Raw genomic sequence first — 72089 nt, 5'->3', positions numbered from 1 at the left:
CCATCCCGATGACGGATAGATATACTCTGGGCCCTCTCGGTGGAATGTCGTCTAATGTCTTGCATGCATATGAATAAGTTCATAAGAGACCACATACCACGATACGAGTAAAGAGTACTTGTCAGGAGACGAGGTCGAACAAGGTATAGAGTGATACCGATGATCAAACCTCGGACAAGTAAAATATCGCGTGACAAAGGGAATTGGTATCGTATGTGAATGGTTCATTCGATCAGTAAAGTCATCGTTGAAATATGTGGGAGCCATTATGGATCTCCAGATCCCACTATTGGTTATTGGTCGGAGAGAGTACTCAACCATGTCCGCATAGTTCGCGAACCGTAGGGTGACACACTTAAGGTTGGATGTTGAAATGGTAGAACTTGAATATGGAATGGAGTTCGAATATTTGTTCGGAGTCCCGGATGAGATCCCGGACATCACGAGGAGTCCCAGAATGGTCCGGAGAATAAGATTCATATATAGGATGTCATTTTATGTGAATTAAAATGATCCGGAAGGTTCTATGGAAGTTTCTAGAAGGTTCTAGAAAAGTCCGGAAGAAACCACCAAGGAAGGCGGAGTCCCGATGGGACTCCACCTCCCATGGCCGGCCAACCCTAAGGGGGAGGAGTCCCAAGTGGACTCCCCAAAGGGGGCCGGCCACCCCCTCCCAAGGAAGGTGGAACTCCCACCTCTAGTGGGAGTCCTAGCTTGGGTAGGTTTCATGAGTTATGGAAGGTTTTGGTTTGGGGTCTTATTCGAAGACTTGTAGACCAACTCTTGGGTGTTCCACCTATATAATGAGGGCCAAGGGGAGGGGCCCGGCCACCCCAAGCACCACAAGGTGGCCGCACCACTAGATGGCTGGCGCCCCCCTCTCCCAAACCCTAGTCGCCCCCCTCTCCTCCATAGCTCCCGCACGCTTAGAGAAGCTCCGCCGGAGTTCTCCACCGCCACCGACACCACGCCGTCGTGCTGTCGGATTCAAGAGGAGCTACTACTTCCGCTGCCCGCTGGAACGGGAGGTGGATGATACGTCTCCGACGTATCGATAATTTCTTATGTTCCATGCCACATTATTGATGATATCTACATGTTTTATGCATACTTTATGTCATATTTATGCATTTTCTGGAACTAACCTATTGACGAGATGCCGAAGAGCCAGTTGCTGTTTTCTGCTGTTTTTTGGTTTCAGAAATCCTAGTAAGGAAATATTCTCGGAATTGGACGAAATCAACGCCCAGGGGCCTATTTTCACGCGAAGCTTCCAGAAGACCGAAGAGTCAACGAAGTGGGGCCACGAGGCGGCCAGATGGTAGGGCGGCATGGCCCAGCCCTTGGCCGCGCCGACCTATCATCTGGGCCCCTCGTGTCGCCCCCTGACCTGCCCTTCCGCCTACAAATAGCCTTCGTCGCGAAACCCCCAGTACCGAGAGCCACGATACGGAAAACCTTCCAGAGACGCCGCCGCCGCCAATCCCATCTCGGGGGATTCAGGAGATCGCCTCCGGCACCCTGCCGGAGAGGGGATTCATCTCCCGGAGGACTCTACGCCGCCATGGTCGCCTCCAGAGTGATGAGTGAGTAGTCTACCCCTGGACTATGGGTCCATAGCAGTAGCTAGATGGTTGTCTTCTCCTTATGTGCTTCATTGTCGGATCTTGTGAGCTGCCGAACATGATCAAGATCATCTATCTGTAATGCTATATGTTGTGTTTGTTGGGATCCGATGAATAGAGAATACTATGTTATGTTGATTATCAATTTATATCTATGTGTTGTTTATGATCTTGCATGCTCTCCGTTATTAGTAGAGGCTCTGGCCAAGTTGATGCTAGTAACTCCAAGAGGGAGTATTTATGCTCGATAGTGGGTTCATGTCTCCGTGAATCTGGGGGAGTGAGAGAAACCTCTAAGATTATGGATGTGCTGTTGCCACTAGGGATAAAACATTGATGCTATGTCTGAGGATGTAGTAATTGATTACATTACGCACCATACTTAATGCAATTGTTTGTTGTTAGCAACTTAATACTGGAAGGGGTTCGGATGATAACCTGAAGGTGGACTTTTTAGGCATAGATGCATGCTGGATAGCGGTCTATGTACTTTGTCGTAATGCCCAATTAAATCTCACAATACTCATCATATCATGTATGTGCATGGTCATGCCCTCTCTATTTGTCAATTGCCCAACTGTAATTTGTTCAGCCAACATGCTATTTATCTTATGGGAGAGACACCTCTAGTGAACTGTGGACCCCGGTCCATTCTTTACATCTGAAATACAATCTACTGCAATTGTTCTACTGTTCTCTGCAAACAATCATCATCCACACTATACATCTAATCCTTTGTTACAGCAAGCCGGTGAGATTGACAACCTCACTGTTTCGTTGGGGCAAAGTACTTTGGTTGTGTTGTGCAGGTTCCACGTTGGCACCGGAATCCCTGGTGTTGCGCCGCACTACATCTCGCCGCCATCAACCTTCAACGTGCTTCTTGGATCCTACTGGTTCGATTAAACCTTGGTTTCATACTGAGGGAAAACTTGCCGCTGTACGCATCACACCTTCCTCTTGGGGTTCCCAACGGACGCGTGCTGTACGCGTATCAAGCTCTTTTTCTAGCGCCGTTGCCGGGGAGATCAAGACACGCTGCAAGGGGAGTCTCCACATCGCAATCTCTTTACTTTGTTTTTGTCTTGCTTTACTTTATTTACTACTTTGTTTGCTGCACTAAATCAAAACACAAAAAAATTAGTTGCTAGCTTTACCTTATTTGCTATCTTGTTTGCTATATCAAAAACACAAAAAAAACTAGTTACTTGCATTTACTTTATCTAGTTTGCTTTATTTACTACTGCTAAAATGGGTACTCCTGAAAATACTAAGTTGTGTGACTTCACAACCACAAATAATAATGATTTCTTATGCACACCTATTGCTCCACCTGCTACTACAGCAGAATTCTTTGAAATTAAACCTGCTTTACTGAATCTTGTTATGCGAGAGCAATTTTCTGGTGTTAGTTCTGATGATGGTGCTGCCCATCTCAATAATTTTGTTGAACTATGTGAAATGCAAAAGTATAAAGATGTAGATGGTGACATTATAAAATTAAAATTGTTCCCTTTCTCATTAAGAGGAAGAGCTAAAGATTGGTTGCTATCTCTGCCTAAGAATAGTATTGATTCATGGACTAAATGCAAGGATGCTTTTATTGGTAGATATTATCCCCCTGCTAAAATTATATCTTTGAGGAGTAGCATAATGAATTTTAAACAATTGGATAATGAGCATGTTGCACAAGCATGGGAAAGAATGAAATCTTTGGTTAAAAATTGCCCAACCCATGGACTGACTACTTGGATGATCATCCAAACCTTTTATGCAGGACTGAATTTTTCTTCGCGGAACCTATTGGATTCAGCTGCTGGAGGTACCTTTATGTCCATCACTCTTGGTGAAGCAACGAAGCTTCTTGATAATATGATGATTAATTACTCTGAATGGCACACGGAAAGAGCTCCACAAGGTAAGAAGGTAAATTCTGTCGAAGAAACCTCTTCCTTGAGTGATAAGATTGATGCTATTATGTCTATGCTTGTGAATGATAGGACTAATGTTGATCCTAATAATGTTCCGTTAGCTTCATTGGTTGCCCAAGAAGAACATGTTGATGTAAACTACATTAAAAATAATAATTTCAACAACAATGCTTACCGGAACAATTCTAGTAACAACTATAGGCCATATCCTTATAATAATGGCAACGGCTATGGTAATTCTTATGGGAATTCTTACAACAATAATAGGAACACACCCCCTGGACTTGAAGCTATGCTTAAAGAATTTATTAGTACACAAACTGCTTTTAACAAATCTGTTGAAGAAAAGCTTGGGAAAATTGATATACTTGCTTCTAAAGTCGATAGTCTTGCTGCTGATGTTGATCTTTTGAAATCGAAAGTTATGCCTCATGAGAATCATAATAATAAAATTGTTACTACAGCAAATTCCATCCAAGTTAGAATTAATGAGAATATATGATTGATGGCCGAATTGCGTGCTAGGTGGGAAAGAGAAGAAAATGAAAAAGAAGATAATATAGCTAAAGTTTGGACTATTACCACCACTAGCAATGCTAATGCTCCACATGTTGCTGCACCTCCTACTAATAATGGTAAAAGAATTGGTGTTAGCAATGTTTCCACTTCTAATGCAAAGCGCGAAAAACTACCCGAAACTGCTAAAACTGCTGAAACTGCCTGTGATAAAACTGCTGAAATTTTTTCCAACATTGGGGATGATGATCCCATTGCTTTAGATTATAATGGTTTAAATTTTGATGATTGCCACATCTCTGAAGTTATAAAGTTCTTACAAAAACTTGCTAAGAGTCCTAATGCTAGTGCTATAAATTTGGCTTTCACGAAACATATTACAAATGCTCTCATAAAAGCTAGAGAAGAGAAATTAGAACGCGAAGCTTCTATTCCTAGGAAGCTAGAGGATGGTTGGGAGCCCATCATTAAGATGAAGGTCAATGACTTTGATTTTAATGCTTTATGTGATCTTGGTGCAAGTATTTCCGTTATGCCTAAGAAAATCTATAATATGCTTGACTTGCCACCATTGAAAAATTGTTATTTGGATGTTAATCTTGCTGATCATTCTACAAAGAAACCTTTGGGGAAAGTTGATAATGTTCGCATTACCGTTAACAATAACCTTGTCCCCGTTGATTTTGTTGTCTTGGATATTGAATGCAATGCATCTTGTCCCATTATATTGGGAAGACCTTTTCTTCGAACTGTTGGTGCTATCATTGATATGAAGGAAGGTAATATTAAATATCAATTTCCTCTCAAGAAAGGTATGGAAAACTTCCCTAGAAAGAGAATGAAGTTACCTTTTGATTCTATTATTAGAACAAATTATGATGTTGACACTTCGTCTCTTGATAATACTTGATACACACTTTCTGCGCCTAGCTGAAAGGCGTTAAAGAAAAGCGCTTATGGAGAGACAACCCATATTTTTACTACAGTACTTTTATTTTATATTTGAGTCTTGCAAGTTTTTTACTACTGTAGCAACCTCTCCTTATCTTAGTTTTGTGCTTTGTTGTGCCAAGTAAAGTCGTTGATATTAAGGTTCATACTAGATTTGGATTACTGCACAGAAACAGATTTCTTTGCTGTCACGAATCTGGGCCAAATTCTCTGTAGGTAACTCAGAAAATTATGCCAATTTACGCGAGTGATCCTCAGATATGTACGCAACTTTCATTCAATTTGAGCATTTTCATTTGAGCAAGTCTGGTGCCTCAATAAAATTCTTCTTTACGAACTGTTCTGTTTTGACAGATTCTGCCTTTTATTTCGCATTGCCTGTTTTGCTATGTTCGATGGATATTTCGATTCCATTGACTTTCAGTAGCTTTGTGCAATGTCCAGAAGTGTTAAGAATGATTATGTCACCTCTGAACATGTATATTTTGATTGTGCACTAACTCTCTAATGAGTTGTTTTGAGTTTGGTGTGGAGGAAGTTTTCAAGGATCAAGAGAGGGAGATAATACAACATGATCAATGAGAGTGAAAGCTCTAAGCTTGGGGATGCCCCGGTGGTTCACCCCTGCATATATCAAGAAGACTCAAGCGTCTAAGCTTGGGGATGCCCAAGGCATCCCCTTCTTCATCGACAACATTATCAGGTTCCTCCCCTGAAACTATATTTTTATTCTGTCACATCTTATGTGCTTTGCTTGGAGCGTCGATTTGTTTTTGTTTTTGTTTTGTTTGAATAAAATGGATCCTAGCATTCATTGTGTGGGAGAGAGACACGCTCCGCTGTTGCATATGGACAAATATGTCCTTAGGCTTTACTCATAATATTCATGGCGAAGTTTCCTCTTCGTTAAATTGTTATATGGTTGGAATTGGAAAATGATACATGTAGTAATTGCTAAAATGTCTTGGATAATGTGATACTTGGCAATTGTTGTGCTCATGTTTAAGCTCTTGCATCATATACTTTGCACCTATTAATGAATAAATACATAGAGCATGCTAAAATTTGGTTTGCATATTTGGTCTCTCTAAAAGTCTAGATAATTTCTAGTATTGAGTTTGAACAACGAGGAAGACGATGTAGAGTCTTATAATGTTTACAATATGTCTTTTATGTGAGTTTTGCTGCACCGCTTCATCCTTGTGTTTGTTTCAAATAACCTTGCTAGCCTAAACCTTGTATCGAGAGGGAATACTTCTCATGCATCCAAAATACTTGAGCCAATCACTACGCCATTTGTGTCCACCATACCTACCTACTACATGGTATTTCTCTGCCATTCCAAAGTAAATTGCTTGAGTGCTACCTTTAAATTTCCATTCTTCACCTTTACAATATATAGCTCATGGGACAAATAGCCTAAAAACTATTGTGGTATTGAATATGTACTTATGCACTTTATCTCTTATTAAGTTGCTTGTTGTGCGATAACCATGTTCCTGGGGACGCCATCAACTACTCTTTGTTGAATATCATGTGAGTTGCTATGCATGTTCGTCTTGTCTGAAGTAAGGGAGATTTACCACTTAATGGTTAGAGCATGCATATTGTTAGAGAAGAATATTGGGCCGCTAACTAAAGCCATGATCCATGGTGGAAGTTTCAGTTTTGGACATATATCCTCAATCTCATATGAGAAAATTAATTGTTGCTACATTCTTATGCATTAAAGAGGAGTCCATTATCTGTTGTCCCGGTATGGATGTCTAAGTTGAGAATAATCAATAGCGAGAAATCCAATGCGAGCTTTCTCCTTAGACCTTTGTACAGGCGGCATAGAGGTACCCCTTTGTGACACTTGGTTAAAACATGTGCATTGCAATAATCCCGGTAATCCAAGCTAATTAGGACAAGGTGCGGGCACTATTAGTATACTATGCATGAGGCTTGCAACTTGTGGGATATAATTTACATAACACATATGCTTTATTACTACCGTTGACAAAATTGTTTCTTGTTTTCAAAACCAAAGCTCTAGCACAAATATAGCAATCGATGCTTTCCTCTTTGAAGGACCATTCTTTTACTTTTAATGTTGAGTCAGTTCACCTATCTCTCTCCACCTCAAGAAGCAAACACTTGCGTGAACTGTGCATTGATTCCTACATACTTGCATATTGCACTTGTTATATTACTTTACATTGACAATATCCATGAGATATACATGTTATAAGTTGAAAGCAACCGCTGAAACTTCATCTTCCTTTGTGTTGCTTCAGTACCTCTACTTTGAATTATTGCTTTATGAGTTAACTTTTATGCAAGACTTATTGATGATTGTCTTGAAGTACTATTCATGAAAAGTCTTTGCTATATGATTCAGTTGTTTACTCATGTCATTTACATTGTTTTGATCGCTGCATTCATTACATATGCTTACAATAGTATGATCAAGGTTATGATGGCATGTCACTCCAGAAATTATCTTTGTTATCGTTTACCTGCTCGGGACGAGCAGAAACTAAGCTTGGGGATGCTGATACGTCTCCGACGTATCGATAATTTCTTATGTTCCATGCCACATTATTGATGATATCTACATGTTTTATGCATACTTTATGTCATATTTATGCATTTTCTGGAACTAACCTATTGACGAGATGCCGAAGAGCCGATTCTTTGTTTCTGCTGTTTTTGGTTTCAGAAATCCTAGTAAGGAAATATTCTCGGAATTGGACGAAATCAACGCCCAGGGGCCTATTTTCACACGAAGCTTCCAGAAGACCGAAGAGTCAACGAAGTGGGGCCACGAGGCGGACAGATGGTAGGGCGGCGCGGCCAAGCCCTTGGCCGCGCCGACCTGTCATCTGGGCCCCTCGTGTGGCCCCCTGACCTGCCCTTCCGCCTACAAATAGCCTTCGTCGCGAAACCCCCAGTACCGAGAGCCACGATATGGAAAACCTTCCAGAGACGCCGCCGCCGCCAATCCCATCTCGGGGGATTCAGGAGATCGCCTCCGGCACCCTGCCGGAGAGGGGATTCATCTCCCGGAGGACTCTACGCCGCCATGGTCGCCTCCGGAATGATGAGTGAGCAGTCTACCCCTGGACTATGGGTCCATAGCAGTAGCTAGATGGTTGTCTTCTCCTTATGTGCTTCATTGTCGGATCTTGTGAGCTGCCGAACATGATCAAGATCATCTATCTGTAATGCTATATGTTGTGTTTGTTGGGATCCGATGAATAGAGAATACTATGTTATGTTGATTATCAATTTATATCTATGTGTTGTTTATGATCTTGCATGCTCTCCGTTATTAGTAGAGGCTCTGGCCAAGTTGATGCTAGTAACTCCAAGAGGGAGTATTTATGCTCGATAGTGGGTTCATGTCTCCGTGAATCTGGGGGAGTGAGAGAAACCTCTAAGATTATGGATGTGATGTTGCCACTAGGGATAAAACATTGATGCTATGTCCGAGGATGTAGTTATTTATTACATTACGCACCATACTTAATGCAATTGTCTGTTATTAGCAACTTAATACTGGAAGGGGTTCGGATGATAACCTGAAGGTGGACTTTTTAGGCATAGATGCATGCTGGATAGCGGTCTATGTACTTTGTCGTAATGCCCAATTAAATCTCACAATACTCATCATATCATGTATGTGCATGGTCATGCCCTCTCTATTTGTCAATTGCCCAACTGTAATTTGTTCACCCAACATGCTATTTATCTTATGGGAGAGACACCTCTAGTGAACTGTGGACCCCGGTCCATTCTTTACATCTGAAATATAATCTACTGCAATTGTTCTACTGTTCTCTGCAAACAATCATCATCCACACTATACATCTAATCCTTTTGTTACAGCAAGCCGGTGAGATTGACAACCTCACTGTTTCGTTGGGGCAAAGTACTTTGGTTGTGTTGTGCAGGTTCCACGTTGGCGCCGGAATCCCTGGTGTTGCGCCGCACTACATCTCGCCGCCATCAACCTTCAACGTGCTTCTTGGCTCCTACTGGTTCGATTAAACCTTGGTTTCATACTGAGGGAAAACTTGCCGCTGTACGCTTCACACCTTCCTCTTGGGGTTCCCAACGGACGCGTGCTGTACGCGTATCAGTGGACGTCGTCTTCATCAACAACCGAACGTGTGACCGAGTACGGAGGTGCTGCCCGTTCGTGGCGCCGGACGGATCGTGATCAAGATCTTCTACACGCTTTTGCAAGCGGCAAGTGAACATCTACCGCAGCAACAAGAGCCTCATCTTGTAGGCTTTGGAATCTCTTCAAGGGTGAGACTCGATAATCCCCTCGTTGCTACCGTCTTCTAGATTGCATCTTGGCTTGGATTGCGTGTTCGCGGTAGGAAATTTTTTGTTTTCTATGCTACGTTATCCTACAGAATATATCCACACATATATACTCAATTCATTGTTGGAAGTTTTTCATGAAGTAGAAGAATCTCCCGCAAACAACTATGCCCTAGTGAACCACATACATCATCATGTATTTTTCACTAAGTTAGTTGCTCGTTCAACTCTTGGCCTATGAACGGTATTTTTGTCATTCTCTTTAGAAAAGATTTGCAAGCGCCAAACGATTCAAAAATCAAATGACTCCAAAAATCCATTTGCATGGAGTTTCTTCATGCGTTCCTTTCCAACATGACCTAAATGGCGGTTCCACAAATAAGTGGAATTCAAATCATTTGCCTTATGGCATTTTAGCGTCAGTATTATGTGTGTGTGTTTCACCATTAGGATTTATAATAACTTATCCATCGTACATGGAGTAATGTCATAATTTGAACATCTCATTGTTTTCATTTGACCAGAGCAAAATAACAATTATTAAGTTCTTTATTATAAATTCTAAGGGCTAGATAGAATGCCAACGACGAACATAATAACACTTTATTTTGTTCCAGACGTGCATTCCTATCATATTCCTTGTCAGTCACTTAGGCCATTGTATTCTTGTATTGTGTTTGTTTTGTATGACACTTCATACCAACCAATATGGTACTAATATCCAAGAATTTCATTGTGTGACCTAACTAGGAATACAACCATAACATGTATATCATTTATATACACCTGAGCTAGACTTTCTAGTCTTTTCTTTTCTCTCTGCCAAAATATCTTTTGTAATTTATCTTTTAGCTTTCCTCATTATTCAGAAAACACTTCATCTTCAATAACTTCTAGGTTTGTTGGTCAAATACCAATAACCTTGAGGTTCTTACTTTGAAGTTGATCATCATATGACAGGTGTTCTAGATTTCACTATTAGTAACTTTGTAATACGATGAACAATTTCACTCATAATTTTATCCATCAATTCATGAGGACTTTCTGAGACCATGTATGTACATGCTTGGCTCATAAAGTTTAACCTTAGTATTCGCATGTGCAAATCTGGCTTGCACCCGTTGTATGCACACGTAGAATCTATAACACCCGATCATCATGTGATGCTTCGAAACGACGAGTCTTAGCAACGGTGCATACTAAGGACGATCACTTCATGGATATGCGAATATCGTTAGTGCCCCAATAGTTGGAGGATTGGGACGCCTTGCGTCTTCAACCTTCGTACATTCCCATAAAACTTATGAGTTTATGTAGTCTCACCAAATTATATTCTATCATCTTGCAATAAGGTCTTAGATATCACATATATCTCATACCTTGATTATTTCTGAAAAACTAAATTTTCAGCTCCTTACTTTTCAAGCAGATTTGAACGTCAAGTTTCACGGAGACAAGATAACTTTAGGTACTAATTGAAACCATAGTTCTTTGAATCAACAATGTGAGGTTTACTAAAAATTTGCAATAGGACTTAATCATTTCTTGATTCTTTAACAATACGGTACCAGTCCGTAAAGTTTATAGTCAGATTTTAACAGTATTTCTATCTCAATAACAAGACTAGCGCTTGGTAGAAAACGGATGCCAATACTACAAAATTAATTCAAAATACTACTCAGACTATGTTTATGATAATTAGTTCATGTTTTAATCTAATTACTAATGAACTCCCACTTAATACAACATCCCTCATAGTTGTTAAGTGGTACACGATCCACATCCACTACACCAAAACCGATCATCACGTGAGATGATGTAGCTTCAATGGTGAACATCAACATGTTGATCATATCATCCATATGACTCGTGTTCAACCTTTTGGTTTCCGTTGTCCCGAGGCCCTGTCTGTACATGCTAGGCTCGTCAAGCAAACCCAAGTATTCCGCGTGTGCAACATGGCTTACACCCGTTGTATGTGAACGTTGAGTCTATCACATCCGATCATCACGAGATGCTTCGAAACGACGAACTGTGCAACGGTGCATACGAGGGGAGAACACTTTATTATCTTGATATTAATGTGAGGGATCATCTTATAATGCTACCGTCGCGATCTAAGCAAAATAAGATGCATAAAGGATTAACATCACATGCAATTCATATGTGATATGATATGGCCCTTTAGTCTTTGCGCCTTCGATCTTCATCTCCAAAGCACGGACATGATCTCCATCATCAACGGGCATGATCTCCATCATCGTCGGCGTAGCGTCAAGGTCCATGGCGCCGTCTTCATGGTTGTTCACCTCATGTAGCAACTATTACAACTACTTTGAAATACTACTCAACATGAAATTTAAAGACAACCATAAGGCTCCTGCCGGTTGCCACAATACAATAATGATCATCTCATACATATTCATCATCACATTATGGCCATATCACATCACCAAACCCTGCAAAAACAAGTTAGACGTCTCTAGTTTGGTTTGCATATTTTACGTGGTTTAGGGTTTTCGAGAGAGATCTAATCTACCTACGAACATGAACCACAACGGTGATACTAATGTTGTCAATAGAAGAGTAAATTGAATCTTCACTATAGTAGGAGAGACAGACACCCGCAAAGCCTCTTATGCAATACAAGTTGCATGTCGAACGAGGAAAAAGTCTGATGACCGCGGTCATGTAAAGTTAGTCCGAGCCGCTTCATCCCACTCACAAAGATGCAAAGTACTCAAACTAAAGACAACAAAAGCATCAACGCCCACAAACCATTGTGTTCTACTCGTGCAACCATCTATGCATAAACCTGGCTCTGATACCACTGTAGGGATTCGTTGCATAGAAAACAAAAAATTTCCTACCGCGAGAACTCAATCCAAGCCAAGATGCAATCTAGAAGACGGGAGCAACGAGGGGATGATCGAGACTCACCCTTGAAGATTTCCAAAGCCTATAAGAGTAGGCTCTTATTGCTGCGGTAGACGATCACTTGCCGCTTGCAAAAGCGCGTAGAAGATCTTGATCACGGTGCCACGATCGGGCAGCACCTCCGTACTCGGTCACACGTTCGGTGTTGATGAAGACGACGTCCTTCTCCCCGTTCCAGTGGGCAGCGGAAGTAGTAGCTCCTCCTTGAATCCGGCAGCACGACGGCGTGGTGGCGGTGGCGATGGAGAACTCCGGCGGAGCTTCGCTAAGCGTTGCGGGAGAGGTGGAGGAGAGGGGGCGGCTAGGGTTTGGGAGAGGGGGTGGCCGGCCACTATGGGGTGTGGCCTCCTTGAGGGCTTGTGGTGGCCGGCCCCCTCCCCTATGCCTCTCATTATATAGGTGGAACCCCCAAGTGTTGGACTACAAGTCTTCGAATAAGACCCCAACCCAAAACCTTCCATGTAGTAGGGAAACCTTCCCAAGGTGGGACTCCCACCCAAGTGGGATTCCCACCCTTCCATGAGGGGGGGGTGGCCGGCCCCCTTAGGTGGAGTCCACCTTGGACTCCCCCCTCTAGGGTTGGCCGGCCATGGGAGGTGGAGTCCCTCCGGGACTCCTCCTTCCTTAGTGATTCCTTCCGAACTTTTCTAGAACCTTCTAGAACCTTCCATAAAATCACCGGATCATTTTCAAACTTATAAAATGACTTCCTATATATGAATCTTATTCTCCGGACAATTCCGGAACTCCTCGTGATGTCCGGGATCCCATCCGAGACTTCGAACAATACTTCGAACTCCATTCCATATTCAAGTTCTACTATTACAACATCAAACCTTAAGTGTGTCACCCTACGGTTCGCGAACTATGTGGACATGGGTGAGAACTCTCTCCGACCAATAACCAATAACGGGATCTGGAGATCCATAATGGCTCCCACATATTCAACGATGACTTAGTGATCGAATGAACCATTCACATACGATACCAATTCCCTTTGTCACGCGATATTTTACTTGTCCGAGGTTTGATCATCGGTATCACTCTATACCTTGTTCAACCTCGTCTCCTGACAAGTACTCTTTACTCGTACCGTGGTATGTGGTCTCTTATGAACTTATTCATATGCTTGCAAGACATTAGATGACATTCCACCGAGAGGGCCCAGAGTATATCTATCCGTCATCGGGATGGACAAATCCCACTGTTGATCCATATGCCTCAACTCATACTTTCCGGATACTTAATCCCACCTTTATAACCACCCATTTACGCAGTGGCGTTTGATGTAATCAAAGTACCTTTCCGGTATAAGTGATTTACATGATCTCATGGTCATAAGGACTAGGTAACTATGTATCGAAAGCTTATAGCAAATAACTTAATGACGTGATCTTATGCTACGCTTAATTGGGTGTGTCCATTACATCATTCATATAATGACATAACCTTGTTATTAATAACATCCAATGTTCATGATCACGAAACCATGATCATCTATTAATCAACAAGCTAGTTATACAAGAGACTTACTAGGGACTCCTTGTTGTTCACATAACACACATGTATTAATGTTTCGGTTAATACAATTATAGCATGGTATGTAAACATCTATTATATTATTAAAACAACAACCAAGGAATGGCTCAGATTAAGCACTTCAAAGCCAACGCCCCAGATTTAATGAAGATAAAATTTGGAAAAAACGTTCGGTCCATCGGGCAGATTTATCCCCGTATCGGTTACTCCCAATTTAAACAAAATTCCCAGAAGTAAAAAAAAAGAAAAAAAAAAGTGGTGGTTACGATCTGAAAATGGCTCAGGAGTATTAAGAGTTCCAGAAGTGCACACGACTTTAATTAGTCTAAACGAAGTCCTGCACGCATCCCTCATAAAAAAAGTGTTACACGCATAGCTCACGGCGCGGAAAAATTGCAACCGCATCCAGCAACCGCATAGGCAATCACCTCGATCTCTTGCCTCAGCTATGGCCGCCGCCATCTCCAACACTGTCAGCATATCATGGAGCCTCTATGTCTACGGTCAGCGAACGTTGGATGGGCGTTTCTGGACTCATCTTCTCTCCCTGTGATCTGCAATTGAAGATCACGTCCTCCTGGTCTCACATGGCCCTGCTCTCCTACTGCCACTGAAGTTCACGCGCCTCAAGCATCGTCAACGGCCGTGAGCTGCGTAGCCACGGGCTCTAGAAATTAGACGGTCATCGTTGCAACCATGTCGATCTGCGACTCTCCCGTTAATAGATTCTTTCACATTGATCTTGAAGTCTGACATTGTGTGCCTCTGACGGCCGCGATCAGCAGAAGGTTTGCTATGGCCGGCGGCAAATTCGCATCCATCACAGCTAGCACGGCCAGCGCTCTTTCACATTGCTCTTCAAGTCTGACATTGTGTGCCTCTGACGGCGGCGATCAGCAGAAGGTTTGCTATGGCCGGCGGCAAATTCTCATCCATCAGAGCTAGCGCGGCCAGCGCCCTTTACTCGGGTCTAGATTCTAGAACCAATATCTTGATTAGAGATTACAGATTACAGAACTGTTGTTCTTTTTTGTCCTGCACTTCTCATCCAATCTTTGATTTATTTCCATCTTATTGGTAGCATCGCTGGTGCAAGAAGTTGGACTGGTAGTTCAAGTCTTGACCAGACTGGGATGAAAGAGATTAGATCAGGTCCGACTCACGAGTGCCACTATAGGCAGCGAAAGTTGGATCATTATTGGTGCTTTGACATTGAACTTGCAGTCTGAAGGCGTTGTCTGAAGGCGTTGTCAGGATCGGTGCTGCGTTACAACGGAAGGAACGATAGGCCTTCACACGGTAGGCGATCAGATCAACCTTTTCTTCTATTCTCTATCTTCAAGTTTTAATGTTCCTTGATTACATATTACAGATTACAGAACTGTTGTTCTCCTTTTTCCTGCACTTCTCATCCAATCTTTGATTTATTTCCATCTTATTAGTAGCATTGTTGGTGCAAGAAGCTGGACTGGTAGTTGAAGTCTTGACCAGACAGGGCTGAAAGAGATTAGATCAGGTACGACTCATGTACAATTATTTAACCATGCCCTTGAGATCCCTAACCTCAGGAAAAAGATACTGCACGGACATGATCTCGGTGGCGCAGCTCGGCAAGAGTTCGGGGCTTCCGGCCGGCATGTCATGCCGTGCATCACGGCGCAGGAGGCAACAATGCGAGCAAGATTGCATCTACATCTTGCTAGCGCACTATTCGCAGTTGATGGATGTGGCAGAAGATTTCTGGGAACCGGGACGGAGACTGCCATGGCAGCCAAGCCGAGCAGCCAAAGAACGATTGTCACCATCTACTTTTGCGTCCAACTGAAGAGCCAAAAGATCGCGTCCATGTTGTCCAAGAACAACCGAGACTTTCAGTGTTTGCTTGAGCTAGCGATGCAACAAGTAGATGCATGTTTGATTTATCAAGTTGAGGTCTGACCAATCGATGGGCTGCCAAGAAAAATAAGAAATGCTTATTTATCCATCAAACCTACTATGATTAATACGAAGTTAGCGATCAAAGGTATAATCTTCACCCTGTGATTCTTCTTATAAGATGCATTAGCTTTATTGAAAAAATTCCTCTATTCCATACTTTCTATTTTAAAATACAGAAACACATATTATTCTTCATCAAAATCAAAATCTAATTTAGTTTCTTTATTTTGTAGGGTTGAATATGTATACTTATGCAAGTGGATTAAAAAATAAAGAAAAATGCCTATTATTTGTTTCTCCCGTTTTCTAAGTTGTTGTGTTCCTCACAGGAAAAATGATGTGAGCGATCTCTTCCGTATGTTGGCAACTGCAAATTAAATGGAGGTTATTTAAAAAAAACACTCCCTACTTATGCCATTAAATTTATAGTAGTCGTAATTGTTTGCTTCGTATGCTCCCCCAACATTTCCACACAGAAAGGTTTATAAAGGCAAAGTGCTTATTATTTGTCTAGCCCGGTTTCTACTGTTGTATTCCAGCTTGCAAGAAAATTGATGTCAGCATTTTCTTCTGTAAGTTTAGCAAGTGTAAATTAAATGGAGGTTGATTTAAAATCAGTGGCTGACTATTGATGCCATTAAATTTCTAATGATCGCATTTTTTGCTCGGTATGCTGCCAAGAACATATCTGAACTCAAAAATGTCCCTCGCTTCAAGATTGGTTGAAGGGTAACATTTTTTTTTTGAACAAAGCTGAAGGGTAACTACAAACGGTCTATTTGGCGATAGAGGGCATAAAAACTGATGTTGTTTATGCTTACTATTTACTAAAGCTTACAGCCTCAGTTCATTAAATCATTACACATACTTTGCTTAGATAATTTATCTTTTCTTTATCTTTGCAGGTTACATAGGTATACATGACAATAGGGTTTCAATAAACTCATTTGGGCCAAAATTTGAGGTAGCTTTTACTTCCTGCATTTTTTTGTTTTCTCGAAATAGTAGTTGAGTTATTTGTATGTGTGCACTTAAGCAGTAATATGGATATGTTTATTGGTACTTATCGCTCAATTCAAAATTAAATGATTCTTTTGTACCATAATTTTTTTTTGATAAAATGTAGCATTGAGTTTCTAAAAAAGAAATTTCTATTCGACGATTTGCTTATGGACAAGAGATTTTTTCATTTTTCAGCAGAGTTGCAATCACGTCGCATCTGAAGCATCAAGGAAAAATCCGTACTCTGTCCAAGTCCAGACACAACCCGTTTAAGTCAACACCTGCTTGCTCCACAAATGAGCATAGTCTAAGATTGTTCATAGGGAATTTCATACTATATTTTTCTTAATGCTGTGTTTGGATGCATGGAATTAGGTCATGGAATTGGAATTTGGGCCAATTCCGCGAATTCCGGCGTTTGGTCTGGCCTCGGAATCTTGACGTGGAAACTTAACCAAATTCCGCGCTTGGAATCCTCCCGTGTAAAAAGTTGAGCAAACATTCCGAGGTCGCGAGCTCGGAATCGCTCGGAAACTCCTTCGCTCGCTCTCCTCCCTATCTCTCCCGTGCTCGCCAACCCCCGCCGCCGCTCCGCCCCTGCCCCGCCATGGCCCGCTCCGGCCTGCTCCGCCTTGCTCCGCCCCGCCCCGACCTGCTCTGGCCCGCCCCGCCCTGCTCCGCCCCTGCCCCGCCATGGCCCGTTCCGGCCTGCTCCGCCTTGCTCCGCCCCGGCTCCACCCCGTCCCGACCTGCTCTAGCCCGCCCCGCCCTGCTCCGCCCCTGCCCCGCCATGGCTCGCTCCGACCTGCTCCGCCCCGGCTCCGCCCCGCCCCGACCAGCTCTGGCCTGCCCCGGCCTGCTCCGCCCCTGTCCCGCCCCGGCCTGCTCCGCCCCTGTCCTGTCTCGCCCCGCCCTGCTCCGCCCTACTCCAGAACATCGATAGCCGGTGACGCAGTGGGATGGGAACGATGACGCGGTCAGATGGGGAAGGGCGGCGGCGATGCGGCGGGATGGTGAGCGCCGATGCGGCGCGATGGTGAGCGGCGATGCAGCGGGATGAGGAGCGGCGGCGGCGCAGGGAGGGTGAGCGGCGGCGGACGGGATGATGGCCGGCGCTGGCGGGACGGTGAACATCCATTGATTCCAATTCCAAACACATCCAAACATGATTTAGAATTTGGTGCACCGTTTGATTTCAACCGCAAATTCTAGGTACATCCAAACAGCAGAATCGAATTAGAAACCAATTCATTTCCATCTCAGATTTAGAATCTTAGTCCAATTCAATTCCACGCTTCATTTCCATGCATCCAAACACAGCAACAGAATTTCGAAAAGAAAACATGAGCTCTAATATGATAGTAACATTCTTATAAATTTTAAATGAATTCATGGTTCTACACTTCTACTCAATTGTACGCCCCCCAATCTACAGCTTCTCAAAATTTAATGCATTTGTCGTATGTAGCACTAAGAAGCATTTTCCACTGTTTTGTACATTAAGCAATGATATGAAAATTATGTCTATTTCTATTATATATTCTTAGATAAAACTGATGCAACTAATATACATGATATGTGCAGAAGAGGATATATGTCAAGATGCAAGTTAGAATATTTAAATTTAAATCTTCTTGGAAAGACAGACATCACCGAACCACACTAGAGGATATGCTAATTAATGTTATTGTAATTAATTGATGGATGTGCAGCATTATCTAGAGTTAGTTTAGAAAGAGTGCAAGCAAGTCTTTCAGCGTGATATATCTCAATCTGTAAAAATGATGAGAGGGGTAGACAAACATTGGGCTAGGTTACTTGTGACTGAAGTTTCTAACAAAATGAGGATAAAAAGATATATGGGTACCAACGGATGAGAAGAAAAAGCGAAAAGATTGAAAAAGTGTATGATACTCTAGCATCACAAGATACAAAGTGCTACGATGTTCGGTCTTATATATCCAATGCACCACTACCACTCATTTACACAAAATAAATAAAATCCGCTAAAGTATGTGAATAGTGGCCACGATCCATTTCTTTTCTTCAGTTATTTTACTACAAGTTTATCATAACTTAACATTTCTATCTTCATATCAACATCTCAAAGATAATATAGTATACCTTGAACACACAAATGAAGAAAAGTACAAAATCTAGCCGCGCAAATGCGCGGGTCGCCCTGCTAGTTATCATGAACACAAAGATATATAATAACCATTTTATTATTGCCTCTTGGGCATATCTCCAACAACCTCAACCGACGTGTTTGGAGACTTTGACTAGTCCCGCTACCTCGTTAGTGACTAATATATTCATGTCCATTTGTGATGTTGTAATAGAACATAAGTATTGTTGTCATTTATATTATACCAGCACTTTGATATAGTAAGATTGTAATCTATGTATTTAAATAAAGGATTCTTATTGAAAATTCTTAATTTTTATATATAGTTATCTACGGGAACAATCCGATGGAAGAGGAATTATGCCTTGTGGACAGTGCTACCACAAACTCCATACTGAGGGAGTTGAAATATTTCCAAACTCTGAAAAAGATGAATGGTGATATTTTGACTATCGCTGGACGTGGTACGGTAATTGTTGGCACTGGACGTGCCATATTTACCCTCCCAGGTGGTACGCAAGTGACAATTGAGGATGCATTATAGTATCCTGATTCTTCACGTACCTTAATCAGTTATCGAGATATTCACAAGAATGGATTTCACATCGAAACCCATGAAGACAACAAAGAGGAGTATCTACTCTTCACAAAAGATTATGGATATGGAAAGCAAGTACTTGAAAAAATTCCTTCTCTGTCGTCCGGATTGTACTATACGTACATCAAGCCCGTAGCATGTTGCTTACAAGGTAATTTTCCAGAATGTTGACTGATACGTCCAATTTGCATCACTATTTTATATCATAATTTGCTGTTATTCATTGATATATTTCATATTTGGACATAATACTTATGTTATTTCATCTATTTTGCATGTTTCATGATTATTGGAGGATCAAGCACCGGAGCCAGGATTCTGCTGGAAAAAGCACCATCAGAATGCAATATTTCGGAAGATCAACAGTTGACGGAAATTATACCAAAAATCCTATTTTTCCAGATGACGAAGACAGCCAGAAGGGGGAGCTGAGGGGACCCGAGGTGGGCCCACCCCATAGGCCGGCGCGGCCCAAGGGCTGGCCGCGCCGTCCTATGAGGAGGGGGGCCCACAGCCCCTCTCGCCTCCTTTTCTTCGCGTATGCCTTCGTCCCGAAAACCTAAGCTCCAGAGGGGACCTCACGAAGAGTTACAGCCGCCTCTGCGGGGCGGAGAACACCAGAGAGAAAAGAGCTCTCCGGCGGGTGATAACCCACCAGTATAGGGGATCGCGGCAGTCTTCGAGGGAAGTAAAACCAAAATTTATTGATTCGACACAAGGGGAGGTAAAGAATACTTATAAGCCTTAACAACTGAGTTGTCAATTTAGCTGCACCTGGAAAAGCACTAGTAACAGGGGTGATGTGAAAGTAGCAGTAATATGAGAGCAGTAGTAAAAGTAACACAGCAGCAGTAATAGCAATATGAGAGCAATGGCACCAGAAAATAGTTGATACTACTTCCAATGACATATAGAACAAGTATATAATGATGAGAGATGGACCGGGGTTCCCAGCGATCTACACTAGTGGTAACTCTCCAATAAGTGACAAGTGTTGGGTGAACAAATTACAGTTGGCCAATTGATAGGATTCAAAGCATTAAGACAGAACATCCAGATTATTAATTACGTAGGCATGTTTTCCATATATAGTCGTACGTGCTCGCAATGAGAAACTTGCACAACATCTTTTGTCCTACCAGCCGGTGGCAGCCGGGCCTCAAGGGAAACTACTGGATATTAAGGTACTCCTTTTAATAGAGTACCGGAGCAAAGCATTAACACTCCGTGAAAACATGTGTCCCTCACATCACCGCCATCCCCTCCGGTTGTCCCGATTCTTGTCACTTCGGGGCCTTTGGTTCCGGACAGTGACATGTGCATACAACTTGTAGATACAATCTAAGCAATAAGTATAGAGCTTAAATCTATGATCATGCCACTCGGGCCCTAGTGACAAGCATTAAGCATAACAAGATTGCAGCAACAATAACTTCACAAACTTTATAGATAGACTAATCATAATGTATCATCCATCGGATCCCAACAAACACAACACCGATTACATCAGATGAATCTCAATCATGTAAGGCAGCTCATGAGATCATTGTATTGAAGTACATGGAGGAGAGAATACCGACTAGCTACTGCTAGAACCCGTAGTCCATGGGGGAACTACTCACGGAGCATGATGGAGGCGGTGGCGTCGATGGAGATGGCTTCCGGGGGCACTTCCCCGTCCCGGCAGGGTGCCGGAACAGAGACTTCTGTCCCCCGAATTGGAGTTTCACGATGGCGGCGGCGCCCCTGGAGTCTTTCTGGAGTTTCGTCAATTGGTACTGCGTTTTTAGGTCGAAAGGGGTTTTATAGGTGAAGAGGCGGCACAGGAGGGCTGACAGGGTGGCCTCACCCTAGGCCGGCGCGGCCAGGGTCTGGCCCGCGCGGCCCTATGGTGTGGGGCCCCCCTGGTCTCCTCCGACTCTTCTTCGGTGTTCTGGAGCCTTCCGGGAAAAATAGGAGATTTGGCGTTGATTTCGTCCAATTCCGAGAATATTGCCCGAACAGCCTTTCTGGAACCAAAAACAGCAGAAAACAGGAACTAGCACTGTGGCATCTTGTTAATAGGTTAGTTCCGGAAAATGCATGAAATCATCATAAAGTGCAAGCAAAATATGTAAGTATTGTCATAAAACAAGCATGGAACGACAGAAATTATGGATACGTCGGGGACGTATCAGCATCCCCAAGCTTAGTTCCTGCTCGTCCCGAGCAGGTAAACGATAAAAAGAATAATTTCTGTAGTGACATGCTACTTACATAACCTTGATCATACTATTACAAAGCATATGAAATGAATGAAGTGACTCAAGGCAATGATCTATAGTTGCTAACAAATAGATAACATATAGCAAAACTTTTCATGAAGAGTACTTTCAAGACAAGCATCAAAAGTCTTGCACAAGAGTTAACTCATAAAGCAATAAATTCAAAGTAAAGGCATCAAAGCAACACAAAGGAAGATTTAAGTTTCAGCGGTTGCTTTCAACTTTCAACATGCATATCTCATGGATAATTGTCAACATAAAGTAGTATGATGAATGCAAATAAGCAAGTATGTAAGAATCAATGCACAGTTCACACAAGTGTTTGCTTCTTGAGATGGAGAGAAATAGGTGAACTGACTCAACATAAAAGTAAAAGAATGGTCCTTCTACGAGGGAAGCATCGATTGCTATATTTGTGCTAGAGCTTTGGTTTTTAAAACATATAGAGAGCATAAAATTAAAATTTTGAGAGGTGTTTGTTGTTGTCAACGAATGGTAGCGGGTACTCTAACCCCCTTGCCAGACAAACCTTCAAAGAGCGGCTCCCATTTTATTTTTATTTTTGGGTGGCACTCCTTCCAACCTTTCTTTCACAAACCATGGCTAACCGAATCCTCGGGTGCCTGCCAACAATCTCATACCATGAAGGAGTGCCTTTTTTTATTTTAGTTTTATTATGATGACACTCCTCCCCACCTTTGCTTTCTCAAGCCATGGCTAACCGAATCCTTCGGGTGCCGTCCAACAATCACATACCATGGAGGAGTGTCTATTTAGTTTAATTAATTTGGGACTGGGAATCCCATTGCCAGCTCTTTTTGCAAAATTATTGGATAAGCGGATGAAGCCACTAGTCCATTGGTGAAAGTTGCCCAACAAGATTGAAAGATAAACACCACATACTTCCTCATGAGCTATAAAACATTGACACAAATCAGAGGTAATAAATTTTGAATTGTTTAAAGGTAGCACTCAAGCAGTTTACTTTGGAATGGCAGGAAATACCACTTAGTAGGTAGGTATGGTGGACACATATGGCATAGGTTTTGGCTCAAGGTTTTGGATGCACGAGAAGCATTTCCTCTCAGTACAAGGCTTAGGCTAGCAAGGCTATTTGAAGCAAACACAAGTATAAACCGGTACAGCAAAACTTACATAAAAACATATTGCAAGCATTATAATACTCTACACTGTCTTCCTTGTTGCTCAAACACTTTTACCAGAAAATATCTAGACCTTAAGAGAGACCAATCATGCAAACCAATTTTAACAAGCTCTACAGTAGTTCTCCACTAATAGGTTTAAACTACATGAAAAAAACTTAATCATAATCTACTTGAGAGCTCAAAACAATTGCCAAGTGTCAAATTATTCAAGACAATATGAGGCATTTTCTGTTTCCAACCAAATAACCATAAGTATTGTAGCTTCCAACTTTTATCATTGAACATTAAAAGTAAAACGAAGAACAAGTGTTCATATGAAAAAGCGGAGCGTGTCTCTCTCCCAAACAAGGATTGCTAGGATCCGATCTTATTCAAACAAAACAAAACGAAAATAAACACACAGACGCTCCAAGTAAAGCACATATGATGTGACCGAATAAAAATATAGTTTCAATAGAAGAAACCTGATAAGTTGATGAAGAAGGGGATGCCTTGGGCATCCCCAAGCTTAGACGCTTGAGTCTTCTTGAAATATGCAGGGATGAACCACGGGGGCATCCCCAAGCTTAGACTTTTCACTCTTCTTGATCATATATCATCCTCCTCTCTTGACCCTTGAAAACTTCCTTCACACCAAACTTCTCATAAACTTCATTAGAGGGGTTAGTACTCAAAAAAATTGAATCCACCTTGGTCCTGTAGTGACACATTGCAAGAACTCAATCAAACATTAGCTACAGCTCTCCACGTGTAGAAAGCCTTGCTTAAAGTCCACAAGAGACAATGCAAAAAAAACAGAGACAGAATCTGCCAAAACAGAACAGCCAGTAAAGACGAATTTTTAATAAATACTTCCGTTGCTCAAATCAGAAAACTCAAAACTAATGAAAGTTGCGTACATATCTGAGGAACACGCACGTAAATTGGCATATTTTTCTGAGTTACCTACAGAGAAAACAGCCCAGATTCATGACAGATAGAAATCTGTTTCTGCGCAGAAATCCAAATCTAGTATCAACCTTCGATTAGAGGCTTCACTTGGCACAACAAAACACAAAACTAAGATAAGGAGAGGTTGTTACAGTAGTAAACAACTTCCAAAACACAAATATAAAACAAAGTACTGTAGCAAAATAACACATGGGTTATCTCCCAAGAAGTTCTTTCTTTACAGCCATTAAGATGGGCTCAGCAGTTTTAATGATGCACTCGCAAGAAATAGGAATTGAGGCAAAAGAGAGCATCAAAAAGCAAATTCAAAACACATTTAAGTCTCACCCACTTCCTATGCATAGGAATCTTGTGCACAAATAAATTCATGAAGAACAAAGTGACAAGCATAAGAAGATAAAACAAGAGTAACTTCAAAATTTTAAGCATATAGAGAGGTGTTTTAGTACCATGAAAATTTCTACAACCATATTTTCCTCTCTCATAATAATTTTCAGTAGCTTCATGAACAAACTCAACAATATAACTATCACATGCAGCATACTTTTCATGATCCACAAACTCATAATTTTTATCAATCTCAAGAATAGTGGAATTAAAACTTTCAAGCTTACTATTATTAATAATATAACAAGGTAGTTGATCAATCTCAAAAGATATGGGACACATAGATAAAGTCAAGAACTCTCCAATCCCATTTTCATTAGTAGCACAATTAATATTATCAAGTAACATAGGACCATCATCTAGAGCTTTATCATAAACATTTGCTAAGCAAAATTCTTTAGTACCATGCATTTCGTCATCAGGCACAAACAAAGCATTATCATAAGATTTATCAAAGTAGCATGGATTATCATATATAACAGTAGCATAATTATTTTCACAAGTTTTACTCATAGGTAGTATTTCAAGAGAATCCACAGGAACATAACATTCAACCTCTTCCGGTAAGCATAGAGGACAATCAAATAGTGTAAGAGATAAAGAGTTACTCTCATTAGAAGGTTGGCATGGGTAGCTAATCCATTCTTCCTCCTTTTGTTCGTCGCTCTCCTCTTCTTTTTCATCCAATGAGCTTTCAGGTTCATCAATTTCCTCCTCTTTTTCATCCAATGCGCTTTCAGGTTCATCAATTTCTTCTTCCACCGGTTCCTGCAAATTGTGAGTGCATTCTTGTGCATTAATGTGTCTCTCTTTATAATCAAGGATATAAGGATTCCTACTGTAGCATTCTATGCAAGAATTAAGGATAGTAGAGACATAATCTTTAAGGTCCTTACAAATAGCACAAGTTTCATAATTCTCAACCATGAAGGATTCTATCTCGGAGGCTCCCATAAATAAGACAAATTGTTCTACCTCTTCGAACCCATAATGAATATAGCAATTCCGATTATAGTTCTTAATTAAAAATTCCTCACTAAAGCCACATTGAAATTTAAGATGTTTAGTATCCTGTTGAGAGCAACATTTTATATCATGGCGTCTAAGCAAGATTCTAGCCATTGTATTCAATTTTTCTATCATAGCACTCATTATTTTACCAGTTCTTGATTCTCTATAATTATTATAACATTCTATGAGCTCCAAGTAGGTTGTAGGTTCTCCCATAACAGCAGTTTTTAATTTTTCGGTTTTTCAAATTTTTATGGATTTTCAGGTATATGAGGAAAATAAAACAAGACAAAAACAAACTAAGCAAAATAATACTAGACAGAATTAAACTAAGCACAAATAAACTAGACAAAAGAAAACTAAGCGAAACGAAATAAAAGAAAATAAAAACAGAGAGAGAGGTAGAGTGTACTCCCCAGGTGAACTTATGAGTAGAGCTATGCCTCCCCGGCAACGGCGCCAGAAAACAGTCTTGATAACCCACAAGTATAGGGGATCGCGGCAGTCTTCGAGGGAAGTAAAACCCAAATTTATTGATTCGACACAAGGGGAAGTAAAGAATACTTATAAGCCTTAACAACTGAGTTGTCAATTCAGCTGCACCTGGAAAAGCACTAGTAACAGGGGTGATGTGAAAGTAGCAGTAATATGAGAGCAGTAGTAAAAGTAACACAGCAGCAGTAATAGCAATATGAGAGCAATGGCACCAGAAAATAGTTGATACTACTTCCAATGACATATAGAACAAGTATATAATGATGAGAGATGGACCGGGGTTCCCAGCGATCTACACTAGTGGTAACTCTCCAATAAATGACAAGTGTTGGGTGAACAAATTACAGTTGGGCAATTGATAGGATTCAAAGCATTAAGACAGAACATCCAGATTATTAATTATGTAGGCATGTTTTCCATATATAGTCGTACGTGCTCGCAATGAGAAACTTGCACAACATCTTTTGTCCTACCAGCCGGTGGCAGCCGGGCCTCAAGGGAAACTACTGGATATTAAGGTACTCCTTTTAATAGAGTGCCGGAGCAAAGCATTAACACTCCGTGAAAACATGTGTCCCTCACATCACCGCCATCCCCTCCGGTTGTCCCGATTCTTGTCACTTCGGGGCCTTTGGTTCCGGACAGTGACATGTGCATACAACTTGTAGATACAATCTAAGCAATAAGTATAGAGCTTAAATCTATGATCATGCCACTCGGGCCCTAGTGACAAGCATTAAGCATAACAAGATTGCAGCAACAATAACTTCACAAACTTTATAGATAGACTAATCATAATGTATCATCCATCGGATCCCAACAAACACAACACCGATTACATCAGATGAATCTCAATCATGTAAGGCAGCTCATGAGATCATTGTATTGAAGTACATGGAGGAGAGAATACCGACTAGCTACTGCTAGAACCCGTAGTCCATGGGGGAACTACTCACGGAGCATGATGGAGGCGGTGGCGTCGATGGAGATGGCTTCCGGGGGCACTTCCCCATCCCGGCAGGGTGCCGGAACAGAGACTTCTGTCCCCCGAATTGGAGTTTCGCGATGGCGGCGGCGCCCCTGGAGTCTTTCTGGAGTTTCGTCAATTGGTACTGCGTTTTTAGGTCGAAAGGGGTTTTATAGGTGAAGAGGCGGCGCAGGAGGGCTGACAGGGTGGCCTCACCCTAGGCCGGCGCGGCCAGGGTCTGGCCCGCGCGGCCCTATGGTGTGGGGCCCCCCTGGCTCTCCTCCGACTCTTCTTCGGTGTTCTGGAGCCTTCCGGGAAAAATAGGAGATTTGGCGTTGATTTCGTCCAATTCCGAGAATATTGCCCGGACAGCCTTTCTGGAACCAAAATCAGCAGAAAACAGGAACTGGCACTGTGGCATCTTGTTAATAGGTTAGTTCCGGAAAATGCATGAAATCATCATAAAGTGCAAGCAAAACATGTAAGTATTGTCATAAAACAAGCATGGAACGACAGAAATTATGGATACGTCGGGGACGTATCAGCGGGCTGAGATCCGCCGGGGAAATTCCCTCCCGGAGGGGGAAATCGACGCCATCGTCACCGCCATCAAGTTGGACATCATCTCCATCACCATCATCATCATCTTCATCATCATCACCGCCGTCTCCACCGCTGCACATCATCACCGCTGTAGCAATGTGGGTTTGATCTTGATTGTTTGATAGGGGAAACTCTCCCGGTATTGATTTCTACTTGTTATTGATGCTATTGAGTGAAACCGTTGGACCAAGGTTTATGTTCAGATTGTTATTCATCATCATGTCCCCTCTGATCATGTTCCATATGATGTCTCATGAGTAGTTCGTTTAGTTCTTGAGGACATGGGTGAAGTCTAAATGTTAGTAGTGAAGTATGGTTGAGTAATATTCAATGTTATGATATTTAAGTTCTGGTGTTATTCTTCTAGTGGTGTCGTGTGAACGTCGACTACACGACACTTCACCTTTATGGGCCTAGGGGAATGCATCTTGTACTCGTTTGCCAATTGCGGGGTTGCCGGAGTGACAGAAACCTGAGCCCCCGTTGGTATATCGATGCAGGAGGGATAGCAGGATCTCAGAGTTTAAGGCTGTGATTAGATTTATCTTAATTACTTTCTTGTAGTTGCGGATGCTTGCAAGGGGTATAATCACAAGTATGTATTAGTCCTAGGAAGGGCGGTACATTAGCACAGGTTCACCCACACAACACTTATCAAAACAATGAAGATTAATTAGCCGTATGTAGCGAAAGCACTAGACTGAAATCCCGTGTGTCCTCGAGAACGTTTGGTCATTATAAGTAAACAAACCGGCTTGTCCTTTGTGCTAAAAAGGATTGGGCCACTCGCTGCAATTGTTACTCTCGCACTTTACTTACTCGTACTTTATTCACCTGTTACATCAAAACCCCCTGAATACTTGTCTGTGAGCATTTACAGTGAATCCTTCATCGAAACTGCTTGTCAACACCTTCTGCTCCTCGTTGGGATCGACATTCTTACTTATCGAAGATACTACGATACACCCCCTATACTTGTGGGTCATCAATACTATATTCTGGCCCAGTTGCCGGGGAGTGAAAAGCTATTGGTAAGTGGAATTGGTAAGGGAAACTTCTACTGTTTGTGCTGATTTTATTTCTGCCTGCTGCCATAATTCATTATGGAGAGATCTCCTTTTGAATGTTTATTTGGAAAATCTGCTACTACTGCAAAGGTAGTGGATGAGGCACCAGGAAAGGAAGAGATACCATACAAAATACCTATGAAAATTATTGAGCGTGTAGTGGATAACCGTTATACAGGGGATGGAACTGTCCACCCTGGAGATCATTTACTGTTCTTACATGAATTATGCGGTTTATTCAAGTGTGCAGGTATTGCTATGGATGAAGTGAGGAAGAAACTATTCTCTATATCGTTGTCTGGTAAAGCGGCGCATTGGTATAAATTACTGGATAATGGGGATTCTCTTGAATGGAATGATATTGTGCCCCGGTTTTATTCTAAGTTCTATCCTCCAAGTGAAATTCACAAGGATCGGAATCGCATATATAATTTTTGGCCTCATGATGGAGAGAGTATTGCCCAAGCTTGGGGGAGATTGAAGTCTTTAATGCTCAAATGCCCCATTCATGAGCTTCCTGGTAATATTATTATTGATAATTTCTATGCAAGACTTTCTTTTGAAGACAAGACCTTGCTGGATACTTCTTGTTCTGGATCATTCACGCGCAACAAAGAAGAGTTTAAAAGGGACCTTCTCAATCGGATCCAGGAAAATACTGAAGGATGGGAGAACGACAAAGATAGAGAATCAGGTATAAATTATGATTATAAATGCATTGAAGCTTTTATGGATACTGATAAATTTCGTAATATGAGTGCTACTTATGGTCTTGATTCTCAAGTTGCTGCAAATCTTTATAAAGCTTTTGCCTCTCATTATGAATTGCCTAAGAAGAATTTTGATAAGTATCATGAACCGTATAAAGATAAAATTGATTCATCTATTAATAAATGCATTGTAGTTGAAACTGTTGATCATGTTATTCCTGAAGCCTATATTGAAAAAACTCCTTTCCCTGCTAAAATGAAGGAGTACTCTGTTATAAATAGTGCAGTTCATAAAAGTGAAAAGAAACCTATAGAACCTGAAGAACAAATTAAAGTTGAACCTGCTGTTGCGATAGTTAAAGATCTTGTGACTGAAAATGTGGAGGATGGTCATATTATTTTCTGTGAAGATGCTTCCAATATTGTTTCACATCCTAATAAATCCAAACAAGCTAGTGTTCCTATGCTATCTGTTAGAATTGGTGATCATTGTTATTATGGTTTATGTGATATGGGTGCAAGTATTAGTGCTATTCCTTATGAGCTTTACACAGAGATTATGCATGAAATTGGTTCTTGTGAACTTGAAGATATTGATGTGGTTATTCAGCTGGCTAATAGAGAAACTATTTCTCCAATTGGTATTGTTCGAGATGTGGAAGTTCTATGTGGTAAGATTAAATATCCTGCTTACTTTTTGGTACTTGGTTCTGCTGCTAGTGAATATTGTCCTATCATTTTTGGTAGACCTTTTCTAAATACTTGTGGAGCTATTATAGATTGCAAGAAAGAGAAAATTTTGACTAAATTTGCTGGTGAATCTTATGAGTTTAACTTCTCTAAATTTATGAAAACTCCTTATAAAGCTGATTTGCCTAATAATGATTTTAAAGTTGAACAGTGTGCATCTATTGTTCTTGCTCCTAATAATCCCTTGCAGCAACATTTGGAGAATAGCGAGAGTGAAGTTTTTAGGAAAGAAAGAGATGAGCTTGATGAAATTTTTCTTCGCCAACCTATTCTTAAGCATGATTTACCGGTGGAAGATCTGGGTACAACACCGCCACCAAAGGAAGATCCTGTCTTTGATTTAAAATATTTGCCTGATAATCTTAAATATGCTCATATTGATGATAAGAAAATATATCCTGTTATTATTAGTTCTACGCTTTCAGAGTTTGAAGAAGAAAGGTTATTGGAAATACTAAAGAAGCACCGAGGAGATATTGGCTACACTCTTGATGACTTGAAGGGGATTTCTCCCTCTATTTGCCAACACGCCATTAATATGGAAGATGATGCGAAGCCTGTTGTTGAACCTCAGCGTCGTCTAATTCCTAAGATGAAGGATGTGGTAAGAAATGAGGTATTAAGACTTCTTGAAGCTGGTATTATATATCCTATTGCTAATAGTAGATGGGTTAGTCCTGTGCATTGTGTTCCTAAGAAAGGAGGAATGACTATTGTGCCTAATGATAATGATGAGCTCATACCTCAAAGAGTAGTTGTAGGGTATAGAATGTGCATTGATTATCGAAAAGTTAATAAGGTTACTAAGAAAGATCATTACCCTTTGCCTTTTATTGATCAAATGTTAGAAAGGTTATCTAAAAATACTCATTTTTGCTTTCTTGATGGTTATTCTGGGTTTTCACAAATTGCTGTTAAAACTAAGGATCAAGAGAAAACCACTTTCACTTGTCCCTATGGAACTTATGCTTATAGACGTATGCCTTTTGGTTTATGTAATGCTCCTGCCACTTTTCAAAGATGCATGTCTGCTATTTTTCATGGCTTTTGCGAGAGTATTGTAGAGGTATTCATGGATGATTTTTCTGTCTATGGGAATTCTTTTGATAATTGCTTGCGGAACCTTGATAAAGTTTTGCAGAGATGTGAAGAAACTAACCTTGTTCTTAATTGGGAGAAATGCCACTTTATGGTTAATGAAGGAATTGTATTGGGACATAAAATTTCCGAGAGAGGTATTGAAGTTGATAGAGCTAAAGTTGAAGCAATTGAGAAGATGCCCTATCCTAGGGATGTTAAAGGTATTCGTAGTGTTCTTGGTCATGCTGGGTTTTATAGGAGGTTTATTAAAGACTTTTCCAAGATTTCAAAACCTCTTACTAATCTTCTTCAAAAAGATGTACCTTTTGTTTTTGATGATGATTGTAAGGAAGCTTTTGAAACTCTAAAGAAAGCCTTAACAACTGCTCCTATAGTTGAACCTCCTGATTGGAATTTACCATTTGAAATAATGTGTGATGCTAGTGATTTTGCTGTAGGCGCTGTTCTTGGACAGCGAGTAGATAAAAAATTGAATGTTATTCATTATGGTAGTAAAACTCTTGATGCTGCTCAAAGAAATTATGCTACTACTGAAAAAGAATTGTTAGTTGTAGTCTTTGCTTATGATAAATTTAGATCTTATATTGTTGATTCAAAAGTTACTATACATACTGATCATGCTGCAATCAGATACCTTATGCAAAAGAAAGATGCTAAGCCAAGGCTTATTACATGGGTACTTCTGTTGCAAGAATTTGATTTACATATTGTAGATAGGAAAGGTGCTGATAATCCTGTTGCTGATAATTTGTCTAGATTGGAAAATATTGCTTATGATCCTGTTCCTGTTAATGATAGTTTTCCAAATGAACAATTGGCTGTAATAAAGGTGAGCTCGCGAGACAGTCCTTGGTATGCTGATTATGCTAACTTTATTGTTTCCAAGTACTTGCCTCCAACCTTTTCAGCTCAGCAAAGGAGGAAATTCTTTTATGACTTGAGGCATTATTTCTGGGATGACCCACACTTATATAAAGAAGGAGTGGATGGTATTCTGCAAAGATGTGTTCCCAAATATGAACAACAAGAGATATTGAGTAAATGTCATGGTAGTGCTTATGGAGGACATCACGTCGGAGATAGAACCGCGCAAAAGGTTCTACAATCAGGTTTTTATCGGCCAACTCTCTTCAAAGATGCAAGGAAGTTTATCTTACCCTGTGATGAATGTCAAAGGGTTGGTAATATCTCTAGACGCAATGAAATGCCTATGAATTATACTCTTGTTATTGAACCGTTCGATTGTTGGGGATTTGACTTCATGGGACCTTTTCCCTCTTCAGAAGGTAACACTCATATACTTGTTGCTGTTGATTATGTTACTAAATGGGTGGAAGCCATACCTACAAAAAGTGCTGATGGTGAGACCTCTTTAAGAATGCTTTTAGATATTATTTTTCCTAGATTTGGAGTTCCTAGATATATTATGACTGATGGAGGTTCTCATTTTATTCATGGTGGTTTTAGAAAAACTCTTGCTAAATATGGTATTAATCATAGAATTGCTTCCGCTTATCATCCTCAAACTAGTGGGCAAGTAGAATTATCAAATAGAGAAATTAAATCTATCTTGCAAAAGACTGTTAATAAAACTAGAAAGAATTGGGCTAGTAAATTGAAGGATGCACTATGGGCTTATAGAACTGCTTTTAAAAACCCCATGGGAATGTCACCTTATAAAATGGTTTATGGGAAAGCTTGTCATTTACCTTTAGAACTAGAGCACAAAGCTTATTGGGCTGTTAGAGAATTAAATAAAGAACCTAAACTTGCCGGTAATAAGAGGTTGCTACAATTGAGTTCTCTGGATGAATGGAGAAGTGAAGCTTATGAAAATGCTAAACTCTTTAAAGAGAAAGTTAAAAAATGGCATGATAGAAGGATTATCAAAAGAGAATTTAATATTGGGGATAAAGTCCTATTGTATCGGTCTCGTCTCAGATTCTTTGCAGGGAAATTACTCTCGAAATGGGAAGGACCATATGTTGTTGAGGAGGTGTATCGTTCAGGAGCAATTAAAATTAGCTCTCTCCAAGGCAATGCCACACAAGTGGTGAATGGACAAAGGCTCAAGCATTATATCTCAGGTGATTCTTATAATGTAGATGTTGATATTATTCGAGTGGAAACACCGGAAGCCTTCATCAAAGGACAAATTGACAGTCCGCCAGAACTCGACTTTGAATAGGTAACAGTACTGGTAATGAAAAGTTCGCAATTTACTTTTCGAACAATGTTTTTGCTGTTTTTGGAAAATATGAAAAATTACGAGATCGAAACGGAGTGGAGGAGATGCACGAGGGCGTGCCCTCATAGGCCGGCGCGGGCCCCAGCCAGGCCGCGCCGCCCTATGAGCTGGCCGCCTCGACGCCTCTTTCCGACTCCGGTTCGACCTGGTACTTTCCTTTTGTCGTGAAAATTTTTGCTATATAATCCCCCGGACCCCTGGATGTCCGTATATCGTTTTCTCGACGTGTTTTGTTTCGAGCTGTTTCTGCCAGGATTTGCTTCGGATCTAGAGCCATCATGTCTTCGTCGGAAACTCCGAAGGATAGCTCCTGCAAGGATGTTAACAACTTGTACATGGAGGAGCTGAGGATGCACCCCAAGGAGTTGCTGCTCGTTGAGGGAGAACTGCAGATCAAGGATGTCCAGGGTCCTAAAGGAGAAGGAAGCTTGGAAGACAGTATGGAGAAGCTAGAACAAGAGGTCTTCAAATACAAGAAGATGGCTGAGCGTGAGGTGGATATCTTCCACAAGATTGTGTCTGAACTCATTGCTGAACACGAGAAGGAAACTGCAAAGCTATGGGGCGACATCCTCTCACTTCACGACACCACCAACAAACTCCAAGCTCAACTCTATGACGTTCAGAATCAGAACTGTGAGTATGAAAACAGGTTTAAACACATAAGCCATGCTGCTAGTTTCAGGATTCCCGAGACCAAGATGTTGTTTGTTGATGGAGAGCCTCTTCCTTGGAAGTCTGATGACGGGAATTCATCACCACCATCGACGAAGGAGTAATTCATCATCGGTATTGGCATCCCCTTGGTTTGTTCCAAGCTTGGGGGAGTGCCGCGGTATCACATCATCACTATCTTTTACTTTTTATTGTCAAGTAGTGTCATATCATGAGTAGGGAAGTTATCATATAAGATGGGTTGCAGTTTGGAAGTATCTCTCCTTTAGCTAGTTGTCTATGTATCCCTTGGTGTGAGTTATCGTTATGGAATATTAATGAGAAGTCTTATCATTTACATATTGCACACCTTATTTTAGTTTGCAATCTCTATTATATGATCGATCTTGATTTTAGTATTGGTATCACTTTGGGAGCATTGAATAAATCTATTTGGTTTTGGCAAACTTAGCATTGGTCAATAGCAACAACACTTTGAGGTTTAAGTAGAAAAGAGAAATACATGTAGTTGTTTCATTGTCTTTCTTTCTTGTTAGCTCATAGCTTGTTATTCTGAAGTTAAAACTGTTTGTGCTTACAAGGAAGGTGCCTGATTATTTCTATCACATGTATATTTGTTTGTTTCCTTCAACTCTTATGCTTGCTAATTAACCTTGCTAGCCAAAGACCTGTACTGAGAGGGAATACTTCTCGTGCATCCAAACCTAAACCCAAACCTATGCCATTTGTGTCCACCATAACTACCTACTACATGGTATTTTCTGCCATTCCAAGTAAATACTTTGTGTGCTACCTTTAAATAATTCAAAATTTACTATCTCTTATTTGTGTCGATGTTTTATAGCTCATGAGGAAGTATGTGGTGTTTTATCTTTCAATCTTGTTGGGCAACTTTCACCAATGGACTAGTGGCTTCATCCGCTTATCCAATAATTTTGCAAAAAGAGCTGGCAATGGGATTCCCAGTCCCAAATTAATTAATCTAAATAGACACTCCTCCATGGTATGTGATTGATGGACGGCACCCGAAGGATTCAGTTAGCCATGGCTTGTGTAAGCAAAGGTTGGGGGAAGTGTCATCATAATAAAACTAAAATAAAAAGGCACTCCTTCATGGTATGAGATTGTTGGCAGGCACCCGAGGATTCGGTTAGCCATGGTTTGTGAAAGAAAGGTTGGAAGGAGTGCCACATAAAATAAAAATAAAATGGGAGCCGCTCTTTGAAGGTTTGTCTGGCAAGGGGGTTAGAGTACCCGCTACCAGTCGTTGACAACAACAAACACCTCTCAAAATATTACTTTTATTCTCTTTATATGATTTCAAAACTGAAAAAGCTCTAGCACATGATTTAATCCCTGCTTCCCTCTGCGAAGGGCCTGTCTTTTACTTTATGTTGAGTCAGTAAACCTATTTCCCTCCATCTTAAGCAAGCATTTGAGTTGTTGTGATCAAACCATTACATTGTGATTTGTTTCATCATGTCTTTTATTCTTCCTTGTTTAGTACAAATTTTATCTAAATGAATATAGCTTTGCAAGTTATCAATGATCATGAGGAGACTATTATGATTGAGTATGCAAGTTGTGCCATATAAACTTTAACATGAGAGCGCTGCTCAATAAGATAAGTACAATTTGTTAATTGTTCTCTGACCAAGAACGAAGTTTGCCATCACCAACTATGATTTCTTATGCACCTTTATTTGTGATTACCTTATACTTGTTTCAAGTTGAGTTATATGAGGAAGTTGTTTACTAGAATGTCTTGTGTGAATGAATATGATGCTTCTTGTCCGTATTTTATTTATCGACTCTTCACTCCATAAACATGTGGTCCTGTTTACCGAGTTCAGTTTCGCTTGGGGACAAGCGAAGTCTAAGCTTGGGGGGAGTTGATACGTCCAATTTGCATCACTATTTTATATCATAATTTGCTGTTATTCATTGATATATTTCATATTTGGACATAATACTTATGTTATTTCATCTATTTTGCATGTTTCATGATTATTGGAGGATCAAGCACCGGAGCCAGGATTCTGCTGGAAAAAGCACCGTCAGAATGCAATATTTCGGAAGATCAACAGTTGACGGAAATTATACGAAAAATCCTATTTTTCCAGATGATGAAGAGAGCCAGAAGGGGGAGCTGAGGGGACCCGAGGTGGGCCCACCCCATAGGCCGGTGCGGCCCAAGGGCTGGCCGCGCCGCCCTGTGAGGAGGGGGGCCCACAGCCCCTCTCGCCTCCTTTTCTTCGCGTATGCCTTCGTCCCGAAAACCTAAGCTCCAGAGGGGACCTCACGAAGAGTTACAGCCGCCTCTGCGGGGCGGAGAACACCAGAGAGAAAAGAGCTCTCCGGCGGGCTGAGATCCGCCGGGGAAATTCCCTCCCGGAGGGGGAAATCGACGCCATCGTCACCGCCATCAAGTTGGACATCATCTCCATCACCATCATCATCATCTTCATCATCATCACCGCCGTCTCCACCGCTGCACATCGTCACCGCTGTAGCAATTTGGGTTTGATCTTGATTGTTTGATAGGGGAAACTCTCCCGGTATTGATTTCTACTTGTTATTGATGCTATTGAGTGAAACCGTTGGACCAAGGTTTATGTTCAGATTGTTATTCATCATCATATCACCTCTGATCATGTTCCATATGATGTCTCGTGAGTAGTTCGTTTAGTTCTTGAGGACATGGGTGAAGTCTAAATGTTAGTAGTGAAGTATGGTTGAGTAATATTCAATGTTATGATATTTAAGTTGTGGTGTTATTCTTCTAGTGGTGTCGTGTGAACGTCGACTACACGACACTTCACCTTTATGGGCCTAGGGGAATGCATCTTGTACTCGTTTGCCAATTGCGGGGTTGCCGGAGTGACAGAAACACAGGCCCCGTTGGTATATCGATGCAGGAGGGATAGCAGGATCTCAGAGTTTAAGGCTGTGATTAGATTTATCTTAATTACTTTCTTGTAGTTGCGGATGCTTGCAAGGGGTATAATCACAAGTATGTATTAGTCCTAGGAAGGGCGGTACATTAGCACAGGTTCACCCACACAACACTTATCAAAACAATGAAGATTAATTAGCCGTATGTAGCGAAAGCACTAAACTGAAATCCCGTGTGTCCTCGAGAACGTTTGGTCATTATAAGTAAACAAACCGGCTTGTCCTTTGTGCTAAAAAGGATTGGGCCACTCGCTGCAATTGTTACTCTCGCACTTTACTTACTCGTACTTTATTCACCTGTTACATCAAAACCCCCTGAATACTTGTCTGTGAGCATTTACAGTGAATCCTTCATCGAAACTGCTTGTCAACACCTTCTGCTCCTCGTTGGGATCGACATTCTTACTTATCGACGATACTACGATACACCCCCTATACTTGTGGGTCATCATTGACGCATTCCAAACCTGGCATGATCGCCTAGGCCATCCCGGCATCGGGATGATGAAGAAGATTACTAGCAATTCCATTGGTCACAATTTGCATGAGTCCAAATTTCCTCAGTCATCCGATTTTGTGTGCACGTCATGTGCCACGAGAAAGCTTATTCTGAGGCCTTCGCACCTCAAGATACAAGCTGAACCACTTCAATTTCTTGAACGAATTCAAGGAGACATTTGTGGTCCCATCCAACCATTTTCTGGACCGTTTAGGTATTTCATGGTTCTAATTGATGCATCTACACGATGGTCACATGTGTGCCTTCTTTCCACACGGAATCATGAATTTGCCAAGATAATGAGGGAAGTAATTAAGTTACAGGCCCATTATCCAGAAAGTTGAATTAAATCAATTCGCATGGACAATGCTGCAGAATTCTCCTCACGTGCTTTCAATGACTATTGCATGGCCCTGGGGGTTGAAGTTCAGCACTCTGTTCCATATGTCCATACTCAAAATGGTTTGGCCGAGTCCCTTAATAAGAGGATCAAACTCATTGCAAGACCTTTGTTAATGAATTGTAGCTTGCCAACCTCGTGTTGGGGTCACGCGGTTTTACACGCTGCTGACTTAATCCAATTGCGACCTACTGCATATCACAGTACTTCCCCTCTGCAATTAGTACGTGGAAATCCACCTAGCATTTCCCATCTGCGTAAGTTCGGATGTGCTACATACATCCCGATCTCACCACCTCAGCGGACATCCATGGGCCACACGGAAAACTGGGGATCTATGTGGGGTACAAATCGCCGTCGATTATTAAGTACCTGGAACCTCTTACTGGGGACCTATTCACAGTCCGTCACGTTGATTGCATATTTGACGAGGAACACTTTCCGGCATTAGGGGGAGATTTCAAGTACCAGAAAGAATGCCCGGAAATTGATTGGAATGCTATCGCTATTTCAGCCTCTGATCCACGTACCCAAGAGACCGAACTACAAGTTCGGTAAATCATAAATTTGCAACATCTTGCAAATAATCTGCCAGATTCATTTACTGATTTAAAAGGTGTCACAAAATCCTTGAATCCGGCCAGAAATGCGCCCGAAAGAGTGGAGGTACCAACTAAAACCACTCAACTACCCGTTCCCAAAAAGAGGGGGAGTAGTACGGCCTCTGACCAGGATCCTGCTTCTCGCAAGCAGCAAAGGAGAGTGAGGAGAAAATCCTCAAAGTCAGTAAATGCAAGTCAACTAAACGTTGACACACACCTTATGGGTAGTATACACCCAGTGGAAGGGCAACCTCCACAACCCAGCTCTAGCTTGCACACACTGGCTGGGACATCGGAACACCTAGACTCACGCGTATTGGGAAATCACGAAGAGTTATCAACGGTGCACGAGATATCCATCAACTATATCGATTCTGGGGAATCATTCAACCGTAAGTCTACGATTGTCGACACTTATTTTTCTGCTACAATTGCAAATACCCTTCTTAATGATCATGATCCAAGGACTATCGTTGAGTGTGAAAAACGCTCCGACTGGCCTCAATGGAAGGATGCAATACAAGCAGAATTAGCCTCGCTTAATAAAAGGAAGGTATTCACAGAAGCAATACCTACACCTCCCAGTGTTTTCCCTGTGGGATTCAAATGGGTTTTCCTCCGCAAACGGAATGAGAACAATGAGGTGGTGAGATACAAAGCAAGGCTCATATCACAGGGTTTCACGCAGAGACCCGGCATTGATTTCAATGAGACATATTCTCCAGTTATGAGTGGTATCACTTTCCGATATCTAATATCTTTGGCAGTGCAAAATCGTCTATCTATGCAGTTGATGGACGTCATGACCGCATATCTTTACAGTTCACTAGATTCGGACATGAAGGTTCCAGATGGAATCTCTGTCCCAGATGCAAGCGCAAAACGCAACATGTACTGTGTAAAACTGAACAAGTCTCTATACGGCTTGAAACAGTCGGGACGGATGTGGTACAACCGACTTAGTGAGTTCCTTCTTCGCAAGGGTTACTCCAACAGTGATGACTGCCCATGTGTTTTCATCAAGAAGTCATCTTCAGGATTTTGCATCATTTCAGTGTACGTCGATGATCTCAACATCATTGGCAACACACAAGATATTGATGAAGCACGCAGTCATCTAAAGACAGAATTTGAGATGAAGGATTTGGGTCAAACCAAATTTTTCTTGGGTCTCCAACTCGAGCACCTTCCCTCAGGAATAATGGTACACCAAGCTTCCTATATCCAGAAAATATTGGAGAAATTCAATATGGACAAATCCTATCCGTCTAAAACTCCCATGCTGGTTCGATCTCTAGACGTAGAGAAAGATCCGTTCAGGCCGAGGGATGATGGAGAAGAGATGTTGGGACCCGAGGTTCCATATCTCAGTGCCATTGGAGCGCTTATGTATCTTGAAAATTGTACGAGACCTGACCTCGCATTTGCAGTGAATCTACTTGCTAGACACGGCGCAGCTCCTACCAAACGCCATTGGTCGGGAGTAAAGAATGTCTTTAGATATCTCCAAGGCACAAAGGATCTTGGCCTATTTTTCAGTTTCAGAGAAATCTGGACACCAATATGATTGGATACACAGATTCTGGTTATTTATCTGATCCCCATAATGCCAGATCACAAACCGGCTTTGTGTTCCTACATGGTGGAACTGCAATATCATGGAAGTCTTCGAAACAGACTCTAGTTGCAACATCCACCAATCATTCTGAAATAATCGCATTATATGATGCATCACGTGAATGTGTGTGGCTTCGCAGGATGATAAACCACATACAACAATCATGTGGAATTGGTTCTATCGAATCACCTACCATTATCTACGAAGATAATGCAGCTTGTGTTGCGCAGATGCAAACAGGATACGTCAAGAGCAATATCACTAAGCATATTGCCCCTAAGTTGTTTTATCCCCATGAACTCCAAAAGAGTGGGGAAATAAACATCTTGCAAGTCAAATCATACGATAACCTCGCTATCTATTCACAAAGTCTCTACCAACTTCAACGTTCCAGAAATATATTCATGGAATTGGTATGCGACGACTCCGAAATTTGCAAGATTCAGGGGGAGTATCTTCCTGAATTACTCCTGTTCAAAGCATCATATTATACTCTTTTTCCCTTAGTGAGTTTACTTTACAGGTTCTCATAAAGGTTTTTAATGAGGTAATATCAACATAAGCATATTTTCTGTTTTCCCCACCGGGGTTTTTAGGAAAGTATACACGACATATTTATTGCCCTCTAAATTCTATGGATATACTTCATATCGAGTTAACGGAGGCAATAATCATTATATGTTGGATCATTTTCTCCTTATTTTCCCACAGGGTTTGAATGAGTTTTACCAGCATATCCTACACTACTTCTCATATTTTTCCCACGGGGTTTTTGGAGAAGATTATTCCAAGGATGTTCAATCGCAAGTACAAGGAAGGATTAGGGGGAGTGTTAGGATTTAATTAGTTCAATAATTAAAGGTATAATCCTCCCTATGTAATATCTTGTGCGGTTGCTTCGGCAACCGTCACGGCTCTCCCACGATGTAGAAACCGTTCCCGATGGTTGATCCCGAAACGCCGCCTCCTGATATGTCGGTTTGTAAGGCGACATTTCTGTTGAAATATTGGGCCTACACTTAGTGGCCCAAATTAGATTTCAGTTTTTCCTATAAATCTCAAAGCCCACATAGTGGCAGCCTTGTGAGTTTGAGCCCAAGTTGGTGGCAGCTCACTCGGGAGTGGCAAGAGGTGGGAAGTTTAGTCCCACATGGAAAGTTGGGAGGAAGTTAGACCACCTTATAAGGTGGGTTGTTCCACCACTAGTAAGTGAGTGAGAATAGGAGTGCTACACGCGCGCGCTCCTCCTCCTCCTCGCTCGCTCGTCTCGACACGACACGACACGTCACGACGCGCGCGCCGCGCTCGTGGTGAGTGGATTGAGCCTCGAGCCGAGACTTTCCTTACTTTTTGCAGCTCAGGAAAACGAACAGAGTCCTAGACGGACGCGTCGCAGTTAGTCGGTTCGGGTCGCTCCCGGATCGTGGGCTATCTGTAACCGACTCGAAACGTTCGTGCGACATGGGTGTGGCCCACGTTGCCTAGGGTTTCCCGAGCCTATATATTCTCTTGCCCGGCTACCGCAGAAATATACTGAATACACGAGTTAGAGTTTCCACCTCTCTCTGCTTGCGCCGCCATCGTAGCCTACTCCATCCCGCTCGCCGACGTGCATCGGCGAACGGGAGAGCAGGTCTCCGGAACCACTCGTCCTTGCGATCCTGTACGGGAGAGGGCGGGTGGGTTTTGGGAAGCGCTCTGCGCGACTGCTCAAGCTCTTCATCACGGGTCGCCTTCCGTCTAAGTCGGGCGGTGCTGCCTACCGTCGTCTTCAACGCCGTCTACTTCGACCCATCGTCCCCGTCGTCAACAACGTTGTCATCAACAACGTTACTGCCGCGACATCATCTGCTACACCTCCACCGCCACCTCCACCAGATCGGTACATGCGACATATCTCGATCTGCTTAGCGATGGATGCTGTGCTGTTTGCTCTGCTACTGTTCATGTTGATCACTGCATCTAGTATGTTCGAGTTTCACATGTTAGTAGTAACTGTCGTCATGCTTAATATTCTGGAATTAATCATAGAAATTGTGCCTAATTATCCAACAATCCAAAAACCTAATTGTAGGCAATTTCCTGAGTTAACAATGGCTGGTTTTTCCGATGCACTGAGGCCGGATAAGTTTACCGGTGTGCACTTTAAGAGGTGGCAGTATAAGGCCATGCTCTGGCTTACTCATCTGAAAGTGTTCGAAGTTACTGATGGTTTACCTGAAGGAACTATATCTGACCAAGATCAGAACAAGTTCAAGGAAAACAATACTCTCTTCGTCGGATGCGTTCTGAGTATTCTTGCTGATCGTCTGTGTGATGTGTACATGCACATAACAGATGGTAAAGAGCTCCGGGAGGCACTGAATGCTAAGTTCGGTGCAACCAATGCGAAGCGATGAACCGTACATCATGGAGAACTTCCATGACATCGGGATGGTTAACAACCGTTACGTAGTCGAACAAGCTCATGAGATACAGTGCATTGCGAAAGAGCTTTAACTCCTTAAGTGTGCCTTACCTGACAAGTTTGTGGCTGGATGCATCATCGCTAAGTTGCCCCCTTCATGGAGGAACTTTGCCACAACTCTCAAACACAAGAGACAGGAGATATCAGTTGAAAATCTGATAGCATCTCTTGATGTTGAGGAGAAAGCTCGGGCTAAGGATAATACTGAGAAAGGAGAGGGTCAGTCTAGCGCCAACATGGTGCAGAAGAAACCCTATAGCAAGAACAAAGTGAATAACAAGCCCTCCTTCAATAAGCCTATGAAGACTACAACCTTCAAGAAGAAGAAGATGATAAACAAAGCAGATCTGAGCTGCTTTACATGTGGAGAGACTGGCCACTTTTCTAAGGACTGTCCAGAGAGGGCAGACCGCAAGAAAAAGGCAAGGCAAATCAACACGGTGACCGCTAGCAATGCTGATGGGTACGGTAATCTCTTTCCGTTCTTTCGGTATTTCAATCTCCATGTTGGTGGATTGATACAGGTGCTAATGTTCATGTGTGTCTTGACATATCCATGTTCACTTCTTACCAGGTCGCCCGGATTCTTCCGTCTTGATGGGGAATGGGTCACATGCTTCTGTTCGTGGTGCTGGCACGGTAGATCTGAAGTTCACTTCGGGGAAGATCGTGCAGCTGAGGAACGTGCAGCATGTCCCTACTATGAACAAGAATCTCGTTAGCGGCTCCCTTCTATGCAGAGATGGGTTTAAGGTTGTTTTAGAGTCGAATAAAGTAGTTGTTTCCAAGTTTGGATAATTTATTGGTAAAGGCTATGAGTGCGGAGGCTTGTTGCGCTTTTAAACTTTCGATTTCATGTAATAAGTCTGTGAACCATATATGTGGCAATGTTAGTGATGATACCAGTGTTTGGCATTCTCGTTTATGTCACATTAATTTTGGTTTAATGTCTCGGCTATCCAGTTTAAGTTTAATTCCGAATTTCACCATTGCCAAAGGTTCTAAGTGTCATAGTTGTGTGCAATCAAAGCAACCTCGGAAGCCTCACAAGGCGGCCGAGGAGAGAAACTTGGCACCTCTAGAACTCATACATTCTGATCTATGCGAGATGAATGGTGTGTTGACAAAAGGTGGAAAGAGATATTTCATGACATTGATTGATGATGCGACTAGATTTTGCTATGTTTATTTGTTGCGAACTAAAGATGAAGCTTTAGACTACTTTAAAATTTATAAGGCTGAAGTTGAAAATCAACTAGAGAGAAAGATCAAGCGTCTTAGGTCGGATCGTGGTGGCGAGTATTTTCCTAAAATCTTTGATGAATTCTGTGAGGAACATGGCATTATTTATGAGATGACGCCTCCCTATTCACCCCAATCAAACGGGGTTGCCGAGAGGAAAAAGCGCACGCTGACTGACTTGGTGAATTCCATGTTAGCCTTCTTTGGTTTATCAAAGGCATGGTGGGGGGAGGCTTTGTTGACTTCATGTCATGTCCTGAATAGAGTTCCTAACAAGAATAAAGATAAAACCCCTTACGAGGAGTCGGCTGGGAGAAAACCATCACTTTCGTATTTGCGCACATGGGGATGTTTGGCGAAAGTCAATATTCCAATTACTAAGAAGCGCAAACTTGGACCAAAGACAGTGGATTGTGTCTTTCTAGGTTATGCTCCTCGGAGTGTAGGATATAGATTTTTAGTAGTTCAATCCGAGGTACCTGATATGCATGTTGATACTATTATGGAATCTCGTGATGCAATATTTTTTGAGAATATGTTTCCTATGAAAGATATGCATAGCATTGCTAGAATTTCTACTGAGATAATTCCTGAGTCCAGTACATCTAATGAGTATTTTGAACAATCACATGAGAATGTTACTGAGAAGGATGACAATGAAGCTCCTAAACGGAGCAAGAGACGAAGGATTGAAAAATCCTTTGGTGATGATTTCATTGTGTACCTTGTGGATGATACTCCCACGTCCATTGCAGAGGCATATGCATCTCCAGATGCAGATGACTGGAAAGAAGCTGTCCATAACGAGATGGACTCGATCCTTTCTAATGGAACTTGGGAGCTATCAGAACGACCCCATGGATGCAAGCCTGTGGGCTGCAAATGGGTGTTCAAGAAGAAGCTAAAACCTGATGGTACTATTGAAAAGTACAAGGCGCGGCTTGTAGCAAAAGGCTACACACAGAGAGAAGGCGAAGATTACTTCGACACCTATTCACCTGTCGCTAGACTTACCACCATTCGAGTACTACTATCCATGGCTGCCTCCTATGGTCTTATCGTTCATCAAATGGACGTAAAGACAGCTTTCCTTAATGGAGAGTTGGAAGAGGAAATCTATATGGATCAGCCTGATGGGTTTGTAGTAAAAGGTGAAGAAAGAAAGGTGTGCAAGTTGCTGAAATCTTTATATGGCTGAAACAAGCACCTAAGCAATGGCATGAGAAGTTTGACAGAACTTTAACCACGTAGGCTTTGTTGTCAATGAGGCTGACAAGTGTGTTTACTATCGCCATGGTGGGGGCGAAGGTGTTATACTATGTTTGTATGTGGATGATATTCTGATCTTTGGTACAAACATGAGAGTAATACACGAGGTCAAATCTTTCTTGTCAAAGAGTTTTGATATGAAAGATCTGGGAGAAGCTGATGTGATTCTGAACATCAAGCTGATTAAGAACGAGAGTGGGATTACTCTAACGCAATCCCATTATGTTGAGAAGACTATAAATAGTTGTTCATCAATAAAATAAACACTGATTGATTCATTCATTATCACTCTGGCTCGATTCTCTCCCGATTACTTACAACAAAAATCAAGCACAGTCAACCAAATGGGCTCTAGACTATCGGCGTGTGCCGTGAATCGGTCGTGGCATGTACCAACTAGAGGAAGCTGACGGAGGGCCAACATCCACCGCCCAAGCAAATCAAATGGGCCACCAGTGGAGGACAACGAACCGGAAAGAAATCCGCAAAGGCCCGTCCAAATAAAGTTGTACAGTACCTGACACGATTAGCAGCCAACTAGTCCCTTTTTTTTTGGCTCTGGTTCAAGCGAAACAGTTTCCCCCCCTTCCCCTGCCGCCTCCAGTCCCCGCTTCTCTTCTTCTTCGCAAGCCAAGAAACCAAGAAAGCAAAGAAACCAAGAAAGGGGAGCAGCAATGGCCAACTGGGACGAGCTCCCGGAAGATGGATGGAGCCGTATCTTTGGCCTAGTTAGATCCTACTTAGACCGCGCGAGGTGCCTCGCCGTCTGCCGCGAGTGGCACCGCATCGGGAAGCAGGCAGGCCACACCATGCTGCCCTCAGCTGTCATCCCGGCCGCCATGGAGCAGGGGATGACGAAGGCTTTCGACGTCGTCCTCCGAGAGCACCGCCTGCTGAGGTACGCGCCTAGCTTCGCCGGCATGCGGATTATCGGTTCTTTCTCCGGCGGGAGGCTGGCGGTCGTCCTGGCGGTGGGGAGCACCACCTCATATGCGATTCTGGATGTGTTGACCGGAGCACCGCCGGTACATCTTCCCGAGAGACTGCGGCTCCCAGACTCGGTAGAGGATCAGGGAGTCGTCATCACCACAATCACAGAGGGGATCGATGTCTACGCGGCCATCACCTTGGCTGCTCCGTACCTTGTATTCTGGAGATTGGGTATGGAGGCATGGTGCCCGTCTCTGGCAGCCCCAGGCGACGAGGAGGACCCCAGACTGTCCCCCGATTGCCCCGTCGACGATGTTGTCTACCGCTACGCATCGGACACGTTCTGCATACTGAGCATGAGGCGAGACCTATGGATTTACAGCGCGGAGCGATTGCACGACGGCGGCGTTTCCTTTCACCGGACTTTGGTGGTGAGAGGACCAGATTTCTTGGGGGCCCCCCTGGGCCGTTACATCGTCGCCGCGGGAGGAGAGGACTTGATGATTGTCTGGCCCAGGCGCAGTCTCACCAGACGGGGCAATGCGAGTTTCCAGCTGTACATCCTTCAGAGAGATTCGCCGACGAGCTGGTCGTGGCGCCTCCAGAGCGACCCTACAGGTTTCATTGTGTTCGTCGGCCGTGGCTGCTCGACGGCCTACCGCGCAGCTGCCGGCAAGCCAACTGTTCTACACTTCATCGACGGCCTTGGTAGCCCCAGCCGTATCTACCGGCGCCATGACAGCCGGCAGAGACCGTTCGTGAGTTATGCCGACCAGGTGATCGAGAGGATGCTGCCCGCGGCGAGTATCGTTCAGTCCCCAGATGTCTGGCTGCTCTGTCCCGGATATGGGGACAGCGAGTGATTTTTTTTGTTCGTGACAATGTTCAAGCTTAACGAATTTTTTAGTTGGAATTGTCGTCTAATTTTTCTTTAATCCTGTGTATGGAGAATGCCCCATGGAGAGATTGGTTCGAGTTGGATGATTTTGTTGAAAATTGGTACATTAATTTCGGTTCGAATTTTGCTATCTGAAACTTGCTGAATTTCCCCCCCCAATTTCAGTACAGCCCTTCAGTTTCAGACTTGTTGCAATGTTGTGCGATTTCATTGGATCCGGCCGCGGCCGCGATGGCGGCCGTCGTCTGCCATCTCCCGCGGTGATATGTTGCTACTACATCAATTTCTGTGTAAAATTTGCTGAATTTCCCCTCTTTTCAGTACATAGAGCTTCAGGCTTCTTCGCGGTGTTGTGGATTTCAGTGGATCCGGCCGTCCTTCTCCCGCCGTCCCCAAATATAGTCCGTAGCTCTCTTCCAGACATGGCTTGATTGGGAGCCTGCTCCAGCCTCGACCCTCCAGCAGTCGGGCGAGCTGCCTCGCCCTGCCCCCTCCGCCCTTTCCACTCCATCGCGCTCCCGGCGGCGAAAACCACTGCCACTCCCTACTGGCTTCAGCTACCGGCGGGTTCAAAGTCTCTGATCAACTAGTTACATCAACGCGGGAAGGTTGCTGATCTCCGTTGGGTTTGATCTGGCGTAATATCCTGGTCCGCGATTGGTTGATTCGGAGGAAGGCAGCAGCGGTCTAGTTCAAACTCGGTACAGTCCAGAAGGTGCCCACCATCTGTTTGAGAAAATGTCTGTGTGGCAGAATTCAACTACGAGCTGCGTTCTGTGCGTCACCATCACTCTACTGATCTACCCTGGTACTGAGTTTGTAGCTGCACACATGACTGAAGGGGGACTATTGGGTTCATCAACAAGGGTCGTGGCTGTTGAGGAAATCAGATGGTTTGCTGCCAGAAAATGTGTGCATCACTTTGGGAACAAGGTCATTCTTCTGCAGATCGGAAATATGGACAATTAAGCAGACATATATTGTTCCTTTAGTACAAGATTGTTGTCTTAAGTCTGATGATACTTTTTCTGCAAGTGGATGTTTATATCACGCACATGCTCGTGTTCGTTTGTCTGATGCACTAGGAGCTACACCATTTGACATTGCTTTTCAGGTTGAATGGCTCATATGCAGTTTGGGAAAACTGAATTACATAACTACTAGGTGTTCATTTGGGGTGGAAAAGGGAAGGATAATTTCTGCAACTCTGTTTGAACAATGGGATCCAGGAATAAATCTTCTATGTTGGTGCATGTTGCTGTCCCAGTGCTTCAAGGAGTATTTTATAGCTACTGTGCCGCAGCTTAAGATGTTTTTCAGCTTGATTGCACAATGGGATTTGTCTAAATATTCATGTGAGACTAATCCTATGATGCTTGCGCTCATGAAGTCTAAGGTGCAGCACTTGGCTCACAGGTTATGCAAACCATGGGATCCTGGAGTTTTAATTTTTTCCTGTTGGGTAATGAAGGGCAAACTCTTTAAAAGAAACACCAGCTTGTATTCTATGAAGAACCAGTTGATTGATCCATTCCTTCAGGATGATGGCAAAACAGTTCTTGGGGTTGAGCTTTATGTGCAATGGGACACGAGAATTATGAAGAGTACTGGTATAAATGCAATTTCAGGTTTCAGAAAACTGTCAGTTACACAAGGTATAAATTTCAGTGTTGCATCTCAGATGATGGATGTGGAGCATAAATATCTTTTACATGATGCTCCTTGGGCATTTTCTCAACGATGTTCTCGCTGCTTGTCAATCTGGAAGTTATGCACTCACATCAGTACATACAAGCATGGTCAATGGAATTGACACAAAACTTAAGATGCCGTGCAACACTGGAATTTTTGTACCTATTTCTGCTAGGCTATCTCCAGCAAGAAATCTTACGCTCATTGCAATCCATGTAAAAGCAGTGTTCTGTACCATTAGTTCTCGATTTGTGGAAGTTAATTGGGTGATACAAGCTTGGAAAGAAGTGAAGTTACCATGGGGGCTTATACATAAAGGTTACATCAGTCCAGTGAGGATGATGTGCTCTTGGCTATCACTTACTATCTTTCAGGCTGTAGTTAACAAAGAGTGATGATGATCCTACTGCCAACAACTTCAGTTTTGTCAAGCACTAAAACAGCACATCTGAGATTCAAAAAATCATGGGCCACCATGCTGCAGCCTACTACTTTCGAAAGTACACTATATAATGGTGATATGATCGAGAGAATGTTGTTGAGGATACATGAAATGGCCCATCTGTCAGCTGGCACTACATTTGGCACATTGTTCCACTATTCAGCTGACGCCACTTCTCCTAAGGTGTTCAGCACATTCTCGAAGCTGCTTAGAAACAAGCATCCAACATTATCATGGGACCCACGTAACCTGGATACATGACTATTTGCTCATTCCGACACTGATACATGTGATCCTAGTGGTGTTTGTCGAAGCGGCTTGAGGGCAAGCCGGAATTTAAGGGGGCGAGAATGTCATGCCTGGCTTGTAACAGGATGCGCCTTGCCAACGTGGGCCCTAAGCAACATGTGTTGGGCCTGGTGGACAAAACTGGCAGCACATATAGCAGGGTTTCCCTATCCTACGCTTGACGCGAAGGAGATCGCGCTGACACGTCGAGGACAGTCCCGCCTGGGCCGGCCCAATTCCGTCGCATCTCCTTTCCGCTCGGTCTGGTCTGGTATGTTCTTGTGTTCTTTTTTATTTTATTTTGAAGTATTTATATTATGTCCAGATTTGGAAACAAAATTCAAAATTAAAATTGCGTAGATTCGAAAAATGGTCGTATTTCAAAAATGTTTAGATTACAAAAAAATTGAGACTTAAAAAATAAAAATGTTCACATTAAAATAATGTTCAAATTTGAAAATTGTTCAGCTTTGAAAAATGTTCATATTTGGGAAAAATCATATTTTTAAAAACGTTCAGATTTTTAAATTTCAAAAAATAAAAGTTAAAATTTTGAAAAATGTTCACAAAATTGCGTTCATATATGAAAAATGGTTCATCTTTGAAAAAATCGAATTTTAAAAAGTTCAAATTTTTTTAAATTTCATATTCGAAAAATGTTCAGAAATAATTGTATTCATATTTCAAATAAGTTCATATTTTTCAAGAAAGAAATTTTAAAAATGTTCAGATTTTAAAATTATTCAAATTTGAAAACAGAACAAAAAAAATGAAAATGTTCAAGGTTTAAAAATATTCAGATTTAACAAATAGGAAAGTAAAATAGAAACTGAAAAAACCGAAAACCAGAAACAAAATACACTGAGAACCGAACCAAACTGGAAGAATCTAGAAGGTTCCTAAAACCGGAGAAAAACAAACCAACTTGGGCCTGCCCATTTCAGATCGTTACGTTGGGGACGGGTGCGCGTCAACTGGAATCCTTCGCGTTGAGCGTCAAATAGGGTTTACCCATATAACATGGGAGGAGGAGCACACTGAAGAGGGTCGACCCAGAAAATGAAACAAGCCTCCTCTAGTTCGTCCCGTTCCCCACCTTGCCCTTTGCTTTTCCCATCCCATGTTCTGATTTCTCTTGTATCCATGGTTGATTGTAACCACATACAATCATTATCCTGCAATATCTAGTTGTTCCCCCATCTCTGTGATTGGGTTGTCACATGCCACTCCCTACTGGCTTGAGCCCCCTCCCCCTCCTCCTTGTGGGTCCTGCGCCCTGCGGTGGCGGGGTCAGCCCTGAGCAGGTCCTCAGGCTCATTTATGGCGCCGCGGCAACGTCCAGTTCGTTGACTGACCCCGACATTCCTCCACGCCGGCGATCCCCACATCAAGCTAGTAGCTAGCCTCCTCGCATTTCGGATATGCTACCTTTAGCTCTCAGGTGCAGGTAGAGAGGATGCACGTCAGGTGACTGTAAATATCGCTCTGGGTTTTAGACTAGTAAACAAAGTTGGTGATGCATTTTCCTACATGATAGTATTTCTCTTTGTTGATCATACCACCATTCATAAATCTCTGGCAACAAAATGCACATACCTTATATTTGTTTCTTCCATTATTTGTACCAGAAAGATTATTTGTTCTAGCTATGACATATACGATGTTCTTCGGCTTTCCCCATTCCTGTTACCATGCTTTGAGGCCTAGCTCCTAAGTCCTGACTGCTTCATCATCCCTTGGTAAGCAGCCTCCATTTCTTTCCACTTTGTCACCAGCCGCTTTCCTTGTGCATCAGAACACGATCCCACCCTCCTCATCAAGTCTTGCTCTGCTTCTTCCTGTTGTGTTTGCTATTTATAGATTAGTGCATTACTTTGCCTAAGTAACAAAAGGAGACCCCTTCGATGCTGTTAATTCTACTGAATATATAACCCCCCCCCCCCCCCCCCCCCCACACACACACACACACGACCACACACACCCCCTGGGTTAGGACGTCTACCGCCTTAAAAACCATGGATGCTTCTAGTGCTTCCTAGCATCTCCATGATGTTATTGAAAAGAAAATTATTTTATGTTGGTCCTGGAAATATCTAGGTCTTGCCGCTTAGAAAGAACCTCCATGCTGCTGTTTTTTCTTTTCCTCCTTAAAACCAGGGCATTATTAGTATCATTCTGAGACACAACATATAATAAATGCTACTGGTTGAGGTATGCTTACGCAAATGCTTCATTGTGATGCCATATTGCAGAAGAGTTTAATCTATTTAGTGGTCTTAAAGAAGATCTTGGAAGAATATCTGCCATAAATGACTTCCTTGTGTTGATTTCTGTTATATCTTCCTTAATCTTCTATTGTTTGTGCCTTAGATCTTCTTAGGTTTTCCTAATTAACAGCTAGCTGCGTGCACAGTCACATTTTCGTCCATACTATTTTGTTTGAAGATGTGTGCACGAGCGGCCCCTTTGTCGGACCCGTTCGTCTTATTGGGTTTTGTTCAGACCCGGTTTTGCTTTCAGTTACCAGGATCAACATAGTTGTGTATCTCTATCTCTGCTCCAAGGATACGAGGCCAGTTCAATGGGGAAGGATGGGTCAGACAGAAGCAGCGGCCGGAATCCGTGCCTGAGGTTTGTCTCCGTCGTTGGCTGCATCGGTATCGCCATATGCAAGTGATTCTTCTCCATCATTTCTGATTTATTTTCCCGTGATTTTAAGGTTAGTGAATCATCTTCTGGATAAAATCAGATTGTGGGGGATTTAGGATTTGCGATATGTATCGGTTTTTCGTTGTGCTTCCTCACTGGTTGGAGTTTCTTCTTCCATCCAGGGATTTGATGTCTTTGAACAGTCAATAGATGGCTGTTGTGCTTCCTTCAGCTGGTTGGAGGAAATCAGATTGTAGCTATTTGATACTGTAGTGAAATGAATTTAGAACTGGGGTGTTGCGTTCTATAGGTAGAGGAGCAAAGGGCAGTGATCTATTTTTTTTTTGGCTTTGAGTTAATTTTTCTTTTTTATATTTTGTGAAATGATTTGACAGCAACCTTCAGTTCTAGGGCTATGTAGTGGTTCAGTACTATTTTTATGTTTGTATACCGCCCTTTCTAGGAACAAACTGCAACAATAAACTTTATTGCAGTTAACACCACATCACTGAATTTGTTTGAGTATTCATGTACTGTCAAGGAATGGAGTTGCACAACTAGCTAACAATCTAGTTAGAAATTCAGGACATCCTTTTTGTACAAAAATAAGCACCATTAGTGTTGTTGCTGGATCCGGATTCTATATTGCAATCGGTTACAAACAGGAAAATGCATCTACAGGATGCGATCTGAATTTATGATTATGTGGCAGGTTGGATTAATTAATTAGTTATTATTGTGGAAAGTTAATTTCTTCAAGGCAAGTTAAGAAGTTATTCACGCGTGTCATTAATCAGTAAATTTACCACTCATTACTGTTCACAGACTATGACCAAGGACCTCATGCTCTGATGATGTTCTGCTCACAATTCTTCTGCTTTTCCCAGCTCGTGTCCACCAATCTATGTCTCGACCTTTGTGAACATTTTAGTAACAACGTCAAAAGAAATGGTCAAGCAACAACTGGTGAGCAAGAGTAAAGATGCTTGTAATGGGGAACACGCGCCAATCATCTGGCTACCAGCATCCTGGCTAGCACTACTTGTAATGTCTAGCTCTATCTTTTTCTTGTAGTATTTATTCCCAATGTCTTTTTTTGATGTTATTTCTGTCATCAGTCACTCTTTGTCTATCATTTCTTCACTGTCAACTCTCTCTTCGTATAATATTCAATTTCTCCTTTTTTTTTAGTCTTCACTATTTATTTCTTCATTCTTATGTCTCTCTTTCTTCATTCTCCCAGTCCCCATTCTCTTCTTTTCTCAGTATTGATTATTTTCTTCTTTATTTCTTCATTACGTTATTTTCTTCGGTTATCAGCATTGCTTAGTCCTCATTCACTTTTCCTTCAGCTGTTACTCTATTTGTCTCATGACTGTCCCAATCCTCAATCTCATTTCTTTCAGTCTTTAATCCCATTTTCCTTCAGGTTTTATGATTCTCTCAGTATCCAGTCACTTTTTCTTCACTCTTTCGTCATTCTCTTATTTTATTGAGTCCTATATTCCTAACTCTTTATGTGTTCTCAATTATTTTTTCTTCATTTTTATTATGTTTTTTCTTATTCTTTAGTATCTTAGTCATTCTTTCTTCAGTCTTTACCAACTTATTCCGTATATCAGTCGTTCATTCTTCGCTTATTCATTCCTTTAGTTTGTCTTTCTCCAGTCCATAGAAACCTTAGTCTTTCTGTCTTTAGTCTTTCATTTTTTGTTTAATTTATTCAGTCATTTCATTCTTCATTGTCTTAGTTCCCCCTGTTTTGTAGCAAATTTTCCATTTTAGTAATTCATTATTCATTTTCTGAGTTTATTCTTTCTTAATTGCTCGGGTTTCTCAGGCATACTTTTCTCTTTTTTTCTTCAACCTTCATCAGTTTTTTAGTTTGCCATCATCTTTTCATTATTTGAATTCACTAATTCTTTATAATAGAAAAATGTGCCTATCTATCTTTTGTAATTTTTTGGTTGCCCATGGGTATATCAAATCCTGAAGAATGCATTTCTGCAAGTCTACACAGTGTTGGGAGATTACTGACCAAGAAAAAAGGTGTAACACATAATATTTAAAACCTTTATATGTGTTGGTGTTTGTATTTTTCTATTTTTTCTGATTAATCTCTTGCTCGCTGAAACATTATTTGTATGGTTTTTAGCTATTGATTGTTCAGATTATTTGTTTTCAGTTTTCTTTTATCCGGCATGAAGTTTATTTCCGAAGGCTAAACCATGTAAGTTGTTAACATTGTTACCAAGTCAGGTGAGATTTTATCCACTGTTCATATCATTTGTGAATCTAAATGAAGCAAAATGATTTTTGAATTATAATTACTACTGTATGAGTGTCTTTTCAAATGTCCTACGCATGTTCTTTCGTCTCTCTTCACATTTTTTTTCTGGGCTAGTCTTTTTACCCCCTGCAGATTTCAAAGATGGATATGAAGGCTCTGTTTCCTCTAGTTTTTTTTCTAGTGTTTCTTTTTGTTGGTTTCCTACAACATCTTTTTCTTTTTGTATGTAGAAGATCCTCAAGGAAGTTCTTTTACAGATCAACATCCCTGGGAGTGTAATAGTCCGCATTGGTGGTGGGTGGATTATGCTATACAAAAACAAAATATTACATCACAACCAATGGTCGTATTTACTTCAAAGCTGGAGGAGGAAGTTCATGCTGAAACCTAATCTCTTTATAGATATGGATGTACGGAGTACTTATCAAAATTCACTTTGACAATTCACACAACCCTATCCATTTTGGCCCTGTCTAGATGTGTTGTTGTCCTTCATTAACCTTTTTTTTTAGGTATTGTCCTTCATTAACTTTACTTATATTCCTTGCCGTTTGGGTATGTGTGCTTATGATTTTTTTTCTCAAGTCTTTCTACAATGTGTGAGTTCTGACTTAAACTTCAGTTGGTTACGACCCTGACATGTAATTTGGCTCTCTATACCATCAGTTTGCATTAATGGTTCAAATTGAATCAATAGACTATTAAAATCATTTTCAATCATAGGAAATTTCTATCGTTATGTGTATTTTCGGAGCTACCAGTGTACTTTTGTTGTAAATGATATGTTACAATTGCACTTGGTGAACCTTTTCTAGCTGATTATTAATTGCATAGACGAGAAGAGCTTCAGAACAGTGAGCCTCGGGCTTTAGATAAGAACGAGTATAGATTCTCGTGGGCAGCGAAACTCAGACTAGGGACAGGTATATCCTATCTTTGATGCGTGATGCGTTGTTATCCGCAACTGCTGCTTTGCTATGTGCTGACGTTGTTGACTGTTCCTTCCTTGGCGACACAAACTGAGAGACGGACGAATTGTTAGCTGATTGATAGCTGATTTAGGCCTTGTTTGGTACTAGTGTATCAGTGGGGATTACTGGGGATAATACTTTAGGCCTTGTTTACTTCTAGGGTATTTATGGGGATGGGAGGGGATTATTTTGTATCCCAGAAAATCCCCACTAGTCCGTTTACTTCTCCGGTTTTGAACGACATAATCCCGAGATATCCCCTCCCATCCCCTCCCATCCCCACATTTTTTTGCCTAAATCAAAAACTCTCCATCATACTAGTGTATTTTTGGGGAAGGGTATTTGAGGGGATTGGGTGAACACCAAATCCCCTCCCATCCACATACCCATTGGGAAGAAAAATACGAGAGAAGTAAACAAGGCCTTAGAGTATTGGGTGAATTACTGCTGTCACCCAATCCCCACAAAACCCCATCCCCAATCCACTAGGTAGGGGTAGAGTATTGGGGATTGAAAAAATTACACTAAAATTTGGGGGAAAAGTGGGGATAAGTGGGGATTAAACTCTCTCATACTCTAGCACCAAACATGCATTGGGGATAAGTGGGGATTTAAAATTTCGAGCGGATTATCCCCGCTAATTCCCACTAAAACTCTAGTACCAAACAAGGCCTTAGTGGTAATTACACTAGGTAGAATTTGTATTAGGTGCCATTTGTAAAGTAATCTTGAATAATAAACTTGGTTAGTCCATAAGACGACTCGTTCACATTATGTCAATATGGACATGTAGGTATCGCTTTTTAAATGTCTATTTCTAATGATCTTCTAGGTGCCTAAACTTATCAATGAGTACATTTTGAAGCTATCTACTCAACTGAAGGCAGTCTGCAAGTCTGAGTCAGACGAGTTACGTCTCGAAGGGAAACTGACATTTATGCATTAGACGAGATATGCCATAGGTAGATCTACCTTACTTCCAAATGTGGACATAATAGAACTAAAAATGATAGGTTGCTTCCAAAGGGAGGAGATGGTGTATCGGAACTTCAATTTGCTAGGAGATAATAACAATTAGAGGTTAAATAAACTTGAATTATTAATAATTTAATTTTATGTGCTTTTTATCCAATATATGAACTATTATTATTTTGTAGTGTGGACTATTGTGTTATATCGATTTGGCAGTCACAAGAAATTAACAAAATATGAATTGGGAAAGTATATTGAGTGAGAATTGAAGAGTTCATGGAATGGTTTGTGCAAAGAAAAGCAGCAAATTTTTTTAGAGTGATCCCTAGTAAATCTACTGATATATAATTTTTTAGAAGTTGTCCGTCTTTGTTCAAAGAGAGAATAGAGAAAATATCAATTGAGGTTAGGGTCATGCATGCCAATTGATTTTGGTGTTGAGTATTCCACGCTGCAACTATACACGAGGCTGGTGCCATGCTAAAATAAAATTACCCGTAGCAAGGCACGCGTATGTTTGCTAGTACTACATAAGTTACCATAGAGCTGACAAACCTTATCTTGGCTAACAAAATCATATTTATTGACCAAACCTTTAACTTATAAAAAAATCTTCTTAACTATACAACCGTGTGATTCTCAGGTGTGCAGATCCATGCCGAGTCCTGGTTCCTAACGGCTCTTCATGAGGACGGCTGCGTTGACAGGAGTTAATAGCATACAAGGTACTACAATCTAGACAAAATTTATCAAATAGTACCACTTTATATTTTTGAGACATAAATCTACCACTTCAGCGGTGAAGAATAAGAATCTTTTCATTTATGAATTGATAAGCGCATAACCATAAGGTCAATCCCTAGACCAGACCATAACCATATATGGCGATGAGAGAAAAGCTATTTCTTTCTGCTAGCCTACTTTCCAAGGGTGGGAAGAATCATGTTCACGACAACAACTCCGCTCTTTGTTAAGTTGGAAAATCCTTTTCTTTAAAAGAATAGATTCTAGATTATTGGTCTTCGCGGAAGAGGAGCTCCTAGCGATCCCCCGCTTTTGACTTCTTTCTCTATTTCCTTGGACAGAACTGTAGTTTATTAAGGCATGGCATTTGCTTTTATAGAATCGACTTTGAAAGTGGAAAATAGGTCTATTCTTCAATGAAGGTAGAACTGTAGGTAGTGTAAGATAATTAGGAAGTCTTGATAGTCTTGCGTATAATCTCTTCTTCAATCCTAGGAGCAAAAAAGGAATGTCCTTTAGGGACCTTTGGATACCAAGATTTCCGACCTCTTACTTTCGTAGTTATGAATTGCGGAACTTTTTGCAACTCAACCAAATTGCATGTTTAGAGTGGGGTGACACCGTTTCTAACAGCGGGACCCACCTGTCAGGCTGACATACACATGGACTGACGGCATGTGCTATGCCCACAACCGTTAATTTTTTTAGATAATTAGTTTTTTTTTCCTACTTGTCTTCAATAACAACAAACAACAACAACCAAGCCTTTCAGTCCCAAACAAGTTGGGGTAGGCTAGAGTTGAAACCCATAAGATCTCGAAGCCAAGTCATGCTTCCGGAACGTGGATAGCTAACTTCCACGCACCCCTATCCATGGCTAAATCTTTGTCGATATTCCAAACCTTCAGGTCTCTCTTAACGGACTCCTCCCATATCAAGTTTGGTCTACCACGACCCCTCTTAACATTCTCATCACGCTTTATCCGTCCGCTATGCACTGGCGCTTCCGGAGGCCTCCGTTGGATATGTCCAAACCATCTGAGACGATGTTGGACCAGCTTCTCTTCAATCGGTGCTACCCCAACTCTCTCCCGTATATCGTCGTTCCGTACCCGATCCTTTCTTGTGTGGCCACATATCCATCTCAACATGCGCATCTCTTCTACACTTAGCTGTTGGATATGTCGTCTCTTCGTTGGCCAACACTCAGCGCCATACAACATCGCAGGTCGGATAGCTGTCCTATAAAACCTGCCTTTTAGCTTTTGTGGCACTCTCTTGTCATAGAGTACGCCAGAAGCTTGGCGCCACTTCATCCAACCAACCTTGATTCGGTGGCCCACATCTTCATCGATATCGCCATCCTTCTGCAACATGGACCCCAAATGTCGAAAAGTGTCTCTCTCCGGTACCACCTGCCCATCAAGGCTAACCTCTCCCTCCTCGTGCCTAGTAGAACTGAAACTGCACCTCATGTATTCAGTTTTAGTTCTACTAAGCCTAAAACCTTTCGATTCGAGAGTTCTCCTCCACAACTCTAACTTTCTATTAACCCCCGTTCGGCTATCATCGACTAGCACCACATCATCCGCAAAGAGCATACACCATGGGATGTCTCCTTGTATATCCCTTGTGACCTCGTCCATCACCAAAACAAAAAGATAAGGGCTCAAAGCTGACCCTTGGTATAGCCCTATTCTAATTGGAAAGTCATAAGTGTCACCATCGCTTGTTCGAACACTTGTCACAACATTATCATACATATCCTTGATGAGGGTAATGTACTTTATTGGGACTTTGTGTTTCTCCAAGGCCCACCACATGACATTCTGAGGTATCTTATCATAGGCCTTCTCCAAATCAATGAACACCATATGAAGGTCCTTCTTTTGCTCCCTGTATCTCTCCATCAGCTGTCGTACCAAGAAGATCGCTTCCATGGTAGACCTCCCAGGCATGAAACCAAATTGGTTTTTGGTCACGCTTGTCAACCTTCTTAAGCGGTGCTCAATGACTCTCTCCCATAGCTTCATAGTATGGCTCATCAGCTTGATTCCATAGTAATTAGTACAACTTTGAACATCCCCCTTGTTCTTGAAGATTGGTACTAAAATACTCCGCCTCCATTCTTCGGGCATCTTGTTTGACCGAAAAATGAGGTTGAAAAGCTTAGTTAGCCATACTATCGCTACATCTCCAAGGCCTCTCCACGCCTCGATGAGGATACCATCAGGACCCATCGCCTTGCCGCCTTTCATCCTCCTTAACGCCTCCTTAACCTCAGACTCCTGGATACGTCGCACAAAGCACATGCTGGTATCATCAAAGGAGTCGTCTAGCTCAATGGTAGAGCTCTCAACCTCTCCATTGTAAAGGTTGTCAAAGTACTCCCGCCATCTACGCTTGATCGCCACATCCTTCACAAGAAGCTGATCATCTCCGTCCTTGATGCATTTGATTTCGTTGACATCCCTCGTCTTCCTCTCCCTAAACTTGGCCATCTTATAGATGTCCCTTTCGCCTTCCTTCGTTTTTAAACGTTGGTAGAGGTCCTCATACGCCCGACCCCTTGCTTCACTCACCGCCCGCTTTGCAGCCTTCTTCACCACCTTGTACTTCTCCATGTTAGCTGCACTCCTGTCCAGATATAGGCATCTGAAACAGTCCTTTTTCTCCCTAATAACCTTTTGGACCTCATCGTTCCACCACCAGGTATCCTTAGCTTCCCTTCTACTTCCCTTAGTTACCCCAAACTCCTCTACAGCGACCTTCCGCAAGCAGGTCGCCATACTCGTCCACATCATGTTTGCATCGCCTCCTTCCTCCCAAGGGCCCTCCTTAATAACCCTCTCCCTGAAAGCCTGGGATGCCTCACCCTTGAGCTTCCACCACTTTGTTCTAGCGACTTTGGCGCGCTTACCCCGCTGGACACGGATCCTAAAGAGAAAGTCAGCAACCACCAGCTTATGTTGAGGGACAACACTCTCTCCAGGCATCACCTTACAATCAATGCAGGCACGTCTTTCTTCTCTTCTAGAGAGGACAAAATCAATCTGGCTAGAGTGTAGACCACTACTGAACGTTAGATGGGATTCTCTCTTCCTAAAGAGGGTGTTAGCTATGACCATGTCATAGGCTAGAGCGAAGCTCAGGGCATTGATACGTCTCCAACGTATCGATAATTTTTTATGTTCCATGCTACTTTATTGATGAATCCTACATGTTTTATGCATACTTTATGTCATATTTATGCATTTTCCGGCACTAACCTATTAACAAGATGCCGAAGAGCCAGTTGTTGTTTTCTGCTGTTTTTGGTTTCAGAAATCCTAGTAAGAAAATATTCTCGGAATTGGACGAAATCAACGCCCAGGATCTTATTTTTCCACGAAGCTTCCAGAACACCGGGGGAGATATGAAGTGGGGCGACGAGGCGGCCACACGCTAGGGCGGCGCGGCCCAAGCCTTGGCCGCACCGGCCTGCTGTTTGGGCCCCTCGTGGCGCCCCTAAACCTATCTCCTCCGCCTACTTAAGCCTTCGTCGATAATAACTCCAGTACCGAGAGCCACGATACGGAAAACCTTCCAGAGACGCCGCCGCCGCCAATCCCATCTCGGGGGATTCAGGAGATCACCTCCGGCACCCTGCCGGAGAGGGGAATCATCTCCCGGAGGACTCTTCACCGCCATGGTCGCCTCCGGAGTGATGTGTGAGTAGTTCACCCCTGGACTATGGGTCCATAGCAGTAGCTAGATGGTCGTCTTCTCCTAATTGTGCTATCATTGTTGGATCTTGTGAGCTACCTAACATGATCAAGATCATTGATAATCCACAAGTATAGGGGATCGCAACAGTCTTCGAGGGAAGTAAAACCCAAATTTATTGATTCGACACAAGGGGAGGTAAAGAATACTTATAAGCTTTAACAACTGAGTTGTCAATTCAGCTGCACCTGGAAAAGCACTAGTAACAGGGGTGATGTGAAAGCAACAGTAATATGAGAGCAATAGTAACAGTAACACATCAGCGGTAGCAGTAACACAGAGGCAATGGCACCAGAAAATAGTTTATACTACTTCCAATGACATATAGAACGAGTATATGATGATGAAAGATGGACCGGGGTTCCCAACGATCTACACTAGTGGTAACTCTCCAATAACAAGTGACAAGTGTTGGGTGAACAAATTACAGTCGGGCAATTGATAGGATTCAAATAGCATTAAGATAGAACATCAAGATTATTAATCATGTAGGCATGTTTTCCATATATAGTCGTACGTGCTCGCAATGAGAAACTCGCACAATATCTTTTGTCCTACCAGCCGGTGGCAGCCGGGCCTCAAGGGAATCTACTGGCTATTAAGGTACTCCTTTTAATAGAGCACCGGAGCAAAGCATTAACACTTGGTGAAAACATGTGATCCTCATACCTACGCCTTCCCCTCCAGTTGTCCCAATTTCTGTCACTTTGAGGCCTTTGGTTCCGGACATAGACATGTGCATACAACTTGTAGATACAATCTAAGCAATAAGTATAGAGCTTAAATCTAAGATCATGCCACTCGGGCCCTAGTGACAAGCATTAAGCATAACAAGATTGTAGCAACAATAACTTCACAAACTTTATAGATAGACTAATCATAATGTATCGTCCATCGGATCTCAACAAACACAACACCGATTACATCAGATGGATCTCAATCATGTAAGGCAGCTCATGAGATCATTGTATTGAAGTACATGGGATAGAGAGTACCAACTAGCTACTGCTAGAACCCGTAGTCCATGGGGGAACTACTCACGGAGCATGATGGAGGCGGTGGCGTCGATGGAGATGGCTTCCGGGGGCACTTCCCCATCCCGGCAGGTTGCCGGAACAGAGACTTCTGTCCCCCGAATTGGAGTTTCGCGATGGCGGCGGCGCCCCTGGAGTCTTTCTGGAGTTTCGTCAATTGGTATCGCGTTTTTAGGTCTCCAGGGCTTAAATAGGCGAAGAGTCGGAGTCGGAGGGGCCACGGGGCCTCCTCACACTAGGGCGGCGCGCCCCCCTCCTGGGCCACACCGACCACACGTGTGGGGCCCCCAGGGCACCCCTCTGGTCCCCCTCTGACTTTCTGGAAGGTTCCGGGAAAAATAAGATGTTGGGTCTTCGTTTCGTCGAATTCCGAGAATATTGCCCGAACAGCCTTTCTGGAACTAAAACAACAGAAAACAGCAACTGGCCCTTCGGTATCTCGTTAATAGGTTAGTTCCGGAAAATGCATAAAAACATCAAAAAGTGCAAGCAAAACATGTAAGTATTGTCATAAAACAAGCATGGAACATCAGAAATTATAGGTACGTTGGAGACGTATCATCATCCCCAAGCTTAGTTCCTGCTCGCCCTCGAGTAGGTAAACGATAAAAAGAGTAATTTCTGTAGTGACATGCTACTTACATAATCTTGATCATCCTATTATAAAGTATATGAGATGAATGCAGTGACTCAAGGGAATGATCTATAGTTGCTAACAAATAGATAACATATAGCAAAACTTTTCATGAATAGTACTTTCAAGACAAGCATCAAAAGTCTTGCACAAGAGTTAACTCATAAAGCAATAAATTCAAAGTAAAGGCATTGAAGCAACACAAAGGAAGATTAAGTTTCAGCGGTTGCTTTCAACTTTCAACATGCATATCTTATGGATAATTGTCAATACAGAGTAATATGATGAAGGCAAATAAGCAAGTATGTAAGAATCAATGCACAGTTGACACAGGTGTTTGCCTCTAAGGTGGAAGGAAGTAGGTAAACTGACTCAACATAAAGTAAAAGAAAGGCCCTTCGCAGAGGGAAGTAGGGATTAAATCATGTGCTGGAGCTTTTAAAGTTTTGAAATCATATAGAGAGCATAAAAGTAAAGTTTTGAGAGGTGTTTGTTGTTGTCAACGAATGGTAATGGGTACTCCAACTACCTCGCCAACCAGACTTTCAAGAGCGGCTCCCATGAAGGACGTTATTTCTACCAGCAAGGTAGATCATCCCTCTTCTCTTTTGTTTACACACGTATTTTAGTTTTATTATGAGTGACACTCCCCCCAACCTTTGCTTACACAAGCCATGGCTAACCGAATCCTCGGGTGCCTTCCAACAATCTCATACCATGGAGGAGTGTCTATTTGCAAAATTAAGTTCCTTACTGATGAATCAGAACAAAACATGTGAAGAGAATTATTAATGAAGTTTGATTAATCGGGGCTGGGAACCCCATTGCCAGCTCTTTTTGCAAAATTATTGGATAAGCGGATGTGCCACTAGTCCATTATGAAAGTCTGTCAAGAGTAAATGACAAGGTTGAAAGATAAACACCACATACTTCCTCATGAGCTATAAAACATTGACACCAATTGAGAAGCATTTTGAAGGTTTAAAGGTAGCACATGAAGTATTTACTTGGAATGGCAGGAAATACCACATAATAGGTAGGTATGGTGGACACACATGGCATAGGTTTTGGCTCAAGGTTTTGGATGCACGAGAAGCATTCCCTCTCAGTACAAGGCTTTGGGCTAGCAAGGTTGTTTGAAGCAAACACGAGTATGAACCGGTACAGCAAAACTCACATAAGAACATATTGCAAGCATTATAATACTCTACACTGTCTTCCTTGTTGCTCAAACACTTTTACCAGAAAATATCTAGACCTTAGAGAGACCAATCATGCAAACCAATTTCAACAAGCTCTACGGTAGTTTTCTACTAATAGGTTTAAACTACATGATGCAAGAACTTAATCATGGTCTACTTGAGAGATCAAAACAATTGCCAAGTATCAAATTATCCAAGACAATATGAGGCATTTTCTGTTTCCAACCAAATAACAATAAGTAGTGTAGCTTCCAACTTTTACCATTGAACATTAAAAGTAAAACGAAGAACACAAGTGTTCATATGAAAAAGCGGAGCGTGTCTCTCTCCCACAAAAGGATTGCTAGGATCCGATCTTATTCAAACAAAAACAAAAATAAAAGCACACAGACGCTCCAAGTAAAGCACATAAGATGTGACCGAATAAAAATATAGTTTCAATAGAAGTGACCTGATAAGTTGATGAAGAAGGGGATGCCTTGGGTGTCCCCAAGCTTAGACGCTTGAGTCTTCTTGAAATATGCAGGGATAAACCACGGGGGCATCCCCAAGCTTAGACTTTTCAATCTTCTTGATCTTATATCATCCTCCTCTCTTGACCCTTGAAAACTTCCTTCACACCAAACTTCTCATAAACTTCATTAGAGGGGTTAGTACTCAAAAAACTTTAATTCACCTTAGTCCTGTAGTGACACATTGCAAGAACTCAATAAAACATTAGCTACAGCTCTCCACGTCTAGAAAGCCTCACTTAAAGTCCACAAGAGACAATGCAAAAAAACAGAGACAGAATCTGTCAAAACAGAACAGCCAGTAAACACAAATTTTTAAGAGGTAGTTCCGTTGCTCAAATCAGAAAACTCAAAACTAATGAAAGTTGCGTACATATCTGAGGATCACTCACGTAAATTGGCATATTTTTCTGAGTTATCTACAGAGAACACTGCCCAGATTAGTGACAGCAAGAAATCTGTTTCTGCGCAGAAATCCAAATCTAGCATCAACCTTCTATTAGAGACTTCACTTGGCACAACAATGCAATAAAATAAAAGATAAGGAGAGGTTGCTACAGTAGTAACAACTTCCAAAACACAACAAAACAGTAGCAAAATAAACACATGGGTTATCTCCCAAGAAGTTCTTTCTTTATAGCCATTAAGATGGGCTCAGCAGTTTTAATGGTGCTCACATAAGAATGAGAGTTGAAGCAAAAGAGAGCATCAAGAAGCAAGTTCAAAACACATTTAAGTCTAACCCAATTCCTATGCATAGGAATCTTGTACACAAATAAATTCATGAAGAACAAAGTGACAAGCATAAGAAGATAAAACAAGAGTAGCTTCAAAATTTTAAGCATATAGAGAGGTGTTTTAGTATCATGCAAATTTCTACAACCATATTTTCCTCTCTCATAATAATTTTCAGTAGCTTCATGAACAAACTCAACAATATAGCTATCATATAAAGTATGCTTTTCATGATCCATAAACACATAATTTTTATCAAGCTCAAAAATAGTAGGATCAAAACTTTCAAATCCATTTTATCAATAATATAACATGATGATTGATCAATCTCAAGAGATATGGGACTCATAGAATAAGTCAAGAACTCTTCAATCCCATTTTCATTAGTAGTATAATTAATATTATCAAGTAACATAGGACCATCATCTAGAGCTTTATCATAAACATTTGCTAAGCAAAATTCTTTAGTACCATGCATTTCGACATCAGGCACAAACAAAGCATTATCATAAGATTTATCAAAGTAGCATGGATTATCATAAGTAACAGTAGCATAATTATTCTCACAAGTTTTACTCATAGGTACTATTTCAAGAGAATCCACAGGAACATAACATTCAACCTCATTCGGTAAGCATGGAGGACAATCAAATAGTGTAAGAGATAAAGAGTTACTCTCATTAGAAGGTTGGCATGGGTAGCTAATCCATTCTTCCTCCTTTTGTTCATCACTCTCCTCTTCTTTTTCATCCAATGAGCTTTCAGGTTCATCAATTTCCTCCTCTTTTTCATCCAATGAGCTTTCAGGTTCATCAATTTTTTCTTCCACAGGTTTCTGCAAATTGTGAGTGCATTCTTGTGCATTAATGAGTCTCTCTTTATAATCAATGATATAAGGATTATCACTGTAACTTTCATTGCAAAAATTAAGGATAGAAGAGACATAATCTTTAAGGTCCTTACAAACAACACAAGTTTCATAATTCTTAACCATGAAGGATTCGATCTCAGAAGCTCCCATAAATATGACAAATTGTTCTACCTCTTCGAACCCAAGATGTATATAGTAATTCCAATTATAGTTCTTAATTAAAACTTCTTCACTAAAGGTACATTGAAATTTCAGATGTTTCCTCTTTAGAGCAACAATTTATATCATGGCGTTTAAGCAAAATTTTAGCAATTGTATTCAATATTTCTATCATAGCACTCATTACTTTACCCGTTCTTGATTCTCTATATTATTATAATATTCTATAAGCTCCAAGTAGGTTATAGGTTCTCCCATAATAGCAATTTTTAATTTTTCGATTTTTCAATTTTTTATGGATTTTCAGGTATATGAGGGAAATAAAACAAGACAAAAAGAAACTAGAGAAAAGTAAACTAAGCAAAATAATACTAGACAGAAATAAACTAAGCACAAATAAACTAGACAAAAGTAAACTAAGCAAAACAAAATAAAATAAAAGCAGAGAGAGAGGTAGAGTGTACTCCCCAGGTGAACTTATGAGTAGAGCTATGCCTCCCCGGCAACGGCGCCAGAAAACAGTCTTGATAACCCACAAGTATAGGGGATCGCAACAGTCTTCGAGGGAAGTAAAACCTAAATTTATTGATTCGACACAAGGGGAGGTAAAGAATACTTATAAGCTTTAATAACTGAGTTGTCAATTCAGCTGCACCTGGAAAAGCACTAGTAACAGGGGTGATGTGAAAGCAACAGTAATATGAGAGCAATAGTAACAGTAACACAGCAGCGGTAGCAGTAACACGGAGGCAATGGCACCAGAAAATAGTTGATACTACTTCCAATGACATATAGAACGAGTATATGATGATGAAAGATGGACCGGGGTTCCCAGCGATCTACACTAGTGGTAACTCTTCAATAACAAGTGACAAGTGTTGGGTGAACAAATTACAGTCGGGCAATTGATAGGATTCAAATAGCATTAAGATAGAACATCAAGATTATTAATCATGTATGCATGTTTTCCATATATAGTCGTACGTGCTCGCAATGAGAAACTTGCACAACATCTTTTGTCCTACCAGCCGGTGGCAGCCGGGCCTCAAGGGAATCTACTGGCTATTAAGGTACTCCTTTTAATAGAGCACCGGAGCAAAGCATTAACACTTGGTGAAAACATGTGATCCTCATACCTACGCCTTCCCCTCCAGTTGTCCCAATTTCTGTCACTTTGGGGCCTTTGGTTCCGGACATAGACATGTGCATACAACTTGTAGATACAATCTAAATAATAAGTATAGAGCTTAAATCTAAGATCATGCCACTCGGGCCCTAGTGACAAGCATTAAGCATAACAAGATTGCAGCAACAATAACTTCACAAACTTTATAGATAGACTAATCATAATGTATCATCCATCGGATCCCAACAAACACAACACCGATTACATCAGATGGATCTCAATCATGTAAGGCAGCTCATGAGATCATTGTATTGAAGTACATGGGATAGAGAGTACCAACTAGCTACTGTTAGAACCCGTAGTCCATGGGGGAACTACTCACGGAGCATGATGGAGGCGGTGGCATCGATGGAGATGGCTTCCGGGGGCACTTCCCCGTCCCGGCAGGGTGCCGGAACAGAGACTTCTATCCCCCGAATTGGAGTTTCGCGATGGCGGCGGCGCCCCTGGAGTCTTTCTGGAGTTTCGTCAATTGGTATCGCGTTTTTAGGTCTCTAGGGCTTAAATAGGCGAAGAGTCGGAGTCGGAGGGGCCACGGGGCCTCCTCACACTAGGGCGGCGCGCCGCCCTCCTGGGCCGCGCCGGCCACACGTGTGGGGCCCCCAGGGCACCCCTCTGGCCCCCCTCTGACTTTCTGGAAGGTTCCGTGAAAAATAAGATGTTGGGTCTTCGTTTCGTCGAATTCCGAGAATATTGCCCGAACAGCCTTTCTGGAACCAAAAACAACAGGAAACAGCAACTGGCCCTTCGGCATCTCGTTAATAGGTTAGTTCCGGAAAATGCATAAAAACATCATAAAGTGCAAGCAAAACATGTAAGTATTGTCATAAAACAAGCATGGAACATCAGAAATTATAGGTACGTTGGAGACGTATCAATCATCTATCTGTAATGCTACATGTTGTGTTTGTTGGGATCCGATGAATAGAGAATGCTATGCTATGTTGATTATCAATCTATTATCTATGTGTTGTTTATGATCTTGCATGCTCTTCGTTACTAGTAGAGGCTCTGGCCAAGTTTTTGCTTGTAACTCCAAGAGGGAGTATTTATGCTCGATAGTGGGTTCATACCTCCATTAAATCTGGGGGAGTGACAAAACCTCTAAGGTTGTGGATGTGCTGTTGCCACTAGGGATAAAACATCGATGCTATGTCCAAGGATATATGTGTTGATTACATTACGCACCATACTTAATGTAATTGTCTGTTGTTTGCAACTTAATACTGGAAGGGGTTCGGATGATAACCTGAAGGTGTACTTTTTAGGCATAGATGCATGCTGGATAGCGGTCTATGTAATTTGTCGTAATGCCCAATTAAATCTCACACTACTCATCATAACATGTATGTGCATGGTCATGCCCTCTTTATTTGTCAATTGCCCAACTGTAATTTGTTCACCCAACATGCTTATTCTTATGGGAGAGACACCTCTAGTGAACTGTGGACCCCGGTCCATTCTTTTAATCGAATACAATCTACTGCAATACTCGTTTTAATATTTTCTGCAAACAATCATCATCCACACTATACATCTAATCCTTTGTTACAGCAAGCCGGTGAGATTGACAACCTCACTGTTACGTTGGGACAAAGTACTTTGGTTGTGTTGTGCAGGTTCCACGTTGGCGCCGAAATCCCTGGTGTTGCGCCGCACCACACTCCGCCGCCATCAACCTTCAACGTGCTTCTTGGCTCCTACTGGTTCGATAAACCTTGGTTTCTTACTGAGGGAAAACTTGCCGCTGTACGCATCACACCTTCCTCTTGGGGTTCCCAATGGTCGCGTGCTATACGCGTATCAGGCATCTTCTCCTTCTTGGTTCCTGATGCCATAGCCAAAGCCCCCATGCACCCTTTCAAAACCTGTGTTAGATGTACCCACATGGCCATTGAGGTCTCCACCTATGAAGAGCTTCTCGCCAATAGGTACCCTCCTAACCAAGTCCTCCAGACCTTCCCATAACTCCCTCTTGGTGCTCTCATTGTGGCCTACTTGTGGGGCATACGCGCTGATAACATTGAGGACTAAGTCCCCAACAACCAGCTTGACAAGGATCATCCGGTCCCCTTGCCTCTTGACGTCCACAACTCCATCCCTGAGGCTCTTATTGACCAAGATGCCTACTCCATTTTTGTTTGAAGTTGTCCCCGTGTACCACAACTTGAAACCGGTATCCTCCACCTCCTCGCCTTCCGTCCCTTCCATTTGGTCTCTTGGACACATAGGACATCAACACGCCTCCTCACCGATGTATTACAAAATTAAAAGTGGAGGTTGTCTCTGCTTCCTCGTACGCTCGCCGCCCATCACATGTGCTGCACCGCCGCCTCTGACAAACGCATCAAGTTCGATGTCCCTTCCTCAATCGTCTCCTCCAAAACACGGCGAGCACGTCTCTCTCTTTTCCAGGCTCACCGGCCGGAGCACTTGTTATCACCAGATTTTAACCAAATCAGAAGTGGGCCATGATTGAGATGGGCTTAGCAAATATACGTAGAAAATATTCATGAATCGGCCTTGTATGAAGAGTTTGGGCTAAATTGCCCGTGTATCTGTAAATATAGTAGGATACGTGTCGGTTAGGAGGTAGAGTTTAGCTCGTGCACGGTTGGGATTATTCCCACGTTAGGAAGTCTACGGACTATAAATATGTATCTAGGGTTATTGAGAAAGAGGACGATCACGTTCACAACAAACCAATCTAGGCGCATCGCCACCCCTTGTTTCGAGGGTTTCTTCCGGGTAAGCGCTATGCTGCCTAGATCGCATCTTGCGATCTAGGTAGAATGTTGTTTATTCGTTGTTCATGTGTTGCTCGTACTGAAGCCCTTTTGATGGCGAGCAACACTGTTATCGTGGATATGTTAGGGTTAGCATCGGTACTTTCTCGATGTATTTGATTAGTCATGCTACCCCTGGATATCTAGCCACCCTTGTACCGATCTTAGGTGCAAGGGTGGCACCTTGCTTAGTCATTGTTTAGTAGATTCGATCTGTTACGATTGCTCCTTGTTCTTCAAGGATTAGTTTGATATCTACATAGTTAGGCCTTGCAAACGGGTTGAAGGATCCAGTAGCACGTAAGGTATAGTTTGCTAGTCCTAGAGGAGATGTTCCGGGAATCAACTCCACGTTGGTTTTTAGGCCTTGTCTAGGGCTGGTTTATTATCATCTTTCGTGTCTACCAGGCTCAATTACATGTAGGACGTTCCGGTTATGTGGTGAAAACCCTAGATCGTCGTAGATCGTTTTAACCTAATATTGATCAAGCAGGACCACCATGTTATCGTAGATCTCATACGAATCATGGGTGGATCGGCTCCTTGAGCCGATTCACAGGACAACCTGAGAGCCGATCGAGGCTCGTATTTAATGTTTACGTGTATGCCATGCAGGAAACTAGTCGAAGCAATCCATCACCTTCCTGACCAGGTATAGGTCGGGTGGCACGCCCTTGCACCAGCATCGGACGTGCGTGCCGGAGCTTTGCGGGCCGTCGTCCGAGGGACCAGGGCCCACCAACAGTCCTGGGAGCCTCCCGGCTCTTCGTGTTGCCCGTCGCTACTTGTCGGTGGGTTTTGGTGGTCAACACATTCTGGCACGCCCGGTGGGACATTCTTCTACATCAACTGCGTCAACATCCGCATCAGAGATGGCAGAAGATCCAGTCACGTACGAAGATCTGTCTGAGGAGTACAAGAAGAAGTATGATGAGATCAAAGCTCTCTTCGAAGCAGACCTCATCGGCTCTTTCCAGAGGACCCGCTCACACGGCATCAGGTGGAAAGGGTTCTCAGCTGAAGGCGCTCTCGATGGAGTGGATCTGTCTACTCCTTCAGAAGAACGCACCAGGTCTCTACAACAGGAGGTTAATCACATGGTAGCTCATTCGCTACACCGCCATTCTGAGAGCCTAGTGAACACTCTGGAGCGTGTCGCGCTTCGCGTGGTCCAAGAAATCATGAAGCATCAGTACTCTCCGTCAGGACCTGCTCTAGGGACTCACCAAGGAGAGATACCGTTCCAGACCAGACCACAGCTGCCATTCGCGCTAGCAGCACCAGAGCTGCCGAGTTCACCGGCATACGTCGTCTACAAGATCGGTGGCGATCCTAGTGATTACCAGTTCTTGTATGAACCGCCTAAGGAGATCCCGCACGGATACATGTGCACATATGTGCCAGACTGCAATAACTCGGCGCGCACGAACCAGGTTGCAACAGCAGGGATTTCTGGAACAGTAGGAGGGGTTTCAGGAGCGGATCCCGAGAAGCAGGCGTGGCTAGCTAAATATGCCACCCCAACGAATCATCAGAGCTCAACTCCTGCAGCTAGCACCGTGGATCAGATCAGTGCAATCTTGAGGGACCAGTTCGGCATGGTGCCGAAAAGGAGGGCAATCAGCTATTCCAAGCCGTACCCCAACGAGTATGATTTGATCCCACTACCACCCAAATATCGGCTCCCTGAATTCTCCAAGTTTAGTGGATCGGAAGGCTCTAGCTCAGTTGAGCATGTGAGCCGATATTTGGCGCAGCTGGGCATGATCTCGGCATCAGACCCATTACGTGTGAGGTTTTTCGCGCAATCTCTCACAGGATCGGCTTTCGGATGGTACACCTCGCTGCCACCAGATTCAATCCGGACTTGGAAGCAGATGGAAGAACAATTCCACATGCAATATCACTCAGAAGATTCCGAGGCTGGCATTGCCGAGCTAGCACAAGTACGACAGAAGCGCGGAGAAACGGTATCGGAATACATTCAGCGCTTCAGGGCCATCAGGAACCGATGCTATTCGGCTCGTATGAATGAAAAAGAAGCAGTCGATCTGGCAGTGGTGGGTCTCGCATCGCCGATCAAGGATATGGCTTCCCAAGTAGAGTACACTTCACTGGCGCATATGGTTCAGAAACTATCATTATATGAACAGCGCCACCCAGAGTTGTACCAGGACAAGTTCAAGCGCTCGGTAGTCCTGGTTGAGACAGGGGAAGATGAAGACTCTGCGGGAGATCATGAGGTAGCCGTGGCTGAATGGACTCGGGGGGCAAACCCCGTGTCCTTCAAATGGGTTAAACCACAAGGTCCTGCAAAGGGGTTTGACTTCGACGTAAGCAAAGCTGAGCAGATTTTCGACCTCTTACTCAAGGAGAAGCAGCTGAAGTTACCCGAAGGCC

The 72089-nt window shown here is 42.2% G+C and overlaps 2 long non-coding RNA genes across 2 annotated transcripts; both read left to right on the top strand.

Moving 5' to 3' along the window:
• The first annotated feature begins 13918 nt into the window (after positions 1 to 13918).
• LOC127312158 (uncharacterized) lies at positions 13919 to 17197 on the top strand. Its single transcript, XR_007858172.2, has 5 exons — positions 13919 to 15115; positions 15259 to 15839; positions 16084 to 16138; positions 16660 to 16718; positions 16952 to 17197. It is a non-coding gene; the product is annotated as an uncharacterized lncRNA (long non-coding RNA).
• Positions 17198 to 46962: 29765 nt separating this feature from the next.
• LOC127314031 (uncharacterized) lies at positions 46963 to 52119 on the top strand. Its single transcript, XR_007859304.2, has 2 exons — positions 46963 to 49450; positions 51682 to 52119. It is a non-coding gene; the product is annotated as an uncharacterized lncRNA (long non-coding RNA).
• The last annotated feature ends 19970 nt before the right edge of the window (positions 52120 to 72089 follow it).

Source organism: Lolium perenne, chromosome 7 (genome assembly GCF_019359855.2).
Source record: "Lolium perenne isolate Kyuss_39 chromosome 7, Kyuss_2.0, whole genome shotgun sequence".
NCBI lineage: Eukaryota > Viridiplantae > Streptophyta > Magnoliopsida > Poales > Poaceae > Lolium > Lolium perenne.
Note: the sequence above shows the minus strand (reverse complement) of the source record. Positions and strands in the feature narration are given on the sequence as shown.